Consider the following 72,089-nt stretch of genomic DNA (forward strand, 5'->3'; position numbering starts at 1 on the left):
CAATTTTTTTGGAGTAATAAGGAAACTTAATGGAGAGAAAAAAAAAAAAAAATTGTAATGGGGCGATAAAGTTTTTTTGTAATGGAGAAATAAGGTGAGTTGGGTAATTTCTCAAAGAAGTGATTTTTTATTTAAAATCTGTAAATTTGGGTTCATCGCATTGTAACTCAAAGTAATTTTACTTTGAGGGGGGGTGACATTTTTTTACCAGGATTTGCAAGAGCATTGTAAAAGTCAAATTTCGAAAGTTACTTTGTAAATATTTGAGAAATTGACTAGAGCCAAGTGCAAAGCTCAATCATTTTTCTCCTGTTTCAACAACTATACGAGGGTCAAGGCCAAGCCCCGATAGATCGCTTTTTTGCGTAGTGTGTTGCATGTTGTGTTGCCCATCTTGATATTTTTTTCTGAGCCTGATTCTTGGTGTGAAGCTTCAACACTACAATGTCAAAGTTGATTAATTTTTTTTTTGATTCCAACAAACTTGAAGGCACAAAATCTTACAAAACATGGCAACGCCTCATCGAAATCACTCTCATTTATAATGAACTTTGGCATAATATATGTGATGGTGATATTACGCCAAATAAACCCACAGATGTAGTTGCATTAGCAAAATGGGAAGTTAAGAATGACAAAGCATTAGCTCTCATTAAATATTATGTTAATAATGATATGTATGTCCATATAGCAAATGCTACAAATGCATGGTCTGCTTTGCAAATTTTTAAAGACTTCTTTGATACTCAGCCTGAATCAAAGAAAGTTGATCTACAATTAAAATTGTTGCAACAAAAATTGACTGAAGGAGGTGATGTCCTTGAATACATCTCCAGACTTAAGAATATTAAGCAGGAAATCATTAATGCTGGTTTTCAAGTAGTAGATAATAGTTTTATGGTCACAATTTTAATTATTGAACTTCCTTCTTCCTACACACATTTTTGGAAACTCTACAATTAACTGGAAAGTTAGAGAAGCTAAAGTTTGATGAGCTCTGTGAAATGTTGACCCAACATGATAAAACCTTTGGGAAGAAAAAGAAAGTTGGTGAAGATGTCTTTTTCACAGAGGCCAGCACTAGTAAATCATCAACTGACAGTTCTAGAAGCAGAGGCAGAGGGAATTTCAATCAGAATCAAGCAGCACATAATGTACAAAGTCGTGGTCGAAGCCAAAGCAGAGGAAACAACTTTAACAATGGCAACAGTTCAGGCAGGAGTAATTTTCAAGGTAGAGGAAACAGTCAAGGAAGAGGCTATTTTCAAGGAAGAGGAAATAATAAAGGTAGAGGACAACCTCAAAGCATAATTCAAAGTAGAGGCAGAGGACAGTCTCCAGGAAGAGGAAGAGACTTAAGTCAAATTGTGTGTCGAAGATGTCACAAAGTTGGACATTATGCTGAATATTGTAGAACTTCTATTGATAAAATACCCAAGTTTCATCAGCACTCAACACAATTTGCAAATGATCAAGATGATGATAGTTCAAAATATGTCTTTACTTCTTCGTTGGCATTACAACTTTCCTCCTATCTTAAAAGTGATTATGAAGATGCTTGGATCTTGGATTCAGGCGTAACTCCGCACATGACTTGTTGACGAGACTTCTTTTGGAATTTTCAAGATTGCCAACTTAATTCCATCTTTCTTGCAGATGATACAAAACATATTCCTTATGGAAAAGGTGCAATTAAAGTTTCTCTCCCTGGCATTGGAGAAAAAATGATTTCAAATGTATGGTATGTACCAACCTTTAAGAAGAATTTGTTATCTTTAGTCACGATTCGACAAGAAGGACACTAGGTCATTATGGAAGATGGCTTAGTTAAGATTAATTCAGTCAAACAAAGCTTGCAAACTATGATGACGGGTTATGAAGATGGAAAATTGTTAGGGATGAAACACACAGTTATTCCAAGTCATTCTGACTCTGCAGGGGCAGTGACTATAGGAATTTCACCTATAATAATGTGGCATGTAGGATATTGAAATTTAAATTTTGAAAGTCTTTCTCAGTTGCAAAAACAAGGGATGGTTAAGGGACTTCCAACTTTCAAAAAGGAAAATTCCAAACGTGAAGCTTGCATTTATGGAAAACAAAGTCGAGAAAGTTTTCCAACAAGTTCATGGCATGCAAACAGGCTTCTGCAACTAGTTCACAGTGATGTTTGTGGACCACTTCAAACTTCATGAGGTGGTTGCAAATATTTATTACTATTCATTGATGATTTCAGTATAATGACTTGGGTTTATTTCTTGAAGAAAAAGTCATAAGCATTTGAAAAGTTTAAAAATTTTCGCCAACTTGTTGAAAATGAAGTCAAAGAAAAGATAGGCACTCTCAGGACAGATAATGGGGGAGAATTCACTTCAAATGAATTCAAAACTTATTGCAGTGATAATGGCATAAGAAGACATCTTACAAATGTTTACACTCCACAGCAAAATGGAGTAGTAGAAAGAATGAATCGCACCTTGTTAGGAATGGCAAGATCCATGTTAACTTTCAAAAAGTTAAGTCCAACATATTGGACAGAAGCAATTCATACTGTTGTCTACTTAAGAAACAGATCTCCAACTACTTCTTTAGACGAAATCACACCTTATGAAGCTTGGTTTGGTTTCAAACCTTGATTTAAACATCTTAAAGTTTTTGGATCAATATGTTATGCCTTAGTTCTAAAAGAAAAAAGAACTAAGCTTTACTTAAGAAGTTTGAAATGCACAATGATTGGATATTCTGATGAGAAGAAAGGATACTGTCTTTTGACCAATGGAAAAATTATTGTGAGCAGGGATGTAATTTTTTATGAAACAGAGAGTAAGAGTGCTGAAGAAATAGAAATTATTCTTCAAAAGTTAGAAACTAAAGGCATTCAAAGAAAAGGAAATATGCAAAGTCAACCAAATTCACCAAATTGGTATGAACTTGATTTTCCTTCATCTGAAGATGATTCATCCAGTCCATCTACTTCAACAACACCATCTGAATCTTCTAGGAGTTCATCCGCATCTCCAAGCAACAGGAGTTCTTCTGACAGTGATTCTCCACCTCCAGAATCTTCAACTGATCGACGAAAATCAGTTTTCATTAATCCTCTTTACAATGATGGTGACTTTTTAGAATCTCAAACAAGTGAGCATCAACTACCAAAATGGGCAGTTCAACTTTTGAAAGATGGAAGGTCTGATGAGCAGAATAAAACAGGAACAAGGAAGTCACACAAAAGTGAAGGAAATTTTTCCTTGATAGCAAATGATTTTATTGAACCCTCCACATATAATGAAGTAGTAAGACATAAATAATGGAAACAGACTATGATTGAAGAATATCGAGCAATAATTAATAACAACACTTGGAAACTTGTTGATTGTCCTCAAAATGTTAAACTCTCAGGATACTTCTGCATTATAATATATGTGGCTTGGCATGATATGGAACTTTGAATTATTCTTTTTATGATTGACTTCATTTCATTTATCTTGATCTTAATCCGTCTTTATGCATAGAAGGGTTGTTGGAGTTATTGGTCGACAACTAAAATCAAGCTCCAAGGAATTTGAGCTTCTTTGATGAATTTAACATGAGATGATTTTTCTCTTTTTTTGAATTGAATGTTTATATTTCATACTTTCATGTATGAATTTTCAAAACTTTGACTTTGAAATTACTTATCTATAAATTTGACATCTTGGATCCTCCCAAGACCTGCAAAAACTTAGCACTTTCCTTCGATAAAATGTGAGATGATGGGGAAGGAAACATGATGGGTCTTTGTCCCTCCAAGATTTATATAAAAATAAATAAAAACAATGCATAGGAAACAAATATGAAGAATATAGACAAATAAAAATGCATTTATTTACCAGTTGAGAAGTGTCGACTAGCTTAGACCCCCTGGTAGTATTTTGTTCACAAAATTTTCATTTTATGGCCAATTTGACTGACTTCAAATCCCAATTAAAGAATATGCATATGGTTAATTCAAGTACTTTTTTTTCAAAATGATTTTAAATGATATGCTAAACATGATGAAAAGAACCTTGCTTGATATAGTTGCTTGTGTATTTTTTACTAGACCAACAATCATTATTTGGAACATAAAATTTTCATTAAAAATCAGATAAATGTGATTCCACTTGGATATTAAAGTAGATTTTATTTTGTATTTCTAATACAAATAGGTTTCTAATACCCCTTTATTTTATATCTCAAAAATTCTAATAATCAGACCTAGGATGCAGAGTTTTACTATCTTGATTTTAAGACATGCAGCCGTTAAATGTGGCATAACTTTTTCACTTAACCTCCAAATGAGATTATTCAACTTATGAATTAAACTAAACTTGAAGGAATTTCTCCCTTAGAAATATGTTTTAAGAATAATATTGTTTTATATGTAAACTATGTCGATGAATAGTCAAGATGTATAATTGTCATAATACAAAATTTATGATAAGCAGTTAGTAATTTAAGCATAACATTTTCATACAATGTCGGATTGAGGTGATTCAAATTGGTCTAGAAGATATATTCTAAGGGTTATCTCCCCATAGAAACACCTTGTAATAATATTCCAATTATATCCATTAAATATTTATTTTACTAACTCTATCCCTAAAATTTCCACTTGAGACCTAGTAACTATTTTAGCCATATATTTTTCGTTTGAGATCCAAGTTGAAATTTCAAAAATGGGTTAGGAACTAGATTTCAAGGGATACTTTGTATAGATTTTTTTTTTTTAATAATGAGCCCTTATGGTCCTCTAAAATTGGACCATTTCATATGCATTTTTCCATAAAATCCTCTCAAAATGAGCATTGAACAATGATTTGAATAATTATTCATGCAAGATTCAACCAACTTTATAATGCATTTCTTTTTTAATATTTTAATTAATTAATTAATTCCTTCATATTACCCTACAATATTTTGGAAAAAAAAAAATCATTTCCTCAAGTATACGAGAATTTTCAATGGATCCATTTGCATAAAAAAATCATAAGTAAACACATATCTGAGTTTGAAAAACATAGCTTAATGAGTGCTTCGACATGAGAAATCAATTGGAAATATAGATTTCATGTCAAGAAATCTTGGAAATTGGAGTGTAATTATATCCTAATGATTGTTTGGAACCAAGTTTCGATTTGCTATTTATCTCCTTGGCTCTTCTTGGCCGTCATATCATAAAGTTTGTGTGCAAGTTATTCAGTACATTCTTGAATGCACATGGGATCTTGTATATTCTCTTCATCATATGTGGCCCATGACTCCTTTTCCACCTTACAAGGATAACTAGAAGAAACTTCTAGGTTCTCCCCTTGTGGATTCTCTTCATAGATCCTTTTCTCATCTTCTATTTTTTGAAATTAAAACTCATCCCTAATGATAATTCTAGATTGTGGACAAATTTATGAGAAAATCCTTATGGTGGCTTGTCCTCCTTTTCTGAATAAATTCTTTAGCATATTCCTTTATAGTTTGATAACTACTATCTTGAAACTAGATTATGGTTTCATGGGGGGCTTATGTACATCTCTAATCTCTAGGTTTGGTGTGAGAATGCCTAAATAAACATAAATAAAAAGAAGTGTAATATAAGCATACAAATATAAACATGACTTGGGCTTGTGAAGAGTTCAGTAAAGTGAATGCCCAAGTTCTTACCTTTCTTGTTACCTCCTTCACTCCTCCAAATTCTGAATGTTTATATTGCGAAAATTAAATTCAAAACCTTCAAGAAAACTCTAAATCTAGCTCAAACATGAAATGTGCTTCCCCGACAACGGTGCCAAACATGTCTGACTAATTTAGGTGCGTGAATTAGGACATAATATTTGTATCAATTCGAGTGTTCATAAACCTAGAAGCACAATACAATCTATAAGGAGCTAGCCTAGGTTGGTGGTTACGTCTAAGATTAAGTACTAAAGTTAGTTATTAAAGGTAAAAATCTAAGATTTTAGCAAAAATTAAAGGCTAAACTACAAAACTTAATCTAATCACACTACTTGGAAAATAAAGCACACATACTTGAAATATGAACACTTAAAATTGGGCATGCACTAAAGGCCCTCACACTAGTCATAGTCTTATAACCAATCATGTTCAATGGATTTGTAAGTTTTCACACCAAAATCAAATGCTTGTAAATGACAGGAATTGGAAACAATGATTAAGAGGTATAGTTTGATGGATTGGTAATGCACTAGGGAATTTTTTTGTTGGTGAGAGCATACGAACACTTCAGTAATATTTTATCCAATCTAACAAAATTTGACCTAACACTAGTTAAAAATTAAAAAATGCACTATGGCCTTCTCCACGTATGAGAGAGAAAGTGGATGAACACTTAGGTAGTCTTTTTCTCGACTCATTAGTTGAAGTCGTTGATTTAATCTAGGAAAGCGAGAAATGAAAGCAAGAAAGAAAGGAACTATGATGTTTTTTGATAAAACACTACTTGAGAAGTTGTGAGAGATTTAGGGTTTTTCCCACCAAGAAAAGTAGTGGATGGAATTCCTTGTCCTTTAATTTAACTTATTAATTAGATGTTATTCACAAGAAACAACTATTCCGTGATAATTATGGCTCATAAACAATACTCTAAATAATAAAATATGGACAACAAGTTTATATGAAAACTATAAGCACAATAGCATAAAATGACAAGTATGAACAAGATACCTGAGAAGACATAAAAATTGAAAGTTATAAAGTATGAACATGAAAGAAACACATATAAACAAGATATCACAACATATACAAGATGAACAACAAATGAAATGGAGTGTACAGGCTTAGGTTGTGGGAGCCTTCCAAACCTTAGCAGGCACACCAATAGACTACCAATAGTTGGGAATCAAAAGAGTTGTATATACTATATGAAATAAAGTTGAAGCAAAGCTTCAAAGCTAAATTTTAAGCTCACCAAATATTTCTTAATGTCTTGAAATTACAAACTTACTTAGAAAACACCATTTTCTTGATTTTATAGGAAAAAATGAAACTAAAAACCTACAAGCCCTCCTTGTTGATCATTATGAGATATATTGGGACCATGAATAGATCAAATCAACCTTATGTTGGGCTTAGATCTCGGAGAGAATCAATAAAAATCATATCTTAGAGAAAATAAAATTGCCTTGCATTTTTAATACTAGAATGCGCGCATTGATTGAGAATCTTAGGTTTGATTCAGGTCAAGTGGATAGGTATTTATCCATCTCAAATTGTTGGCGATAAAACCCATGTTGCAGATATCATCCAGGTGGCATGCATATATGATAACAAATGATCAATTACAAGATTTACTACTATTGTAATTATGTTTTGTATTGTAATTATTTCATAAATTTCTAAAAGTAAAAAATGACCAACAAAATACCCTAGGGAATGTATTTATTAGGAAAAATATGACAAAAATGTATCAAAAGCAACTTGAAATGGATTTCCCAAGGGAAGACGAAGTGGTAAACTATAGAAAACTTAAGTCATAATAAAGCACTGGCACACAATATGATAGAAGAATTAACAATTACAAAGGTAAAGTAAACCCATTGTCCATCATATCTTAAGTTGCATTAATGGTTTGCACACAAGTGGTTTTGTCGTGTCATTGACTATTTTTGGAGTCAAAATGTGAAAAATCAAATTGAGATCCTGAGGAAAGTGATGGATTTCCTAGCATCTAAATCCAATTTGGAAAATTCAATGTTGTGTCTAGCTAATTTGTTGTTATTTATCTTTAATTGGTATTGTGAGACTCGAAAGAAATTATTGTAAAGAAAGTACCAGGTCTTGTGGTAGCATTGAGAATGTTCTTTTGCTTATGAATTGATGAGTAGTCTTTATATATTTTCTATTTACAAACATGCTCTATTCAAATGACAATTTTAATGAGTAGCCATATCTAAGAATTTGTTTGTGTCATGATGGATGGATTTCAAAAAAGTGGGGAAGTGATACCTCATGTTATGAATGAAATAAAAAATTTGGTGGTCCAAAAGTTTCTTAGTGGAGAGGATTGATCCATGATGATTCCCTCGACTAATCTAATTTTATGGTCTCAAATCCCATTGAAAATGTGTTCGTGTTGAAGAGCCCATCAAGAGCTTTCTAACATAATTTGAACATGCCAAAAATACACAATATGCAAAAATTATGGCCTGGGAAAATTGAAGACAAATAGGTAAAAACAAGGGACAATGATGACATGTAGACCAATCACATGTTGATATGTTGGCCAATGATAGCTAACACATGTATCAATATGAGGTTGACATGTGAATCAGTGAGAAGGAAGCACATGGAAATGTGCACTCCATTCATGAGGTTGATTAGTTGAGATTCATAGGGTTTTAAGAAAATATTTACTGCAATCAAATCATAGTGATCAACCATAAAATGCATGCAACAACCCATGATCTTTAGCCATAAAACATACCAACCAACCTACCATATGGTCCACATACCTTTCATTACATGTAATTTATATAACTATCCTTTCATGTTATATAGTTGGTAGATACACAATAAATGTGGCATCAATCCCCATGACATGGAAACATAATATGGAAGAGTGGGTTTAAGGGGATTTGAATCTCACCCATTTCTCCAAAAAAATAATGTCTTATTACTAGGCCATGAGCCATAAAACTATTATAAAATTAACTTAATTTCTTTTGAATTGCACACAATAGTATTTTTATGAAGAAAATGGGCACGATAAGTTATTTTTAGTTGTAAAAGACCAAAGAGGTTTGTCAAACCAATATTATGGTCTTCCTAGAAGAACTTTAATGACTCTCTTGTAGATTGGAGATAATTATTCAATGTAAAGAAAACATATTGAAGTATTTTAATTGATTGATTCTTATTTTTAAGTGGAACAGAGGCATAGCCCACGAGGCGTGAATTCCATTAATTATTTGTTGAGTATTGCCTATGTTTTCAATATTGTTCTCTTTTCAATTTCCAATATTTTAAATTGCTATTTAAGTTATCAAGTTCATTTATAATGAAATTGTGGGAAAATTTGAAAGTTGTGTACAATAAGTCCAATAAGTGTAATGAAGTATCTTTATCATTATTTTTGGATCAACTTGGCTTCTCAACTCTCTAAGATGATCCAATACAACCTCTTAAAGAATAAATGCAAAATGAATAAAGGAGGGTGGGGCACTTTTAAATCTATTTAAAGTTTTGAATTTTTTTCCCTTTAAAAATGTAATTAGGGGTTTCCATTATGAATTTGGACCCTCAAAGGACCTATCTTGATTGATTGGGCATTGAAGAAAAGGCTTCCAGTGTGTTGACAAGTAGAAAAATTCCTTCCTGCAATAAGTGAGTATTGGTCCAATCACGCTCTCAATTAGAACATTATTTGTTTGGTTTGGTTGTATATTCCCCGTAACAAAGGCATGCTTTCCATTTTACTCCAAAACTAAATATATACTAAAACTAAAACTAAATTAAGGAAAGTATAGGATGTAAATTAATATTTACAATTAAATAAGCGTGTGTGAAAATAGCTTGAGCAATATGACAACAAGATGGGTGGGGATATGGGGAATCATCCAAACACAATACTTGGAAAAATATTATGCATGTTTGAACTTGACTGAAATTTAGGTCTAGTTAGCCACACAAAATGTTTTTTTGGGATATGTTTCCAAGAGTTTATATATATTGCACGCAATTTACTGAATTCAAATAACAGAAAATAAATCTATCTCATAAGTGAGGGTAAATTACACAACTATAGTTCAAATATCAGGGATTAATGTTGCTGAATGAACAATAGATAATAAATCTGAAATAATAAGTAATTTCGACAATAAAATATGTTGAATTGTTTCAAAAGAAATAATAACAAACACATTCTAATATTCTACAAAAATTGATATGTAAATGAGAAAAGAAGACAAATACCAATAGTGTCTATTAAATAATTAAATAGATCACAATATATCAAGCTCATAACTCCAAAAACACATCAAATTCTGAAATGGTCTTCAAAAAATTGAATATCAAAATATTGATTACAAAATCAAAGTCTTAAGTTTCAACGATTTCCAACCCCTACACCAATGTAAAGGGTTGTATAAATAGGAAAAATAAACAAGATAAGATCAATTTTCAGCTAAAGATATAAAATCTTTAAATATTTTCTTCAATAAATATAATACTAAAAATATAAATCTTATCCAATCATAATATCTTCTTCCAGAACTAGGTGGGTCATTTTAATCTTCTTTCTGGATTTCAGAAGCTGAAGTTTCTTCGACTGACATATTTTTAGGAGAATTCACTTGGATGTATATATCACATTCCAAATAATTTCCATAAATTTGTTAAAGATGAAGTGGTACAAAATTACCAATATTAAATTAACACCTAGATAATATATTCTCAATATACCTCTTTTTACAGTTATATTTTGTTGAAAACTTAGATATAAATTTCATTTTGTTCAAGAGGAATTTGTAGAAAGTTTTGAAGAAACATGTTCATCCCATGTACCAATCTCTTTAATTATGTTTTCATCTGATGATCTTTTATCTTCAACTTCTTGTTGATTAAGTCTCAATGGCACTGCTTCCTTGAGGGCTTTTGGTTGAGGCATATCAAACTCTTCTATAATATCCAATCTTGAATTCCAAACATAATAACAAAGCCTAAGTTCATCTTCCACTCGTTAATCTCATTGCAATTTGAATATCTTTGGTTTAATGAGGAAATCATAAGATTTTTATCCTTTTTAGAGAATTTACAATATTCTCATGACTGAATTATTTTTCCCAATAAAATATATATTCAAATTTGTTATTAATAACTTTGTCCTCTTCCATTATTAATTCATTTATGTCAGTAAAGGACAATAGCTCTAGGAAAAACCTATAGATTTTATCCATTTGCTTGTAAAATTTAAGCTGAAACTTCTTTAACTTCTGATTTACCTATAAGGCTTGTTCTTTCAGGAAATTGATAATTGCAACAATTTCTTGGCTTTGATTTAATTGTTGCTGCAAGGATTCAAATTCTTTCTTGAAAACTAAAATTTTATTTTCTTGAGCTATCTTCAAATCTTGAATTTCCTTAGTATGTTGATTAGTCAAATCAACCAATTTTGTTTGCCATAGATCAGTTCCATATTTGAATTATCAAGATTATGTTTTTGCTCTATCTGTTGAATAGTTAAAGCAAAGCCTTCTCTAATAATTGTGGAATGTTTCTGCCATTCTTCTTCATTGAGAAATTTGTTTCTTTTCAGTTGTGCTTCAATTTCTTTGATTTTATTCAAACTTTTTTCATATACATAAGAGAGATTATCAACTATATGTTGAGTATAATTCATAAAAGATCTAAGGACTTGATCCGAACTTAAACAAGAAGCAGCAAATTATAGATATAACCATAAATACAAAGATGAAACATAAATAACACTTTATTTCATTAATATCGGAATATTGAAATATGATTACAAACAAAATGGAAATAAACTAGCTCAGGTGATGGTAGCTTATCTATGAGAAGAGATGTGGTGGCTACATGCCTCTGAATTGTGTTAAAACGAGGCAAAAGGGACTATTTATTATTGGAAAATGATGCAGGAGCATCAAGACCTTTTTCTCCATTTGTAAATATGGGGTGTGATAATATTAATTTGTAAATATGGGGTGTGATGATTTTTAATATTTTATTAATTAGATAGGAGAAGGTGAGGATTTATGTAAATATCTTTTTATTAATTAAAGGATATGAGGAAATTTAATTAGTTGAAGGATTTTAGGGATAAAGATCTATCCTTTAGGGATGTTGAGAGATTTAGGGGTTTGTTGAGGAATTGAAGGGATTGAGCATTTAATTAAATGTTTTTTTTTAAATTATATAATTATGAGAAGAGTGTGAGAGAGGTAGGGAGAGAACAGGCTTGATCAGCAAGGCTGTAAGCCTTCAACAGTTTGTAAGAGGGCCATAGATTTGCATATCTGGCCATATATGTGAATGTTTGTTTATGTGAATATAAATATGATTTGCATGGATATGTTCGCCTTAATGAATTCTGAGATAGTGTGAATGGCTTTTTATTTCTCCATGTATTTTGACTTGAGGCGCTCGATGTTATTGTTATGGTTCGGAATTTATGGACTGTAATTGATGGGTTTTAATTTCTATGTGCTATAACCATGTATATGAATCGTTGAAGGGTTTTTTTTTCTGTTTCAAAGCCTTCTATCCGGCGGAGACACATGTGACAGCGGCATGGTGAAAGACCTTTTTTGGGACAGGCGAGCCATTTCATATGTTCGTCATCGGTCAGAAAGAGCGTAACGGTGGTAGTTGTGTGGATGGAATGATGTCTTAGACTTTGAGCCATCAGAGGTTTGAGCGCATGTATTTACAGTGATATTTTAACTACCGGTTTCAGCAATTAATGAAGGCGAATGTGTATAGTTGTTATTCCATTAAAGAGCGTGCCTTTCTCTGTGGTAACGCCGGTCCATCGACGAGGGTAGCGTGCAGATGGGCGTAAGGGTATGCGCACCTGTAATAATCAATTGAAATTTCATTAGCTTGCAGATGAGCGCAAGTGGGTTGCGTAATTGTGATAACCATTCAAAGTTACAATAATTATATGCCTGCGGAGCCGAGGACCAGAGTTCGGGGAGCTATATAATATAAATTACCACCGTATAGATGGATCGTTGAACAGCGAAATTGGTAAAGTCTTTGAGGCGGATTCAATTTGTATCTAGTCAGTTATATGTGCAATTTACCTGCGTTATATATACATGAGCCATTACTAATTGAACCGACCAGCGCAGCGGAAACAGTGCGATGTGGTTATAAACGAGTCCAGCGTATGGATTCATGAGAGCGCGCAGAGCAAAGAATTGCTGTGGAAAAATCCAGTCTATGTAACAACGCCGATATCAGAGCTTGTTTGTGGTGGAATCGAACTCACCTTTAGCGCCGATACCCAGAATTGATGCGGATGTGGTAAGTGAATATATACAGATATATGGTATGCGCATGTCATGTTTCTTTTTTGAGTCACCTGAAGAAAACCATGTGTTAACAAAGTATGGTTTTATAGCACCGTATGTGGAATTAAAAGCATGACTGTTATAAGTCCTGAGATTACAGCGAATTGAGATAAGCGGGTACGCTCTGGCGTGCGTTGAAATGCATGTTTATATGCATGAGAGTGAGAGGATCCTGGCAGATGCGGCTTGGGAGCGGTCTGGTCTTCATCAATTTTTGGTATCAGAGCTTGGCTCTGTTGAAATGATTGGTTTGTTTAATTTCGAATTGGGTTTTACTGACAAGAACCAGATTGAGGATTGATGGTTGCAGCGTCCGAGGAGGTGAATAGAATGGCAGATCGTTGCAAATGGTACAGCGCTGGAATGAAGTTCATTCCTGGTCAAAAAACGCAGATATAAAGGTATGAAAACTGGATTCATTATGTGGTTCTGAACCTGGAGTAAGACGCTTATATAGATGGAAATTTTAAGTCCAAAGAATGTTGTTAAATCGCAATGAAATTTGTAAACATGGAAAAATTGTAATGCATTGGGTTAATGGAGTTCCATTATGATAATGATGAAGACTGTGGCAAATTGAAGGGCGCAATTTAGTTGGTTGACTTCCAAATTGGGATTTGAATAACTTTGTTAAGTTGTTAAGATAACTCAAGGGCGCATTTAACTGAATCTAACACCTGGGAAAGAATTTGTGATGGTATGTTGGTGATGAAATGAATGAGGGACTTAAGGCATAGTTCTGGTGTTGTGAAGCATCTAAAATCTGATTGATAAATAATTTGATGTTTGAGAAATGATTATTGTGAAAAGGTTTCTTCTGCATGTTGAAATGGGAGAAAGATGAATTTGCCAGTGATTGATATTTGAAGTTTGGAAATTTGCTGAGTATGATAATTTGAAGATCCTGGTATTGCAGGCTAGGCTCTAGGCTTGCGTCAATTTTTGGTAAGATGATATGTTTTTGAAGAATAGAATATTGTAGTCTTTGCATTGAAATATTATTGCAACTAACAGATAAAGGAAGCTGGTGAAAGTTTCTGGGTGAAACATAGTGGTGGCAGAACCTTGAGGAAATCCAATAGAGATTGGATAAGGAAGACGTTGTAAACAGGGAGATGAGTTGAAGCCAGGAAGAGAAAAGAGAAGTGCTCAAAGGAGGTTCCGGAGATAGAACCAATTGCTTGCCAAAAGACCGAGTGAGGAGGGCTTGGTGAGGTAAGTGGCGGCAGGACAGGACTTGCTGCAAAAGAGGCTTTAGTGCAACTCATAGTAAAGTGAGTAAGGAACTCATAGAGATGGAAATGATGATGACTAGTGACAGTCATAACAAAGGTTCTGGAATAAATCACAGCAGAGGACAAGAGGAGAAGGATGCCAAGGCAATTGGCATACAGAGAAAGTGAAGCAAAGAGGAATATGAGAGGGAGAAGGCTGAGATAGCAGTTCAGCTTGAGGTGTTAATGGAGATGTTGCAAAGAAATGAGGAAAACCAGAAGCATGGTTATGTCATGAGGAAGAAGCTGAAATGGCAGAGACTACAAGAGAAGTGGAATCATCAGGTAAATTTGCGGTTGATAAAGGAACTAAGGGAACTTGAACAGGTTATAGATGCCAGACGGAGGATAGAGAAACTCAAAACAGTTGAGCTACAGCAAAAGGAAGATGTTGAAGTTTCGTTATGTTACCCAGAAAGTGGACCATTACTTTTTGAAAGTGATGAAGAGCTAGAGGAGTTGAATCATATGAATGATTCAAAGCAGCCCAAAGATTTGATGACTGAAGCATCAAATAAGACCGTAAGGTCTTGTGATTTTAAAACTAACGATTTGTGTATGATTGCAGGTTTGGAAGAACATCTACTGAAGGATGTTAAGGAAAATTTAGCAGAAGAAAGACCATGTGAGGAAATGGAAGATCGTGTAAAGTTTCCGAAATCCACTCCAAGTAAAATCATTGAGTTATATAGAGAAATGGACTTTCAAAGGAGGAAATTGGAAGAATAGAGGATGAATGTCCAGTTGCTGATGAAGGATGACAAAGCAGTTGTCATAAATGATAATGAGGAAGAAATTGCCGGTGACGAGCAAAGGAATGTTGCAGAGGGAAAGGACGATTGGGAGGCCGCAACATTCATATTGACAGCTAGAGCAACATATGAGGCGACATTTATAGTAGCAGCAGCAGAAAAGGTGATCAAAACAAGTGAAGAGCAAGCAAGAATGAGAGCTCAGCAATCAAGGGATGGAAACAATCAGCAAACAGAGGACATACTGGACAAAGAAATTGAGTTGATAAGGAGGTTAATGATAAAGACATCCCAGAGAAAGACAGCCGAAAGAAAGAAAAGGAACGACAACAAGGGAATGACAGTGAAAGATTGCAAGAGCAGAGCAAGTGGAGCACTACAGCACAAAATATGGAAACCTGGAAGACAACAACAGATGACAACAGCAGTGAAGCAATCGACAAGCACGGAAGAATTACAAAATAAAATTTGGGATCCAGGAGGAAATATCCAGACTTATGACCTGGTGGTCATGAATTTTCTTACGTGGGGAGTCTGATGCAGGAGCATCAAGACCTTTTTCTCCATTTGTAAATATGGGGTGTGATAATATTAATTTGTAAATATGGGGTGTGATGATTTTTAATATTTTATTAATTAGATAGGAGAAGGTGAGGATTTATGTAAATATCTTTTTATTAATTAAAGGATATGAGGAAATTTAATTAGTTGAAGGATTTTAGGGATAAAGATCTATCCTTTAGGGATGTTGAGAGATTTAGGGGTTTGTTGAGGAATTGAAGGGATTGAGCATTTAAATAAATGATTTTTTTTAAATTATATAATTATGAGAAGAGTGTGAGAGAGGTAGGGAGAGAACAGGCTTGATCAGCAAGGTTGTAAGCCTTCAACAGTTTGTAAGAGGGCCATAGATTTGCATATCTGGGCATATATGTGAATGTTTGTTTATGTGAATATAAATATGATTTGCATGGATATGTTCGCCTTAATGAATTATGAGATAGTGTGAATGGCTTTTTATTTCTCCATGTATTTTGACTTGAGGCGCTCGGTGTTATTGTTATGGTTCGAAATTTATGGACTGTAATTGATGGGTTTTAATTTCTATGTGCTATAACCATGTATATGAATCGTTGAAGGGTTTTTTTTTCTGTTTCAAAGCCTTCTGTCCGGCGGAGACACATGTGACAGCGGCATGGTGAAAGGCCTTTTTGGGACAGGCGAGCCATTTCATATGTTCGTCATCGGTCAGAAAGAGCGTAACGGTGGTAGTTGTGTGGATGGAATGATGTCTTAGACTTTGAACCATCAGAGGTTTGAGCGCATGTATTTACAGTGATATTTTAACTACCGGTTTCAACAATTAATGAAGGCGAATGTGTATAGTTGTTATTCCATTAAAGAGCGTGCCTTTCTCTGTGGTAACGCCGGTCCATCGACGAGGGTAGCGTGCAGATGGGCGTAAGGGTATGCGCATCTGTAATAATCAATTGAAATTTCATTAGCTTGCAGATGAGCGCAAGTGGGTTGCGTAATTGTGATAACCATTCAAAGTTACAATAATTATATGCCTGCGGAGCCGAGGACCAGAGTTCGGGGAGCTATATAATATAAATTACCACCGTATAGATGGATCGTTGAACAGCGGAATTGGTAAAGTCTTTGAAGGCGGATTCGATTTGCATCTGGTCGGTTATATGTGCAATTTACCTGCGTTATATATACATGAGCCGTTGTTGGAGATGGAGAAATTACTAATTGAACCGACCAGCAGTAGCGGAAACAGTGCGATGTGGTTATAAACGAGTCCATCGTATGGATTCATGAGAGCGCGCAGAGCAAAGAATTGCTGTGGAAAAATCCAGTCTATGTAACAACGCCGATATCAGAGCTTGTTTGTGGTGGAATCGAACTCACCTTTAGCGCCGATACCCAGAATTGATGCGGATGTGGTAAGTGAATATATACAGATATATGGTATGCGCATGTCATGTTTCTTTTTTGAGTCACCTGAAGAAAACCATGTGTTAACAAAGTATGGTTTTATAGCACTGTATGTGGAATTAAAAGCATGATTGTTATAAGTCCTGAGATTACAGCGAATTGAGATAAGCGGGTACGCTCTGGCGTGCGTTGAAATGCATGTTTATATGCATGAGAGTGAGAGGATCCTGGCAGATGCGGCTTGGGAGCGGTCTGGTCTTCATCAAAAAACAAGGGAAACCCTTAGACAACGAAAACCCTAACCCTAGGAGATGGAACTCCAAGAGTTTGTGGGCCTCATTGGGGTTAGTTGGGCAGCCAACTTCCCGGGGTCGTAACTTGGTTATATTATCTCTGTTTGGCGCGTATGATACCTTGTTGGAAAGGTCTCTTTGAGTAATACAAGAATTATCGCAAGCCCCTACCAATGGCTACCTATGGTCCTCAAAAAAAATTTGTTTAGGGGGTCAAAACTGCTCTAGAAGTTTAGGACCCAAAAAACTGCTAAAAATAATAAATGTTGAAATTAACAAGGAAACAAATTAAACTGACTAGAGGTCTAGGTGGAATAGGCAGGTGGCCATCCATATCCACCTTGATCGGTCCTCCCTCCTTAGGAAGTAATGGTCCCCTTTGCTTGCAGAGTTTCCATGCGGTGAGGAAATATTTGTGGAACCTAGTCCCTAGTCAACCACTTTCCCTGGTGAAGGAGTTGACCTTCTTTGACAACTCGATATAGTTGGATCCTCTGTTGGTGAGTGTTCTTGATCTATGTATCCATGATCTGATCAGTTGTGGGATGTTACATGCATTCTGGGTTCAACTATGTTGGTGTTATTTGTTCTGTAATGTCGAATGTGTCCAACAATGATGGAAAGTATGGTCGAAGGTGGTCTACATTGAACACTAGGTGAAAACCAAGGAACGGTGGAATGTTGAGCTCAAATACATTGTCCCCCACATCCTTGGTGAGGGTGCATGGCCCCTATCGGAGAGGGCAAAGCTTGCGGTGGGGTCCAGCGAGGGGCACCTTCTACAAATGTAGCCAAACTTTGTCACCAACATAGAACTTATGCGCACCTGATGTTGATCATGGAATTGATTGTACTTAGCATTGGCTCTATCCAGTATATCATGGACCATCCGACGGATGTGTTGAATGTGCTTAATGAAGTTGTTAGCCCTATCAAATTCGAACTGGACGTGATCTGAATCTATCTAAGTAGCTACAAATGGTATGGTATGGCCACATCAATGGGACATAATGGTTGAAATCCCAGCCCTACCTAAAAGGGGTTGTGGCCTGTTGAGTTGGAGAGAGCTCTACTGTAGCTGTGCTAGACATAGGGGAGGCTTTCATCCCATGTGCGTGGATTCTTCGAGTTGTACATGCACGGAATGTGTACGATCATCTTGTTAACGACCTCTGTTTGGCCATCAGTTTGGGGATGGAAAGTCGCAGGCTTAGTAAGTCTGGTATCCAACATCAACTAGAGACTTGACCAAAATGAACTCAGGAATCTATTGTCCCGATTTGAGACAATGGACTGTGGGATCCTGAAGTGTACCCATACTCACTCAAAGAAGATTTTAGAGTGGCCTCTGTCATGATACTCTTCTTGTAGGGTGCCATAATGGTCATCTTAGAGAATCTATTGACAACCACAAAAATGCAGTTGTTGTCACGCTTAGAAGAAGGAAGGCCCGACATGTAATCCATGGAGATGGATTCCCAAGGTCAACTAGGAGTAGGAAGAGAAGTATATAGGCCTTTCTTCTTGATGGTTGGTTTGGTAATGGTGTAGGCAATGCAAGATTTAATGTACCTCCCAACATCCTAATGAAGGTTCGGCTAATAAAAATACTTTTGCAGGACTGCCATTGTTTTCTCTACCCCGAAATGTCCAGCGACCCGACTGTAGTGCGCCTCCCAAATCATCTTGGCACACTCGCTTGAAGGAACACATATGTGTCCCAGGTGGTAGAATAGTGCATCTTGGATGTGAAATTTTGGAACTTTCTTACCTTCCAAGAGTGTTTGGTATGTGCTTCTGAATTCTGGATCACTCTTGTAAAGATGCAACCACCCCAAAGTCTCGTGCCCACAGGAGTCGAGCACAGTGATCAACGCCATGACTGGTGGTCGGTTGAGGCAATCTGCAACATTATTGGTGCTACCCTTCTTGTAATTAATGTTCAAATGGAATTGTTGTAGGTATGTGGACCATTTTTTATTGCGATCATTCTGCAACATCCCTTGTGTCTATATGAACTACAAGGGTTGGTGGTATGTGTGGATGATCATTTCCTTCCCCATAATGTAATGCTTCCATTAACGGCAGATCTACACAATGGAATACATTTCTTTGTCGTAAGTGGGATACTTTTGGACTATGTCTGAAAGTGTCTCACTATGGTAAGCCATCAAATGCCCTTGCTGAGTAAGAACTACACTAATAGCATAGTTAGAGGCATCTGTCTCAATCTCAAATGGTTGTTGCAAGTTTGGTAATGTGAGCACTGGTGCAGAGAAGAGGTGATTCTTCAACTCGAGAAACACCTTATGTTTGGTTTTTGACCAAAAAAAATTGTTTTCGCTCCAGCCTTGGTGACTTGACTTAAAGGCCAAGTGATATGAGAGAACCCCAACACGGACCTACGGCAGAAATTCGCAAGACCCAGAAAGATGCGAAGCTCTGTTAGAGTGGTTGGGCCTGGCCAATCTCGAATGACTTGTATCTTGGCTAGGTCCACATGCACACCATGATCATTAATGACGTACCCCATATATTGAACTTGGTTCATACCAAAAGTGAATTTCTCCAAATTGGCACACAACTTGTGTTGTCGTAGGGTTTGAAGGACCTGTCGAATATGGTGGAGGTTCTCTTCCCAACTTTGGTTGAAGATCAAGATGTCATATAAATACACCACCATGAATTCATTGGTGAATTGTCATAATATGTCATCCATCAATCTCATGAAGGTTGCAGGGGCATTCGTCAACTCAAAAGGCATGACCAACCATTCGAAAAGTCCCTCCTTGGATTTGAAGGCAGTCTTCTATGCATCGGAGGGTTCGATAAGCACCTAGTTATAACCACACTTCAAGTCAATCTTGCCAAATATTTGGTCCCCTTTAGCTGTTCTAGAAGTTCGTCAATCTGTGGGATTGGGTACCTATTCCGAAGAATGATCTTGTTCAGTGCTCAATAGTCAATACAGAGTCTCCAGGTCCCGTCCTTCTTCTGTACCAAAAAATTTGAGCTCCCACAAGGTGATGAGCTTGGCCTGATGTGCCCTTTCTGCAATAGCTCCTAAATCTGCCTCTTGATCTCATCATTCTCTAGAACAAAGCGTCAATAGATTGGTACATTAGGTAATGGCATGCCCGGGGTCATATCGATAGAGTGCTTAACCTAACAATGTAGAGGTATCCCTATAGGTGAGGTGAAAATGTCCCTCTACTCCTCCACGACCTTGTCCATCTACTATTGTTGTACGGAGGAGCCCTTTCTAGAAGTCATGGCCACCACCTTCTATTTGTCCTGAGGGTGAATGATAAGGAAAAAAAAAATTGTGGTCTCAGAAATGATCTTACTGCGTTGCTTTGTAGTGATCAAAGAGATGGTGGTAGGCAGGGCTACCTCTAGTATCCTATACAACTTACTTGCCAAAGTAATAACAACAAAGCGAGTTCTAGACTCATATACAACATGTTGCTTCCACTAGTACAGTTTTCCTAATAATACATCATAAATTTCAAGAGGATCAAAATCACACAATACCTCATTAGTGAAGGGCTTGATGTTGTAGGGAAGACGACACTGCTGGCTGACGCGAAGATCTTGTATTTGATGAAGCCACCCGATGTTGTACAACTACGGATGTGATGTTAACGGTAGGCGCAACCACTTCATGACCTCTACTAAAATGAGGTTCTTTTGGCTCCCGTTGTCGATAATGAACTGTAACGAAGAACCCTTCACCCACATCTGTGAGTGGAAGAGGCGTTCCCCCTCCTCTAGATCTCCAGGCTCATTCTTCTAGATCTTGGTGGTGGCCACGATGGCATTGGGTTCTGTGTCAATGATCTACTTCCCTTTGTCATTCCCCTTATCAGGTTCTGACTCAGAGTTAGAACATGTGTCTAATTCGAAAGCCTTCAACTCAGCCTCCAGCGACTGCTTGGCCTGACACTCACCTGTGTTGTGAGTGGAGCTCTTATGGAACTCACACCATTTTCTTGTGTCCTTATTTGTCTTCGAGGTGTTGTTCTTTTCTTGCAGCTTTGGTGGGTTGTCTTGGGTTGCCTCGCCTTGGCTTTGGAATTTTCTTTGTGGTTTGGGGGCGCCTTTTCCTTACTTCGGATTTGGTTTGAGAGTTGAAACAATTATAACTTAAAGAAACAATTATTTCAACAATTTGTTCAACTTCAGATAATGGTCCCAAAATAGAAGAGACAACTAGAATGTTTGTTGAAATAGGAGTTAATGAAATTCCTCGAGACCAATCTTCTAAAATTTGCATTGATGACTTAGGAGTCTATGAAACATCTTGAAACCAGCTCACAAAAAGATAGAAAAGATAGATCAATGCCTTAGAATTCAGCCTCTTCGAGGGGGCAACCTCCTTTACATTACACAAATGAATGATTCTTTGATGATTCAAATGAAAAAACCTCCTTTCAATATATAGGAGTCTAAGGAGTCACAATATAACCCAGCTGATCTAACAATAATAATATAAAGCCACAAAAATAACAATAGAGGGATTCTATGGGGCACAGTAATAACAATATGGGGACAAATAGGGGCACAACAATATTAATAAGGGATACAACTACAATAGTAATGGGGTAATCACTAGTATTATAGGGACCTAACATGCCCCTCTCCTTTAAAAATGTGTTGTCCTCAACGCTTGAGTGGTTCTGGATGCTTCTGTATAAAATTCTCATCCTCCCATCTGGAATCTTCAGCAGATAAGTTCTTCCACTTGATGAGATACTCTGAAATTGATCGATTTCGTAGCTGTCGAGTTCTTGTTTTTGTGACTGCTTCTGGTTCTAATATAATTTTTCCTTCCTCGTCAAGTTCTGGCAATATTGTTTGAACTGGGAGCTTGTCGCCTATAACCTTCTTTAAACATGAAACATGGAAAACTGGGTGCACTCAAGAAGCTGCAGGAAGCTCCAATTTGTATGCCATAGTACCAATCTTTTGCAACACCTTGTACGGACCATAATACTTTGGTGATAATTTATTATCCTTCTTAGCTTGCTTGAGGGACATTTGTTTATATGGTTGTAGTCGTAGGAATACCCAATCACGTACATCAAAACTTCTTTCGTTGCGATGTTGATCTGCCTGCTGTTTCATTATATTCTGTGCCAACACGAGGTTATCCTTTAAGAGTTGGAGGACTTGTTGTTGATATTTGATGTGATGTTCCACTGCTTGAACCTTAGAATTTTCTCATAAATATGATGTGATGGATGGTGGCTGATATCCATAAAGTGCCATAAATGGGGTCATTTTTGTTGCTGTTTGGAAGGAAGTGTTATACCACCATTCGGCCAGAGGCAACCATTTGACCCATTATGTCTGTTTATCAAATACAAAGCAACGAATATATACTTCCAAACATTTTTTTACTATCTTAGTTTGCCCATCAGATTGAGGATGATAAGATGGGCTATGAGCTAATTGAGTAGCAAGACAAGAAAATAATTCTGTCCAAAAAATTCCAGTGAAAATGGGATATTTGTCACTTACAATAATCCTTGGGTTTCCATGTAGCTTTTGAATTGTTTCCATAAATGCAGTAGAAACTGTACTAGCTTTAAATGGATGTGATAATGCACAAAAGTGTGCTTACTTGGTAAGTTTGTCAACTACCACCATGATGACACTCTTTCCCTCAGACATGGGTAAACCTGTGATAAAATCCATTGAAACCTCCTCCCAACGTTGGCTTGGAATGGATAAAGGTTGTAATAAACCAGGGGTCTTAATTGTTTCAACTTTATTTTGTTGGCAAACCAAACATTCCGCCACAAACTTTTGAATATCTGATTTAAGGCCATCCCAAAAAAATTCCTTCTTAACCCTGTGGTAAGTTTTTAAAAATCCTGAGTGCCCTCCTAAGGGAGAAGTGTGCAATTCCATAAGAATCTTTTGTTTGAGTTGGGAATTCTTACAGAGGTATAAGCGATCTTTGTACCATAACGAATCATTTTGTCAGCTGAATGTATCAGATGTACTAGAATCTTGTTGTAACTTTCGAATAAGTGCCCACACTTCTTCATCATTCTTCCATTCCTCCCTTGCTTCGTTTATCCAATCTGGTTGGATAATAGAAATGGCACACAACAATGAAAAATTGTTTAGAATGTAATTCAGGAGTCTGCAAAATGACCAACTTCCTCAGATCATATCTCCCCAAATATAGCGCGAAAAGCTCTAAAATTCGAACCCGAGGTTCAGTGCGATTTCGTCTCAAATGGGTTTTTTTTTTGCTTCTGAAACGTCACAGAAAAAAAAAAATTATAGCGAAAATGCCATGATGACCTATTTGGAGCAGCGAAACCATAGAATCCAAAGCTCTAATAACAAATGTTATGAAACTAGCTCACAAAAAGATAGAAAAGATAGATCAACGCCTTAGAATTCAGCGTCTTCGAGGGGGAAACCTCCTTTACATTACACAAATGAATGATTCTTTGATGATTCAAATGAAAAAACCTCATTTCTATATATAGGAGTCTAAGGAGTCACAATATAACCCAGCCAACCTAACAATAATAATATAAAGCCACAAAAATAACAATAGAGGGATTCTATGGGGCACAACAATAACAATATGGGGACAAATAGGGGCACAACAATATTAATAAGGGATACAAGTACAATAGTAATGGGGTAATCACTAGTATTATAGGGACCTAACAAATTCCTTATGAATTTTTTGAGTTTTTGGAGTTACCTTCATTGCACTTTATTGAACTTCTTTGTTGATATCTTGGACAATTGTTTGAATGGTTTATTGGGCTTCAACTGATTTTTGAACAATTTCTCCCTATGAAAAATCCATGCTTGTGGAAATTTCTAGTTGATCTGGTTGGTTAGGTGACTCAACATCAATTATCATCTTTTTTGCCATAGAAATATATTTCTCCTGAATTGTTTCCTTTTTTGTGCTTGGGACTTTTAAACTTGTTTTTGTATATTGCTTTCTTTTTCTTTTTTAATCAAATCAGATGAAACATAAGATTGCAATAAAGAGGTAAATTCAAGTTGAATTAGATATTTTGATACTCCAACATTTTGCTCTAACATATACAGAGAAGTAGGTTCTGCAGGAATATCAGAAAATAAAAAATTCAAATTTTCAAATAATTTTAACTTTTTAAGAGGGGCTGAAGTATAGAGACTCATCTGTTTAAGATAAAATTCATAAGTATCCTCCCTGAATTGTTTTACTTTAGCCTTCTCCTCATCATCCATGAAATTAGCTCTTTGAGCTACTTGATCAAAATTATCAGCATGAATAAAAGCATAATCATACAAGGGTTGTTGATGTTGAAAAGCTTTTGATAAGATTATCGATTTGTAATGATTTATGATAACTTTTTTGGGGTCATATCTAAAGTAGGGTGAGGACTGCAACAAAATTTTATGTAACTGCTTTGCTTTAACTACATCATGTCCTTTAACTTTAAGCACCATTTGACCAACTTTAATAGGAAAATTGGGCCATAGTTTCTTTTGCATTTTATGCAACATTCTAGCTTGGCCATGAAGTGCAGTTTGATTGGCTATTTCTTTGACAACTAGTCTATCAGGTATATACCTTGGCAAAATGTGAGGTCCTACCTCACTTCCATAAATCCTGATAAAATAAAACTTGTATTCTACAAGCCATTCACCAATTTCAAACAAGGCTTCTTGTAATCTTTACTAATTCTTGGGGGAGATTCTCCAAACAAATTTCATGAAGAGGAATCATGATATTGTTGCATATATCATAAAAGTATTGTTTAAATCAACTCTCCCATAAGATAATAGTATAATCCTGAATAACTTGTTGATGATTGAAAGAATAACTCAATTCCATCAATGGAAATGGAATTGAGGCCATAACCATATCCATGAGATAAGAAAACATTTTAAAACCCAGTTTAAACCCGAGAGGAGAAGCTATAGATACCTTAATGGCTTCTGATATATTTTGAGATAGAATATTTTCCCAATTGAATCTCTTTGACTATTTGTGAATTCCATAAATAAGAGGAACCCATTCAAATTTACAATGCTCAGGATTCACTTCTCCATAAATCCTAGAAAACATCTTGAATATATATCTAAAACGAGATTCACGGATTTCTATTGAGTGATCTTTCCTTGTTTTCAATTTTCACCTTTTATGATCATGGAGCCATTCTTTAATAACTAAGTTATAATCCTCGTTCTTCTTAAGGATATTATCATGGAAATTATTTAAGAATTCTTTGTTCAAAAGGATTTTAGGAGGATTTAACTTGTAGATTGAATTAAGGACTCCAGGCTTCCAAGAGGCAATCACATTTTGATTATGATCATAAATACAACAAGTTGATATATGAGCATGTGCAAAATCCAACTTATCATATCATAATAAGGAAAAATGTTGGGTCTGGCTGCAATTTTACGTAGCTCAGTTTTCCTAATTGCTTCATAATTTGAAGAAGATTCATCAACTAAATTTTTTTATTCTCCCCATTTTATTTCTTCAAAGAAACTAAATATCTCTTCCCACAAACACCTACATGCATCTTGAGTCTTCTAAGTCATATATGAAATGAGGGAAGGATTTAAATTGGTATCTTTAGGTCATGGAGCTTCTGCTACTCTCGTTTTCATCTTGATTTCTTTTACTGCGTGTCTAGAAGCTTGTGTTTTTCGTTAACTATTTTCAAATAACCTGTAAAAAAAAAACTAAAAAAGCAATAAGAAAAGGATTTTAACCAAAAAAAAAAAGGAACAATTTTAATTAAAATAAGCTCAATACTAACCAATAAAAGACAAAGGATATAATTTCACTTGTGTTTTTTTGCAGAAAATTAAGAGCTTTGTGCACATATAGGTTTAGGAATTTTAACGTGGAAAACTCAAATTTAGCATTAAACTACTTCTAAAAAGAAATAATGGTGAATTTATAAAAAATCATGTGAAATAATTAAAACGTGTAAAGTGTATACTAGTTTATTAGTGTCCATTAAGCCTTACATGAAAACCAACTGTTAAACCACTCGTAAACCAAGGAAGTAATCAAGTAGTCGTAAGGTTGGGAGTTTTATTTATATTTAATATATAAAATGTTGATGTATTTATTACCCAACATAAGGTCTTATTTAATTAAAATGAAACAAACAAGAAATATTGGAAAATTGCGTAACAAAACCCAAAAAGTGACTAGACTAGTCGGAAGGTCAGAAAGGTCAGGAGTCAGGACAGTCGGGGTTCGGGACGGTCATGTGTTAGGCATAACATGAATATATTACTTGTGATATCTGAAGATCTGGCTAGTCGGGAGGTCGGGAATCAGGTGTGAGGCCAATTTTTTCAATGGTATCTAGACTTCTGACCTCCCACCTTCGACCTTAACTATTTATTATTGTATATGTTTTATTTATTAATTTTTTTAAATTATACAATGATAAATATGTTTTCTTGAGGCATTTTGACATGAAACAAAAATTAAAGAAAAATTGAAGGGTCACTATTTTAAAAAAAAATTAAAATAAGGGGGTTGTTGTAGGCTTAACAACACAATGCCAAGAATCAAGATAATGCATGCTTTTGGAAGCACTCAATAGTCATGAGTGTCATGGGAGTGACTCTTGAAACAATGATTTGGGACGGTGTATCCTAGAATTCTGTTGATTTCATTGTATGATAATCAAGAGTGTTTCATGCTAGCCCCTCCCCAACTCTAAAAGGTAAGGAAACATTGGAAACAAATTCGTTCATCCCTACGAATAGCTCCTTGCTTCATTGGATAAATTTGTGTGTAATATATTTATTTGTTATAGTTGTCCTTTAATTTACTTAATCTTAATTGGATATTGTAACACACCCCAGACTAAATTATTGTCATGTTTCATGGAACTCAACCTCTGTAAAAATTAAATTGTTAAAAATTCTCTTAACCCTTTAGAGTAATACTCTAATACCATAATTTTGTATTCCTAATGGGGCTTTGATACCAACCATAAATTTTTTGGCTACTTTGATACCAATTCTCTAAAAACCTAGACACCCAATCTAAGCTTTGATACCACTTAGTAACATTATGCTCTGCATATGATACACTTATATAGTCTTAGAAATAGGAAATTCCATGCATAAAAACATATATATACAAATAATAATATGAAAACATATAGAATTACACTTACAAATAACAAATTTTACATAACATAAAGATCATATAATACAAACACTTATCTTTAATAAAATCATTAATAGGTTGGTATTATGTGGGACAGGTCGAGTGTAAGGGGAGTAGGATTGAACAGGAGAACTATGCAAATCTAAACTAGGGTTTTGCTCTAGGGTTTGGTCACTGGTCACCATGGTGGGGCGCGAAGGGGGGAGTTCGGCTCCCTCCTACAGTCAAGTGGTTGTGGACAGAAGCAAGGGAGGTGGATTGCATCGCTTCAAGAAACCAACGGAGATAGTAGCAGAGGCTACGAATAAATAAAAATCGGAAACCATTGGACCTCAAGGACAGGAAGAGAATCCTGAGGAAGCTAGTAAGGAGAAGAGAACAGAGGTTAGAAATCAGAAATTTGCTCCTCTGAGTACATCTTGGGCCTATAAACCCAAGTTGACCACCATTCCTTGAGTTGTTTTAAGTGACCCAGCACTGCAGGTGCACAGAGAACACATGGCGGAGTATGTTGTTATCTGTAAATTTATGGGGATCTGGCCGACGGAGAAGGCTTTTCAAGCATGGATCAGGAACCACTGGAAAACAAAGGGGAAAATTGACCTTCAGCTTGGGTCCAAGGGATTCTTCACAGTGGTGTTCACAAGCTTAGAGGATAAAGATAGAGTGTTCGAGGGAGGACCCTATATTTACACTTTTGCAGGCCTTTACATGAGACCATGGGTAATGAACTTTGTTCCAGAATGAGAGACTTTCACCTCGGTGCCAGTATAGATAAGACTCTACTCCCTCCCTTTAGATTATTGGCTGCCGGAGTCTCTTAAGGCTATTTGCAACAAACTAGGGCATTTTATAAAGATCTCAGATGCTACTCTAAGAGGCAAATACACTTCCTTCATCCAGATACGTGTGGAAATGGACTTATCGGGGGCACTTCAGGATGCAATGATTTTAGAAGTGTATGACAAGGAATGGGTGCAGGCGGTGGACTATGAACACGTCCCATTTAGGTGTCGTAAGCGCCATGAACATGGGCACTTATACAGGGACTGCCCAATGAACAAGCTGGAGAACAATATGAAAGCCACTACAGGCAAGGATCCCAAATGTTTTACTAAGGTTGGGGATAAAGGGAAAGGAGGCAAGCAGAACCAAAAGAAAATTACTGAAGATGGACAATCGAAACCACAATAGTTTCAAGATCTTAGAAGAAGAAGTCGAGAACAATGGGATGAACCAGGAAGCGGAGAATATTCCCACTGAGAAGGAAAGGGATGCTGATATGGAGGATATACCAGAAAACAACAAAAAAATGGAGGATTTTCTGAGCATGATGGAGCTTAGTAGAGACAACGCGATGACCTCAAGTGAGGCAGGAACTGAATACCATGAACTGCGGGAGATTCTAGAGAGGGAAAATTTAGATCCAGAAAAGTTTCTGGAGCAGGGAATCACCAAAGGGGTAGACTCTCTGCCAAAAGAGGAGTTTGACAGGGTTCAACAACTCTTCCTCTGGAGATCAAAAACAAAGTGTTCTGGAGTCAAAAGAAACCATGACAGCTAGGAGAATAGGGGAGTGAAAATGATGGAGGATACACTGATGCTTTCTTCCAAGAACCCAAGTAGGAAAAGAGGAAGGAAAAAACAGAATGAACTGTTGTCTGAATGTGGGAAACTTATGATTAACTCAGGTAAGATGAGGGATCTTACCAGTTACTCCTTTACAAACCTTTCTTAATGAATCTTACAACCTGGAACATTAGGGGTCTAGGAAGTAAAAGGAAACAAAGAAATCTTAGCAGTAGAATAAAAGAAGAAAATCAGATATGGTTTTTATTTAGGAAACAAAATGTTCAATGGACAAGATTAGAGAGCTACACAGCAAATGGTTAATCAAGTATGAGTATTTAGAGGTTAAAGCAGATAACTCGGCGAGTGGGATTCTCACTCTATGGGATCCTCAAAAACTTGGAATCCTGGATGTTGAAGCTTCTAGGAACTATCTATCGATGGTGATTCAACCTTTGGGAGATAAGGAGATCTACATGATCACTAACGTCTATGGTCCTCAAAAAATAGAAGACAAACTAAGGCTTCTCACCTCCCTTGATAAACTGAGGGAGAGATATCCTAATATGCCCTGGATTGGGGATTTCAATATAATCAGATCTCTTACAGAGAAAAAAGGCGGTACCAGAAAACTAGGAAGGGACTCCATTGCCTTCCAGAACTTCATGAATAACATGGGGCTAGTGTACACAGAAATAGTAAATGGCATTTTTACTTGGAATAATAAAAGGGGAGGGGCTTCTCAAGTCGCCTCTAAATTAGACAGATTCATAATCTCAGATGACCTCTTTATCACAGGCCTAGATATGCCAGCTTTAATCGTTCCCTTCGGTAGCTCAAGCCACTGGCATGTCCAGATGGAAGCTACTTTTATGGGTACACTGAGGAACAGACCTTTTAGGTTTGAAAATATTTGGCTCTCTCACCCTGATTTCACCAGAAATATTGACAAATAGTGGACGGAAGATAGGTCCGTTCAAGGCACTAAAATGTTCGTGCTATAGCAGAGACTCAAACACATCAAATCTACTCTTAAAGATTGGAATAAACAAGAGTTTGGTAATATTTTTAAAGCCAAAAAAGAAGTTGAGAAGAAACTCTAGGAGATTAATCAGATCAACATCTCAGAGGGTTTTACCGAGGAATGGAAAACTCAGGCCGACTCTCTTCAGAACGAATGGGAGGATCGGTGCATGCAAGAGGAGATTTTCTGGAGACAGAAATCGAGGGTGCAGTGGATTAGAGAAGGAGAAAGAAACACGAAGTTTTTTCATAGATCAAACTTGGATCACAGATCTCACAACAGAATTTCCAAACTTAAAGACTCTCAAGGGAAAGAGCACGTCTCTCACAAAGATATAGAATATGTCCTAGTTCAACACTTCCTTAGCATAGCAGAGGAGCCTCTCGTCGACAGAGCTCGGTTCATTAACAAATTCACAAAGTTCATTCCTAATCTTGTAACCAGGGAAGATAACTACAATCTTAACAAGTCAGTGTCTGAAGAGGAGGTTAGTGAAGTTATCAATGAGATGCAAAATGGGAAAGCTCCTAGCCCTAATGGGTTCAATGTGGATTTCTTCAAAGCTTGCTAGAAAACAGTGAAACAAGATATCCTTGATGTTGTGGAATAATCTAGAAGATCCAAAACTATTTTGAAAGCTCTTAATGCCTCATTCATATCTTTGATTCCAAAGCAGGAAAAATCTATGACACTGGACAGATTCAGACCCATAGCCTTATGTAATGTGGTGTACAAAATTATTTCCAAAGTGACCACTAACATACTCAAGCCTCTTCTTCCTGCTCTAGTTTCAAAGGAGCAAACCGGTTTTGTGGAAGGAAGACAAATTCTCAACAACATCATACAAGCTCACGAGGTAGTACACTCTCTTAAGAGAAATAAGCAAGCTGGTATGATCATGCAACTGGACCTAGCGAAAGCTTATGATAAGCTAAGTTGGGCATACATAAGGGAAGTGATAAGAGATTATGGATTCGACCACAACTAGATAGGATGGGTTATGGCCCTTGTATCCATGGCTAGTTTCTCCATTCTGCTTAATGGCTCACCCTATAGAACATTTATACCCTCTATAGGTCTCAGACAAGGGGATTTGCTCTCCCCCTTCCTCTTTGTTCTCATGATGGAAGGACTAGGCCGAGTGATCAAAATGGAAAATGTTGAAGGAAGAATCCAGGGTCTAAAAATTACCCAGGCTGGGGCTGCCTCTACTCATCAACAATTTGTGGATGATACAATGTTGTAGGGCATTCCTATGGTCAAGGAAGCCAGAGCTTTAAAACAAATCTTGAACGACTTTGCATTCGTTGTTGGTACAAAGGTAAGCCTTGATAAATCAAAGGTTTTTTTTTCAATACTGACATTGCTATTCAGAGGAACCTCACCAGAATCCTTGGGTTTCAAAGGGCTCAGTTACCTTCCAAGTACCTTGGAATGCCTCTTACTGACAAACCTCTGTGTAAGGGAGTGTGGGAGCCATAATTAATAAACTTCGGGATAAATTCAGGAAATGGACCTGCAGGTATTTGAATTTGGCGGGGCATCTTATGCTTACAAAGGTTGTCCTGTAGGCTATACCCATTTTCATGTTTTCAGCTCTTCCTACCCCCAAAGGAGTTATACAACAAATCAAGAGCATTCAACGAGATTTCCTTTAGGGCAAAGGGGAAGAGAAAAAAAGGTGGGCTTTGGTAGCTTGGGACAAGCTCTGCAAACCTAAGGGCCATGGTAGTTTTGGGCTTCATGACCCTGAAATCCTCAGCAGAGTTTCGAGAGCCAAACTTTGGTGGAGGTGGCTCAAGGAATCGGTAATCCCTTGGGCCAAGCTTTGGAAGTACAAATATGCAAATAATTGGAAGGAGAGGGATCATATCAGAATGTCAGGGCTCATTAAAGGCTCCCATATTTGGAACCTTTCTTGGGAGAATAGAGCCATTGTCCAGCAACATGTTTCTGGGAGATCAGAGTTGGGAACCTTGCACGGTTTTGGGAGGATAACTAGCAGTAAAAACCAAATTTTTTTAGAGAATAACTAACCGCTCTAAAAAATGACACTGACAACAAAGGTTTACTCATGGTAAGTGACTTCTAGGATCAGGCAAGGGACAATGGTAAATGGAGAATATGGAAGAATCTTGGTTATAGTGAAGAGAGTTCTTTGAAAGCCCAAGCGGATTCCCTTACTCTTGACTTGGAGAAGAGGAAGATTTTAGTGTCTTCCTCGTCTGACCAACTGAGATGGGTTCAAAACAATAAAGGAACATTTAAACTCAAAGAAGCTAAATGCATGGCCCTAGGTTTTGATTATCCAAACCCTGACCAGGTTTGGAAGGACCTTTGGAGGAACTCACAATGGATGAAAGTCAAGTTGTTTATGTGGTTGGTTCACCAAAAGAAAATTCTCACACGGGAGAATCTTCTGAAAATGGGATTTGTTGGCCCATCCAAATTCCATCTATGTGGCTTACAGGAAGAAACGATGCAACATTTACCAAACCTATGCCCCTTCACCTCTACCTTGTGGGATTGGGCAGCCTCAGTTTTCAGGCAAACTGACAGGGATAGACTCAGCATCACCAACACGTTGAAAAATTAGAGGAAAGACTTCTTAGGTAATGAAATCATTAACAAGGCTTGGACTCTAGTTCCAAGCTTTATTATCTGGGATGTTTGGAAAGAACACAATAGCAGGATTTCAAGAACAAAACAGGCTCAACCCAAAATACCATTGTCCAAATTCTATGACAGATCAAAGATACAGTAGGATCCCTTATGTGGAGAATTCATGAGGACCCCCCTTCGGCCCAGGAGGCCCGCATACTGATGCAGTTGGGTCTCCATTCTCTGGTTCCCCTAGGCATTGTTAAGAGTGTGAGCAAAACAACTGCTGGTAAAGATATCTGGCAGCCTCCTCCTCATGGTTTTTTGAAAATCAATATAGACAGGGCCTCTAAGGGCAACCCAGGAATGGCTGGATTTGGAGGAGTCATAAGAGATGAGCAGGGGAGCATAAAGGATATTTTCCACAGTCATTTGGGGACTACCACTAATAACATGGTGGAGCTCATGGCCTTAGAACAGTGCATGGAAATCCTGATTGAGTTAAATTTACACAATGCCATCATTGAAGCTGACTCAGAATTGGTCATTAATGCAGCCAAGAAAATGTGTAATGGAACGGCACCTGGAAAAGTGTCGAAACATTGGAGGCTCTCGCAAGTCTTTTAGCGTATTCATTCCCACTTGCGAACCCTGAGAACTGTCAGTTTTGTTCATGTGTGAAGAAAATCCAATATGTTAGCTGATCGTCTGGTGAATGAAGGTGTGATATGCAAGGAAAGCTATATCTGGTACGACTAGGATTCCATACCCTCTGGTAAACTGAGGGAAGATTGTCATCAACAGGCAGCCAAAGACATATAGTACTTCTAGATCATGAATACTAAGCAGGAGGAAGACCAGAGGGAGTAGCAGAGAGCGGAAGTCCTGGAGCCTGGTTGAAGTGCCGCAGTAAATCCTAACCGTCGATCCCACAGTCAATGCTTACATCATAGCCAACGACGGGTGTTGAGGATGTGATAAACAACGTGCTAGTTGAAGGGTCGCAGGCCATAGGATCTGAAGGCCTTCGATATCGAATGGATATCGGGTTTCAAAATGATCGGAGGTTAAGTCGAAGAGTGGACCCGAAATTTTTATAGACCAAGGATTTAATCTATATTGGCTCCGTAAAGCGGGTAAGTACTGCGCAAGTTTCCGAAGCGATAACTTGAGGACTGTCAGATCAAATGGGTTTTGATCTACGGTGTAGGATCACCATGCAATGCGGTTGATTGGAGCGATTATCAACCATCTGATTAAAGGTAAGATAGACAGTGGATCTCGGTTGATTGGAGGTTCTATCAACCGTCCAATTGAAAGAAAGATCGATGGTGGAGATGGAGGGTTAAGAATTGGCGAGATTGAGCGTTAAGAACTGAACGAGAAGAATTTCAGAGAGATCAGCAGTTTGAACACTTAGGAATATGGCCTAAGGGGCTTTTGTGGTTATGTGTGTAAGGTTTTGGGTTCTGTAAACCCTATTGTTTGTTGATCATCAACGGGTCTATCTTTTTTTGGGCTTTACACTTGTAAAGATGTGTACAATATGTAATCTTTGTTCGGTTAATTGAAGGTTCCACTCTTACTTGACCAAAAAAAAATTCATTAATAGGTTGCAAATGTCAGATGTTCCACCCAAATATAGACACTGCTACTCTAGCTCTCTCAACATAAGGTCTCCCCTAAGCTATGGTTATGACTTCATTAGGGAAAATGGTATATAATCCAACTAAGTTTCATTATTAGCACAACAATATCTAGGCCAAGGTACCAAACTCTAACAACAATTTCATCATATAGCCTCTCATTCCTTATCAACTTGTACATTCTAGGGAAGTGTACCCTTTTTTTGCTCTGTAGTCCCTCAAGCTATACAACTCTCCTTATAGGTCTCAAACACAATATGACTAAGAAGTATCGAAGTTCTATGGCTCCATGAATTCAAAATGTTGTAATGGAGTTTGTAGTTACGCTATAGTATTCACACAAGGGAAACATGTTCCCAACAAATATCCCTATAGGGATCCAACCTTATCCAAGGATATCAAATGCAAATTGTCCACTCAATTCCACCTACGATTCATGGGATTTCATAATGTAACATGGTTACAATGGATCCTTATCTCACACCCAACATACCATACCAAAATATCTAGTCATAATGGTATGAATGAAATGAAAATAGATTATTTTTTCACTACGCTCTTAGCTTAAATATGCATGTCTTCCTCTTGACAAGTGCCACATAAAGAACCACTTCCCTTACCACTTGGAAACTCATCCCATCACATGGGAAAATAGGATAAAATCATATGATGATATTGACATAGTACTAAGGAATATAATATTAAATTCCTTGTCTTAAGCCCCTTCCTTAATCTCTCAGCCTCATTTCCCTCTTGTGGAGTCTTAGCCCCCAAAACTATCTTGTTTAATTGATTTATGCTAGTGATGTATTTTATTAATATATGAGAGTGATTACCAATGCTAAGCTCACTTGCCTTTCAACATATAGACCTTTGGCCTAATATCATATAGGAAATTTGGTCCAAAAACCATACTAGCTCACCAACCTATAAAGCATAAGAACATTTACGACCTAGGGGTATTATATTCCCTTGCCCCTTATTTATGCATTGTCCTCAATGTATTATATACATATGTATAACCAAAATCCTCAAAAAACTTCAAAATGTTTCAGGTACTCATTCTGCATGGCATCCTCATGCTCCCATGTATTATCTTTAGGACTAAATGGACCTTTAACATGTTTGTTTCTCATTTCTTGAACACTTTGTCCTTCTCATCCAATTTTCACACCATCTAGACTTGGAATTTTCCCTCATTCTCCACCTGAATTTTAGTCCAATCAATTACATGGTGGATCAAGCACATACTTTTTAAGCAAATACACACGAAAGAAATTATGTATTCACATGGGTGCAAGTAGTGAGAGCATGTATGCAACATGACCAATCTTCTCTAGGATTTCAAATGGTTCATGATATCTTGCTACTATTTTATGTAAACTTCCCAATCTTAGTGAACTTTTTGTATCTTTCACGTTCAAAAATACATGCTTCCCCCCTCTAAATCCTATCCATGTGCTACCTTTGTCTACACAACGTTTTTTCTTATCTTTGGTGTCTTTTAAGTTCTACTTTATCTTCACCATTTTCTCTTCCATTTACGTAGGAAAATCAAGCCCAATAATGGCTTCATCACTTCGGTCATCCCGACTCACAGGTTTTTTGTGTTTCCTTTCATATAAGTATTCAATTGGTCTCATCCTTAAAGATATATAATATGCATTCTTGTATGCAAATTCAACTGAATGTAAACACTCTTCCTATTTTGAGAACTTATTCAACAAATACATCCTTAACATCTTTAGTCACCTAATTGAACATCTCTATTTTCCCATTTGACTTTGGGTGATATATTTTGCTAAAATTTAAATTTGCTCCAAATCCCTTTGAACTGTAGGTTGAAAATTTCCTTCATATAAATATCAACGATGTGTTAGCTTCACACAACAATGTGTAAGCTTCACTAGAATAAATTAGGGAGTCTTTGTTAATTTATCCACTACTACCATGAGGGAATCATGTTGCGTCATAGACATGAGATGTTTAGTAATAAAACCAATGGTAATAGCTTCTCATTTTCACTAAGGAATGGTCAATGTATGAATAAATATAGTTGAATGTTTATGCTTAGTCTTTACCTTTTGACATTCTAGACATATATCTAATGCTTGGACAAAAATATTACCCTCATATAGTTGCAAGTGTCTTTTGATATCTTGGATGCCCATCATAGGGTACATTGTGCATTTCACTCAACACTAATTTTTTAATCTCATGAGATTTTGGCATGTATATTTTTCCCATGTATAATAGGAATCCATCCTCTTTTAGCTCATAGTATTTATGTCTTTGTTGTAGCTTACCTTGTTGTATGTTCTCTTTTAGTTGCACATTATGCTTATTTGAATTTGCAACCCTCAATTGTAAATCAAACTTGTATGTGCTTATGATTGTGGCATGCATCTCGTGCACTCTCATATTGAGTGCATTTGAACCACTTTATTTTCCTTTGCCTTTATATGACTTTTATCAAAATCATAATAATTAAGGAATTTCAACCCTATAGTTTGTTTGCATTCAACATTGCTTGTCCAAACAAATATTTCATACCATTATGGTTTGTCCTCAAGTCATACGTCTTTCCCATGAGATAATGCCTCCACATCTTTAAGGCATGAAGTATGACTACCAATTTTAAGTCATGTGTGGCATAATTTCTCTCATGTTCTCTCAACTTTATTGACTCATAACATACTACATGCCCATTTTATGTAAGCACTCTCCCAATCCTTTCCTTGCATGCAACAATGCACACTATTAAATCTTCCTTCAGATTAACAATCTTATAAAGGTTTGTGCACTTCTCAATAAATCCTTCAAATTCTAGAATCTTTCCTCACACTCCTAATCTGTTAAAAATTCACACCTTTCTTTTGCAAAGATGTGAATGAGTGTGAAATATTTGAAAAGTATTTAATGAATCTTCTATATTAACTAGCAAGTCACAAAACAATTTGACCTTTGTAACATTCCATGGTGTTATCCATTCTCTGATTGTGTTAATATTTATGGCTACACTTGGTATGCCTTTCTTCGAAATGATGTGACCCAAATAATGAAAGCTCTTTTGGTAGGAAAAAAATTTGCTCATCATGGCATATAAATTATAATAAACGCTCTCATAATATCTATAGCACCATTATTAAGTGTTGTTCATGTTCTTCTTATAACTTAGAATAGACAAGTGTGTCACCTAAGAAGGCATTGAAAAAATTATCTAAGTTCGTTATGAAAGTACCATTCATCTTACACACGAAGAGAGTAGGTGTGTTTGAAAACACAAATGGAATCACTACAAACTTATAATGGCCATATCTTGTTCTAAATGTTGTCTTGTTGATATATTCTTCCTTAGTTCTCACCTGCTGGAAGCCTAAGATCATGTCAATTTTAGAGAATATATAGTTGATAAAAAATATCATGTATCCCTAGAAAATGATACTTGTTCTTAATTGTCACCTTATTTATTTTCCTAAAATCAAAGGATAGTCTTAACGTTCCATCCCTTTTCTTGAAAAAGAACACTAGGGAACCCAAAGGTGATACACTTGAGAGTATGTGCCCCTTTTTGAACAATTATTCAAGTTGTATATGTAGTTCCTTTAGCTATAGTGTGCTCATTCTATATGAAGTTTCATAAATTGGGATAGCCCCAAATACCAAATCAATAGAGAATTCAATGTCTATCTTTGGTGGAAATATTGATATATCCCCAAACACATCTTCATACTCTTTTAAAATCATATGGTCTTCAATACTTGGCACTCTATCATTGGCTACCTTTTCTATATGAAATGCATTAATTTGACCTATTTTCCTAAAAATCTTTTCCAAATGTATAATTGAGATTTCTCTGACAGACATTGGCCTTCAAGTCCATTGAACTTTAATTTTTTTCCCTTCCTTATTAAGGCAAGTGAATGCCTTGTTATAACAATCTAGGAGATCATGATGCTTTTCCAACCAACCCATACTAATTAGGTAGTCATATGAACCCAAGGGTATGATGCTGAAATCTACCTTTGTACTAATTTTGTTCATTTTCATTAGACATTCCTTGACCAATTCATTGACACTTCTTTTGGCTCTAGTAGCTAGTTAAACCAACTAATATTTCCCATGCTTATTTCTTTTCAAGTGAAACCTCTCTATGAGATTATGATTTATTTAGTTGTGACTTAGAGAAAATTTTAAGGATGGAAGTTTATCTTAAAGTTTAGCAACCTTGGCGAATCTTACTTTGTGAGGGAACTCCTTGTATATGTGATCTTCCTCACATCCCAACATTTGATGGATTTTTGTATTGGCCTATTTGCCAAAGACTTTGTTATATTACGATCATTTTTTTCTAGCTATCGCCTTGGGAACTATTTCTAAATATCGATGGTTCATACCCTTTCTATCTCTTCTCCATCTTTCCTTTCTTCATATTATCCAAATCCTTTTGGAAAGATGGTTTTCTTTTGTTTTATCATAAACATGATTTCCTTCCCTTATAGCTTCTTCCATATTCTTTGTCTCATCAAAAATAATTTTATCACTGTAGAAAGAAGGTATCTCACTTACAAATCCAAGGATTTTAAACTTCTTATCTTTAATGAAGACATCATATGTAGAAAAAGCAATAAAATTCCTATCATACTTGTCCATTGTCATGTTTCCAAGCTTGAGCTCAAAGAACTCTTGCATCTTCTTATCATAATAATGTTTTGATAAGTATTTCTTTTCAAAATATTATTACTACTAACTCCATGCATTCTTTTCTCATCAATGTGTTTATCTTACTTGAACTAGTCCCACCACGTTGAAGCTTTTCCTTGAAGATGATATATTGTAATTTTGGCATATAAGTTCGATGAATAGTTGGCAATTTGGATATATTTCCTCATACTAGGCAACAAAGCCTCAACATATTCACCTTTATTATGATCACCATCAAATGTAAGAGGGATAATCTTCCTAAGCTCTCCTTGTAGATCATCCATCTTACACCTTCTTCTCTAAAGTTTGAGAGGGGACAAACTAGGGTTGCTTTTAGATTCTAAAAAATCATCGATCCTTCTATGTGAATGCCTTGGTGAATGTTATTGATGTTTACTATCACTTCTAGAGTGTCTTAAACCTCTAATATATTCCCTCCTAACATGATATATATGTTTTTCTACCTGCCTTGAGTTTGATTCCTTATTTATTTACTTTTGCAACTTGATCGAACTTTCGAACATATAAGTATTGATGTGATTTGGTTCCTCTTGGGCTCTAATTAACCTTTCATTATCAACACTATAACTCAATGTTTCCATCCTTAAGTTTCTCATTGAATCCACTAGATCTGCATTTTTCTTTGCCTCCTCCATGCCCATTTGACTCTGGCTCTACATTACCCAAGCTAATGTTCAACTCTTTGAATTCCTCCTCATGGCTATAGGACCTCTATGCATCTTCCATGTATTTTATATTCATTCTAAACCAATTTTCTTAATCTTGTATCCTTAATTATGCAAATGTGCATGCATGAAATTTTCTTATTAAAAAAATTATTAAATTTATCATAACTTCACATTTTTATGAAAATTATGCACAAATTTTGCTCTTTTAGGCCACTAGTTTCCCTCTTTTGATTTGCTTGGATATTTTGTTGTTAAAATCCAAAATTTGTGTAGATAGATTAATTATAATCTTCCCTAGATTTGTAATGAATACTCCCTTACTCAGTTTTGAACTATAAGTAGAAAGTTATGGTCTCTTGAGTTTTGTCAAATCTACTCTACAATTGTTTCATTGACACAATTAGCTTAGAGGTCAAACTTTGCTAGTTGTAGAGGAAAATATAACAAGAATTGGGAAAAATTTTGTAAGAAACATTGATAAAGAATTGATAAAAATAATTCATAAAATATTTCAAGTTTTCATTCTAATGCTCTAGGAAAAATATGTAGCACTATGGAAATACACTTTGAACTTTATGCACTTTACCTAGACATAATTTTTAGCCAAACTGGTTATCTTCCAAATTGAGTAGTTTTATAAAACTTCACTAAAACAAAGTCATTTGGCTTGATGAGTAGATAAATGTTGAGTAAACAAATTTCTCTAGTTTTTCCGTTTGGGGTCACATTTATACCTCTAAAAATCCCAAAGATTCTGAGAAAATGGCCGAGAATAGTGGATATGCCTTGTTTTGGAACATCCACTCCAAACTCCTTGGAATATAGCCAATTCCTCTAATGGATATTTTCATGTCCACTTTTTTTTAAACCTTATAAAAATATCATTGGTAACAAGGCTCTTTCCATTAAGCATGACCTCATTCTTTCGAAACCATTAATTTGGGTTTCCTGGAAAATGGGTGCATAATTGGGTGGTGACCCTCACTAATGTCTATGAAATTCTCCTTACTATGAACTTAACCCCAAATTTTCATCTATTTTAGATTTATTTTTCTCCTATTATGGCCAAAATAAGATGTTTCCTCTAGATTTATTTTTTCCTTTTTAAACATATGATAAATTTTGTTGATGTGGTAGCTATATTAGAACCTTGGGAAGCTGCCATGACATCTCCCTAGCCCCATGATACACATGGAACCATCTCATTAGCCCCACACTAATGACAAGTCTCATATCACACTTTACCCTCGACACACATGTTTCCATGACATATCTAAGATCTATGGTGGAGATCATTTTCAGGCCACTGAGATGTACTAAAGTTAAACCAAGAAAATTTAATCTTTGGCATGATTAGATTATGGAGACAGGGATAACTTCAATGGCCAACATGCATAGTGAAGGTTTGGGTTGTGAGGATTTTATCTCGACCCTATGGTCTTGATACCACTTACTACCATGGTTCTATGCATCACCATCGAATTGGTCGAGGGGATTTGTTTTTTTCTTCAAAACTATCACTTTAAAGTCCAAATACATCTTATGCAATGTGGACCCTATTTCATCTCTTGGACCTGACACTATACATTTAATCCTCAACCTTTTTCTTCAATGATCCTTGACATATGTACATTCAACCCTCTATCACTACAACTACAGAATTGACACAATGGAATTCCACATATCCTGTGCCAAATCATCTAATATGTCACCTCTACTTAATCATGTAAGGAAAATTCCCGATTTTATAAAAAATTATGAAAAACAAATTTGCCTATTTTTCAAAATTTTCTTTATAGTCACCATGTGATGTTATATCTTGACTTTTGTAGTCAATTTCGGCTTTGTGGAAGTCAGTTTCACTTATGCACTGTTGGCTTGTTGGGGCCTGACCCAGGTTTGGAGGTGATTTAGCCAAACAAATCCTGGTACTACTGGCCCTTTCGACAATAGTCTGCGGAGAGAAGACTAAGGCCTCACCCGAAGTAGTATGGGAGGGTGCTAGAACCAGGTTTTCGCACCCTGGAGATGTCTGATGGTTTTAAGTGGTATGCGGTTTGACCCTACGTGCACGTCGCTACGTGCACTTACCCATACCTCGCAGCCTGGGATGCTGCCTTCGTTCAGCCCTACTCGGGGCCGAACAATGTTATTACCCAAGACTTTACTAGTAACCAGATATTAGTTGATTAACTTAGCTTACTTTCTTGTGTAAAGTATACTTAGCAACATAAATCATTCATACAAGTGCGTGCAGTAAATAAACAGTACATTGGTAATTGAAATCAAACATGTAACAACCCAAGAATAGATACACGAAATTCAGATAAAACTTCTCTTTATTATTCTCTTCCTTCGGTTACAGACTCTATTCCGCCCTGCGCACTCAACTACAGGGGTCCGTGCACTCAGCTGCAGACTCTACTAGGCCTCTGCGCACTCAGCTGCAGAGCCTCTTCCTACTACTACGACCCAAGACACACTTAGACTCTTCTTTTATGCTTCGCTATCTCATTCTATCCATTAGATTCTATCATGTCTTTACAACTCAAAGAATCGCTCTATTTATACAATCCCATGGTCCGCTAACCATGGGTAGGCCGACACTACCTTCAAAGCTTAGGGCAGACAACCCTATGACTCTAACATACATTTCGCACTCCGCGCCCGTAATTCACGAAGTCTTTACAACAATTTCAACTCAAAACTTGGGATTTGAGCCCCAAAACATGTCATGGGGGGATTCCATGCCCAATAGGCCCCCAACACAAACATCGTGACTCACCCTCAAGTCACTCTGTTGGCGTTACGATCTTGGCACAGAGTCCCTCCAACTGATCTCAAACGGTCCTGATCTCCGCAACGCACTGAGCTACTGCTTGTTGAACTTGTTGCATCTGTTCTTCTGAGACCTCTATATCTGGCATGTTTCCTTGCATCTGCACATGCATCCCCTGAATGTTCGTGAGCTTCCCTTCAATAATTCTTTGTGATCGTGAAGGCCTAGTCAATCCATGGTTGAACGCATGTTTTGAGAACTGCTTCATTATGGCGTGCCGCATCCACCTGCTCCTTGAATGCCTTGGCTTTTTGCATCCTCGCAAGCCACTGAGTGAGGACTACTGTTTGTGCAGTTCCTCTGATACTATAGTATTGTTGCTGGAGTTTGTGTGCCTCTGTCTCCAGCTGTTGGATGTTGGGGTCCTCCTACAAAGTCATGAGGACCTCAAGTTCCTATTCCAACGTGTTGGTACAGTCGCGCATTGCACCTCCAATTTCTTCCAACCCTGTTGTGATAGCACTAGCACGCTGCTCTCGGACTTCTGGGGGAGTGGAATGCTGCACCTTCAACTGTAGCTCGGCAATTTGAAGATTCAGCTCCAGCTGAACCTTTGTCGTCTCTTCTTTGGCCTCGCGGACTCCAGTTTCCAAACTGTGGATTTGCACTTCTACCGATAGATCTGCTGCAATGGCCAGCTCTGGGACGCGTCAACAAGCATCATCTACCGTCTGCACCAACTGTTGATTCTGCGACACCAATTCATCGCGCTACATGCTGAATTGTTCTATGTTTATTTTCTGCTCACTAAGAACTTGGATCGTACGGCTCTGCCTGGCCTGTAGCTTTGTCGTTATCCCATGCTGTAACTGATACAACATTTCCCAGGGAAGGGTAGCCAGATTAAGGCCAAGGCCTTTCATCATGCTAATCGACAACTGATCCATCGCATTGGATGACACTAGAGCTCCCTCTGGCAACACTATTGTGTTTTCCATCCTTGCACGTAACATTTGCTCTACTACTGAAGTTCCTACTGTGACGTGGGTTAACAGGGTACCTTCCTGAGGGGGCCACACCTGTAACTCCTGCAGCTGTGCCCTGAGGGCCCCCAACATAGTCTGATGCTCCTGCATGAACTCCTAAAGCGCTTCACTTGTGACATCGTGGACTATCTCGTCGATGTCATGGAGATCACCTTCGGTTAAGGTGATCGGGTCAATGGCCAACTTCAAGGCCTTAACCTTCTTCCTTGGGCCCGATCTCTCTGCGATGTGCAGGCGCTTTAACTGTGTGGACACGGCCCCTGGGTCTGCACTCCCTTCTGTTGTTTATGTTTCCTCTGCCTCCTGCCCTAAGGACGTTGCTTGGCCCTCATCTGCCTATGTCGTTGCTGCCTGCGTTGTTGCTACTACTTCTCAAGCCTTCTTCTGCTCTGCGGCTTTCTGTGCCGCTTCTCGCGCTGCCCCTACCTCAGCTATTGCTTTTTCCTTTCACCTTTTCTTTGCCAATTGGGTGATGCGCAGCTTGGCATCATCCTTTTTCTTCTGTGTTGTCGCCTTCTCTAGTTCTGCCAGATCCGGGGCACACCATTCAGGAGACCATGTCTCAAAGACAATAAAAAACGTGTCGTCAGTGGCTACAAATGGTAGCTTCGTCCACTACTTTGTCGGATCCTTTCGCACCCTGATATAGATGTTGTGCATATTAGCTTTAAAGTCTACAAAATTCTATAGACTATTGTGCGTCGTAGGTGACAGGCACGGTCTCCGATTGATCCACATCCGGATGCTCACCTCCATGAGCACCCAGAAAATTTTGGTGTCGCGAATCTGTTTCATGTCCTTTTTGGCCCAGAGTGAAGCATACTTCACGACCTCTGGTAACTCTCTGCCAATGTTGGAGAACTAACTATCCTCTGGTAGTTCTCCCACTACTAGCAATATGGATAATAGCAACCACGCATAGTGGAAGGCTTTACCTTGCTCCCGGGCTTCGCGACAGTTTGTCAAAATATCCTCGCAAAGGAATTCGGACTAGTTGAACTGGACCCCCTCCACGCACTGCTCGGTCAGCGTGACCACCAATGTTGGTACCTCATCGGCGTGACACTTTCTCATAATTTTTCCAGCCATGAGTTGGGTTGCTACGTGCACCCCTTTGTCCTTGATGCTGGAGATGGTGTAGCCCCTCTTCTTATTCTCCAGCTTATATTTTGCCTTCATGGCTTTTGCAAGAGCCAAATCGCTACCTTTTCTGGCTATGGCTACAGGGTCCTTTCCTTTACAGGGAAATCAAGAGATATGATGAATGAGGTCTGTCGTGATGGGAATAGGCTCGTCCAGCCATAGATACCCATAAAGCAGCTGCCTGATGATGAAAATGGTGATGGGCGCACGGTGGAAATGTGGTATCCATAATAAGTGCATCAACCTGACCTTTTCCACACCGCACAACCACTTCTGTGGCTCTAATGTTATCACCGCCCCCTCATTGTTTTGTTTCATTAGGTTCCCGGTCTCTAGGTGCCCGAACTTCTCGCAATCAGTGAGGTCCTAGTCTTAAAATTTCATGGTTGGCACGTGGCCTAGGTGCGTGCCCTTAAATACAATACCATCTAGGAGGAGCAGGGTCTGGAGTGAACTCTTCGTTTCGTCCAGGTCCTTCAGCACTTTGGTTTCTCCTTTCTGCAAGGTACATATGCGGGCAGTTTTGTTGTCGAGCGCAACGGTTGGATATCCTAATCCATGTCCTCTTCTTCTTCTGCTGTGGCGATCAGGGCCTGCAAGTCTTCTTCTTCCTCATCTATTTCTATTGTGACTGCTTTCCCCTTCTCTTCCATGGATAGTTTGTTGTGTTGCGGATTCCTCGAGTACATGCGTACTAGACCCATTACCTGTTTATCCTTTTGGGATTTGGTGTTCGTGGTGAGTTGGGGATTTCTATCACCACCTCGATGCCTTCTGGAACATCGTCCACCATTTGGATCTGCAGGGCTTCACCGGTGGTTACCTTTTCAATTCCCAACCCATCCTTAGTGGCTGTCATCATATCTAGGTTGTATTCTGTCACTCGTGAACTTAGGGGCTCAATTATCGCTTAGCTCTCAATGCTCAATGCTCTGCTCAAGTGCTCAATTCTCAAATGACCAAGTGTTGTTCGTTGGCTAGCCCTTTGAGTTTTATTACGCCTTTCGAATTCAAATTTGACCGTTCCCCCCAATTTCGGGCCATTAATGCTTTCTTGGTGGCAGATTTTTCCAAATCTTGCCCATAGCTCGTGTCTTAAATGCCCATCGCCCACTCCATTTGGCCTCAAATTGAACATCCCATCGTGAATAGTGACACCAACGGTCACTTCCTAGACAACCCACATGGCAATGCAGCCCTCCATTCGCATTCGGGAACCTTGTGACGTTTTTATTTTGTTCACATCTCCAATATCGCGCAGCTCCCAGGTAGAATATTTTATAGTCTTGCACTCCTTTTCAACTACCTGGAGCGCTAAGATTGTTCTTCCTATGGCTAGTCAAGTGGTCGTGCCACCTATTCGGCGATCGATCCCGTCCTCCACCATGGTTCGTAGATAACCCTCATCTTCCATTGTGGTGATCGTTACCACACACTTTACTACTTGCAACGTGCTACCCTGGTCACTTCGTATGGCGATATGCGGTCCAAACCATGGAAGAAGATTAACCATTTCACAACGATCGCCCTCCAACTTTTCAGTACGATCGTACGAACCTTGCCTTTCCATCCTCTATTTTCCGATGAGAAATGCTTCCTTTATTTCGTTTTCCAGCTTCTTGACCTTTGCATCCATTAAAGCGCTTTTTTCCCTTAGCCTTACCCAATCTTTTTCAAGTTCCCAAAGTCTAAATTTTCCCCGTTGGATTTCTTCCTCAAGTATTATATGTTCTATTTCTCGTAGCTGTGTGATTTATTTGTTCCGGTCTGCGCGGACCGTCGTATCTATGGGTGTTGTTATGCGTGGACTCGGCTTCACACGCTCCATAGGGATTACAGCCCCTGCTTCATACCTCAGCTTCAAAAGCGCTTGTGCAGTCAGAGTTTTGCACATGGTCCTTATTGGGCCATTAATATGTCATTATTATTATCACTTTTTAACACCTATTTCATCCATTTCTACTCTTCTTTATCATGTCATTTATCATGGTTTATCATATAATTCCATCTTATAATTATTTATGCTCTTATGGATAAATATTATTTCTTCTCCTTTATTTTTAATAAATTGATTATTATGCATGTTTTTACCAATGATGGTTTATTAATAAATTTTTTCACCATTTTAACCTCCAAGATATTTTCCAGATTGAAGATTTGATCATTAAATGTGCCAACTCAGAAATTCGCTGGAATAAGAAGTGACAATTTTGTATTGAACAGTTCAGGCAAATGGAGAAGAATCTGGAAAATCCGAAACATGGGTTTTGTTTAGAACGGACCAAATTAGTTTTTTATTGAGTAGTTTTCCCAAATTCAGCCCGTACTAAGAGAAACAGAAGGTTCTCTGAAGACGTTTTTCTCAGATTCGTTGTTGTGGCTGTTTTCCAAATTATCCCAGTTGCAATGCCAAATTCGACCTATTCCTATTGAATGATTGATGGAAAGATATTTTAGATATGATCTTGCTTATCAATTTGTTGAGAACAATCCAATTTTGTAATAGAAATCATATTGTAATCATATCTGTTGTAACTTCTCTCTGCTCTCTGTGTATTTAAATGAGAACAGAGATCAGAGAAGGGGATGAAGAGGATTCATGATGGATGATTAGAGAGAGAATTAGATGGATCATTATATTAGAGATAGATAGGATATGATAGGAGGAATGGGAGAATTACTATTGAAATTGTAACTTTGATCATCGACTCTCGTTGTTGAAGCAGAGCACGAACTTGTTGTAATGATTATGCAATGATGAATATATAAAAACAGTTGCAGTTCCTTCACATCTCCTGAAGTAATCTAGCGGTATTCACCGGTGGCTAAGGGCTCGGCCCTGGTGGATCCACTTGCTATTTGTACCATTACTTTACAATTCCAGTCGTGTGATGGTTTGATTTACTTTTCATTTCCTTGAATTGCATTGCTTTACAATTTCTTGTTCCTTTACATTTCCTTGAAATTGTTTTATGGCATAAAATTGTAATTGAATCGTGTTGCCATTTTCTTCCATCATAACAAGATTATTATCCTTTGCAACTTAAATTGTTATGTTGTTCATTCTAGTTATAAAGCTTCATTGTTCACTTCAGACTCTATCGTTCATTACAGATTGCTGTTCATTTAGTTTTGTTGTTCATTTCCATTAATTTAGCTTTGTTGTTCATTTCCATTAATTTAGTGTTGTTGTTCATTTCCGGTAAATTAGCTTTGTTGTTCAAATAGGCTTTGTTGTTATCTCTTTCATGCAAGGATTTGGTTTCACCTTTTAAATGTTATTGCAGCAAGTGTGTTTGTTTCATTTCTACTAGCAGCATTATTGATTGAATTGTCATTTCCAGTTAATTGTTTTGGTGTGGAAGTGTAAGATCAGCAACTGTAAAGGACATTGACTATCATTGTCTAAGTTCTCAGATTGAGGATCTTGTTCATGATTGATTTCATTTACATCAGTTGACAGAGGAAAGAGTTATTGCTACTGCATCCTTGACTGATAATTGTTGTAATTTCCTGAGTGAATGATTTAGTTTCAGAGCATTGAGTTTCTTTTAACTGCAATTTGAGTTCACCAGCTGCATCCATTTATTCTTGTATTTGAGAGCACTGTACTGCAATTTATAAACATTACTCTTGAGTAAATAGTTGCCTTAGACTGAGTACACCCTTGAAATAAAAAATCGTCCCTGGGTTGACAATTAATGTGAAGATAATTAGGAGTTAAAAAGATACCTTTTATCACTCAACATTTTGGCGCCATTGCCGGGGAGAGTGTATCCATTTCTAAGGAGTAGTGTGCATCTGATCAGTGCATGTTAGGAGAGAATTGGCTATTAAAAACGAAAGGTAAGAACCTGCGTACAGAGCATGTAAAAGCCCTACTGACCCGCTCACTTTCCAACAAAATTGTTAAAGAAATTAGGGTAGAAATAAATGTTTGAATTTCTGTGTGAGTGACTAAGAAAAAAAAATAGAAATTTTGAAAAAACAAAACTCATGAATTCACTCAAGTGGTGATGTAAGCACCACCCATTTCACTAACCAATTGACAGGAACATTTGAAGAAGGAGCCTCGAAGAAACACATGAGGAACATCTTCTATTGTGGTAAGAAATGGCTCACATTTCTACTTTTGAATTCCCTATCAAAGATTGAGGAGGAGTGACACAAATGCACATAATTCCCCCATCTTCTCTACCAAATTTTGATGGTTTGACAAATGAAGACCCAGACACATTTTTATTTGAGTTTGAAATACTTTGTAGAGGATATGATTATTGTACTAATGATCAAATGTTGAAATTGTTTCCTCTTACTCTAAAAGGATCAGCTCTCCGATGGTTCATGAGCCTAAGTGGCAACTGCATCCAAACATGGGAGGACATGAAGAACATATTCTTGAAGAAGTACCAAGACTACTACGAATCCAATGAAGATATTTTATGTATGATACAAGGGGAATATGAAAGCTTGGAGGACTATGCAGAGCGATTTCAATATAACCTTCAAAAATCAAAACATAAGCATTTGGAAAAAGAGATCTTAAAAACACTCCTTCTTAAAGGAATCAAAGATGAATTTTTAGAACTCTTAAATCTGATAGGAAAAGGTGATGTTTTTCAGTTGTCATATGATGATGTTTCTGAATTTTGCATAAGGTATTCAAGAGGAATCTCCAAGGCTGGTAAGAATTCTAGAGATGTTTGTTCTTTCTTTTCCAAATCTGTTACAAGAACAGGAGACATAAGAGTTGAAATAAATGTTTTATTTCAAAATTTTAAAGTTGATTTTATTATCTCTCTAAGTTCAAAATTGGATGCTTTGCAGGTTCAGAAAAATCAAGAATTTGATGAAGTGTTTTTCCCTCATGACCAAAAGGAGCATCCCATAGATAGTTGTTCTTCCTTATCTAGGATGGAAGTAGCATATCAAAGAGATGATGAAGCTGCAACAAGGTCAAAACCATGGAAATCATGGCCTACAGGTATGGTTCAAAACACTTCCTCTCCACTTTCTTACTTGCATAATCCATTATGGAATACTAATGTGTTAGGGCAGCCATGTCAATATAACCACCACCAAACTTGTCTACAAGTTTGGCATGGTTCATCTTACGATTGCATGACTACTCTCCCTCATCTTGTAGCACAAACACATCCTCCATATTCTCCACCAGCTCTTCCACAACATCCTGCTTGCATATCAAAATCATCCACTCAACCCAATCATCTACATCATCAAAATGCTTCATTCCGTACACAATTTCCTGCTCAATTCGTTCCACGCCCTCACCATAATAAACTAGTACAACATTCTTACAGTGTTGAACTGCAAAATTTACCCACCCTTCCCACCCATTCTATCTCACATGCGCCATTTGAAAAAACTTACAATGAGATTCAGAATGTTTCAAATTCAAAAATTGTAGAAGTTATGGAAGAAAATGAGGTTTCTTTTAGTATGCATCAACAAGTCATTTTAAAAGCTCAAGAACTTCATGATATGATGGCTATGGCAAATCAAGAAAGTAAAGGATATATTGCAGATTGGTTTCTCTCCATCATTTGTTTTCAGCATCACTCCATAGCTCAACAATTTTTGACACCATATTTTCAAGGGAAGTTGGCTTCTCATACCCTAATATTCATTAATATGCATTTTTCAAATTTGGGTATGTGCATACATGAAGCCTTATTTTAAAAATGGTTCCATTGGAAGTACTCCTATACGTAATCATATTCATTTTTTTAAATCAGAGTAGGGTAGTGTAAAAAATAAAATAAATAAGGACATAAATAAATACATTTTGTTTGATGTAAAAATAGTTGTTTTTGTTGCAACATGTTGTGGAAATCAACATCGGTGATAAAAATTTTTAATTCATTTGTGTATGTAGATGAATTATAATGGAAATAATAGTTCTACAAACACTCATTTTCATTTTTATCACCAATTTGGAAAAAATGCTTGAATATCATATTTTTTTCGCTTGTGGGCTTGATGAAATTTCTGAAAACACAGTCGGGACAGTCATGTTTTGAGGGACCAAATGAAAATATTTCAAAAACTTGTTTCTATACTAAGTATCCCTTGATTTCTACTTTCCAACCCAATTTGAATCACTCAATTTGGATTTGAAACGAAAAAGTTAGAACCAAAACATTGACAAGGTGTCTGGTAGGTAGCTCAGGAACAGAGTTGGGACAATCCGTTTATGAAGGTCTAAATGACTATATTTTGAAAAAAACATTATATGGTATATTCCCCTATGAATCTAGTTTACAAGGAAATTTTAATCACTCATTTTCGATATCGTATGAGAAAGTTATGACAAAACAACTGACTATCTATCGTAAATCACCACTCTTAAAACTCTGTCTTTCTGGCTGTTCCTTAGAGTATTTGACCTATCAATTCTTCTTGTATTCAAAACCTATTTCTATTGGAGATAAATAAATGAATCTAATTTCATTTCCAATTTGAATCATTCGAATCTGACATCAAACGAAAAATTTATGCTTAAAATATCCACTGTAGTTCTAAGTGGGGTAATCGAAAATGACTCTGTTATGCAGGTTGTTCTAAGTAAAATTGATATATCATATCATTGAATTTTTAAAACCTATTTTTATTGGATATGTTACACTAAAATTTGTCACCATGACTATTTTCAGTTAGTATGGCTCCATCAACTGTCATACTATCCTCCTTGGCAAGCCTCATACCTCTGCTCTCCATGTCAAACTCCAAGAAAGAGAGAAAGTCATTAAAAATCTATATATCTCTGGGTACGCAGTTTCTCTTAGCCTTACCTGCGTGTACGCACCCCAAGTTCACAATACCTACGTACTTGTACGCTCTGTCTGTAAAGGGGAGGGTGCGTACTCCTGTAAAGGTCAAAAGGCACAAGTTTCACATCAAAAAAGTTACTTGTGGTCATTTCTAGAGCATTCTAGAAGCTTGTTTGACGTGTATTGAGCGCCTCCAGATGGTTCATGTATCCCTACCAAAGAGGAACTTATCCCATCAAGAGGGGAGCTATCCCATCCAAAGAGGGGCTTATCCCATTGATGGTGGACCTGATTAACTTCCTCTAGAGCACTATAAATACAGGCATTGGGCCAGAGGGAGGGGAGGTTGAAAGCTGAACATTCCTAAGGGTAGATGCTGCTGGAATTAGGACTCCCTTGTAAAGCTTGAGAGGAGAGATTCCCATCCTTTCCTAGCCTTATTTGAGAGTGGGTGAGCTTATCAAAGTAAAGGAAAACTCTTGCTGGACCCTAGGAGGGACTTGCACAACACCAAGGCTTAGGTTGTAATGGTTCCTTTCGTTTCCTCTTAATACAAATGAACTCATTTTTCTCAACAGATTGTTATTCATGATTTGTTTCATATACTCCTTGGTCTATATGATAGATATGTATTGTTTTATGAGTTTATCAGGTGCTATTTAATTTTTTGGCTTGTTAGTGAATGCAGGTTTCGAAGAGAAGGAGGAGCTCATCCGGATCGGCGAGGCTGGACTACTACAAAGCATTGGACTAAAGGTATGTTACAATCACCTGATTACTTGTAATCTAAATGCATGTTTAGAGAAAGGTAGTGTTTATTTGTCTTGTTTGTCACTAGAAAGCCTTTGCTTCTAGGGAGGTCGGTTTTGTCCGCATTATCGACTCTTTCCGCATGACAAAATGGCGACCATACTGGGGAATCCATTGACGTGAATGATTTTTCCTTTGTGTGAAACTTTGATTTGAGAAAAGTCGTTTCTTTTCTGGTTTTTGGCTGTTTGACTGTGCATTTGGGTGGGATAGCTTAGGGTTAAATTAGATTTTAGTTTTTCTTGGTTTTGCTAGCAGTACGCACCCTCTGCGTAAAGCACAGTGCGTACCTATACGCACTTTTGCTGTGTACACAGAACGTGGCCGCACCTGTGCAAACAGGCTGCCTGCGTACCCCTGTCAAAAGCCTAGAAATTTTCAATTTCTTCTTTTTTATCTTTTAGATTTTGTTTATAGCTTGTTTTTGCTGCCCAGATCCACTGTTCACCTGTCAGAAGCTTTCATCTTGGCTAATTTCATTGGCATTCCTGCTTTAAGCTTTTATCAATTGGGTGTTTTGAGTCTCTTTTTTGAGAAATTCTTAGTTTGATTTCCTTTGGTCATTACTTGGAGGTTTGTCTCAGTCTTTTCACAATTTTGCATCTTTTTGCTTTTGTTTTTGCAAAAAAAATTCCCCCTCATTCGCCAGGGGGGGGCTAAATTGTGTATGAGTGTTAATCGCCTTTGAGTGTTTTTATTTTTTGATCTTTGGAACTCTCACCCAATTTTCTCGACTTGCACTTGATTGGTTCTTAGATTACATTAGAATCGTCTTGTGTTTGAGAATTCTTTTGCATAGATCACATTTGCATAATTAGAATTCTCATTTTCAGAATATTAATGAAAAATGTGCATAGATTACATTTGCATACTTTTCAAGTGAATTGTGCTTAGATTACAATTGCATAGTTTACATTCTAAAAAATCAATCGTAGATTTAGATCAACTTTCTTTGATTTGAATTTACACAAAAATAAAAATAAAAATAAAAAAACTATTTTGGAATTGATTTGCATTAGTTTTTCTTGATGAAATTAGTGCATTAGAGAACTTGTTATATTTTCTCTTGGTGATCAATTTTTTGCATTGTTGGAAGTGAATGGAAACTCTCTCCTTACTTTAGTTAGGATTCATCGAATTGAAAGGATTACATTATCATATTCGATTGCATTCAGTTGAGTCGGGTCATAACACCATTGGTTTCGTATCCATTTACCCATTTGAGTAATAACAGCCTTAATAACACAGCGCTTAATTAAAATTCATCTAGTAATTTTTGCATTTCTAGGGCTCTGATACACCAACATAGCTTAGGCTAGTGTCTTGGAGTAGGAGAGTAATTAACTCTCCAAGACAGCAAAACCAAACAAGTAGCTCATCTTGTGGTAGGATAAATCCAACTGTTACATTTATGCTCTAGGAAAGCTCCTCTTAAAGGAGAAGCACGAGACTGTGTCCGAACCAGTGAGGGGATCAATCCTCCTTCATTGGGAAAGACGCTAGATACGCACGTACTACAAACGGTAAACCTCGGATTATTGTCGAGGAGCCTGGGGTCACTTGTCGGTAAACCTTGGATTATTGTCAAGGAGCCGGCAAGGGGATTGAGCTTGTTACTCTGCCCTTGCGTGCTATCGGGTCGTAGACTGTTCCCCCAGGTGTATTTGTTGCTGTTGGTGACCTTAGTGACCATTATCTTTACGGTTCTACCCAAGGTGACGGTGGAGGGAAGATCCCACTGTACCTGGAGCAGACGTCGGCTAGACTCACTTGGATTTTCTGGGGGGTTCACTTCACTCGAGACAGTTAAAGTGGAGGAACTTGGTCCAGTCTATTCATTAAGCAGGTTGTCGGGGTAATTGTTCCACCCGCCACTTCTATACTGAATCCTACGATGTTGGATTTCATCACCAACTAGTGTTTTCGGTCCGGAAGGCTACTGTTTGTGTGTGGTTTGACTCCTAGATTTGATAGCGCGTGTTAATTTGTTTGTTTTTACTTTTAGAGACCATAGGTGTGAATTGTGAATTTTAATTGTTAGGTGTGAATTGTGAATTGTTAATTTTAGTTTTAAAAATTGTTAATAAAATTCACTGAAGTTGAATATAATGGCAAATGTTCCGGAATTTACCAACCTAGGAACCCCTCCTAACGAGAATCCTAGTACTTTTCCTTACTTTGGAAATGTTGGTCCTCCTTATATGGCTACTTTGTCATTACCTGGATTTACAATAGGTTTACCGATATGGTTATTTTCAACTTCGTTGGCCCAAAATACTCCAATTGTTCCACCTCAACCGAATGCTTCACCTCAACAGAGTTCACCATCTCAACATCACCAACCTTCTGTTGACCCTTTACCTTCTTCGCCTAATTTTTCTTCCATTTCTTCCTCTTCGCTTGGTAAAAGCCTTGATGCTAGTAACCAGGTAGCTAAGAAGAAGAAGAAAGGGAAGAAGAAGAAGAAGAAGAAGCAAGATAAGAAAGAAGTCAACCAACCAACTGTGGCTGTAAGTGTTAGTTGTGTTGAGGAAAATTCCGACATGCATCGTAAACCCAAATACCCTTGCAGGCTTTGTAAGGGTGACCACTTCCTTGTCAATTGTCCTAGTATTCCAAAGGTCTTGGAAGTATGGTCAGAAAAATCTCATCAACTTTCCATTGATCCATCAACCAGTGATAGTCAGGTTCCTGGGAAAAAGGGTAAAGTTAGGTTTCCTTGTAATTTATGCAAAGGGAGTCATCAAACTCACATTTTCCCTCACATGGATGAAGCCTCAACATTGTTGGAAAACCTTACTGTTCCACAGCAAGAATTTCCAACTGGTTACCGTAAACTTTCTCCCAACCTATTGTCAACTGACGGAGTGATTGATCTAATTTCAAGTACAGTCAATCACACTCTTCCATTGGAGAGTGAAACTCATGTCACTCAGGTTGATGATCCATTAATTGATCAAGTGGTCGATTCAATTTCACATTCAGTCGATCCCACTTTCCCTTTAGAGAGTGAACTTCATACCGCTCAGGTTCTTCTTGTTACATCAGATTCTTCTATGCCAGGGGGCATTTCACCTGTTTCTACAGAACCCCCTCCAAGCACTGAGGTCTTTTCCTTTGATTGGAATAGCCTGACAGAACCTCGTCTTCCTTCCTCCATCCCTTTCCAAATCATTGTCAAGGCTGGTGGTAGGGACATACATCGTACTCAGGTAGATGAAGGTGCTTCTGTTAGTATTTTATCCTCAACTGTTTGGAAAGCTTTGGGTTCCCCTCAGCTTGCGCCTATTACGCAGAATCTGAAAGCTTTTAACAGAACCATTAGTGAACCTTTAGGGATCCTTCCTAAGTTTTCTCTTACCTTGGAAGGTAAAACTGTTTGTATTGATCTTATGGTAGTTCGAGGTCCCTTGGATTTCAATTTACTCCTTGGGCAAGACTATGTTTATCCAATGAAAGCTGTCGTATCGACACTCTTTCGCGTGATGTCTTTCCCTCACAATGGCATTATTGTGACGGTAGACCAGCTTTCGTTCCCTAGTCTTGTTTCAACTACCAATAATATGACACCCCTAAATGTTCCTGATTCTAAAGTGGTATCTACCCTGCCACGGGTTAATTATGTGGCAACTGGTCCCATGTTTTCAGTTACTGATGTAAGTGAGCCTCTCACTGTTTGCTCATCTTCCTTTGATTTAGATCCGGTAATTGACATGGAAAACTCTATGGGATTACTTGAACATGATGTTCTTATCCCTTTTGAGTCCCTTGACATGTGTTCCTTCCAGACAAGTATTCTTCCTTCTGATGAAGACCTCTTGGAATCCATGATCAAGGTGTGTCCATTGACATGTCTTTCTTCCAGTTGGAAGCCATGATCAGTTTTGCGAGGATAGTTTGTTCCTGTCTCAACCTCGTTAAAAAATGAAACAGGGTGCTTCGAGCAAAGTTCTTTGTCTTGTGTCAAGCTCGTTTAAAAATGAAATAAGGGTAAGAGGATAGTTCTTTTTACTAAGTCAACCTCGTTAAAAAATGAATCCGGTGCGAGGATAGTTTTTTCCTGTATCAACCTCGTTAAAAAATGAAATAGGCTGCCACGAGGATAGTTTTGTTCCTGTCTCAACCTCGTTAAAAAATGAAACAGGGTGTTAGAGGATAGTTCCTGTTACTGAGTCCACCTCATTAAAAAATGAATCAGGTAGATTTTAGGATATGTCGGTAGATTGTAGAAAGTAGGGTTTTGAGGATAGTTCCTGTTACTGAGTCAACCTCGTTAAAAAATGAATCAGGTATGAGGATAGTTCTTTTCTTGTGTCAACCTCCTTAAAAATGAAACAACTCCCTTTTCAAGTTCAATATTGAAAGTAAACCTTCATTCCATCCATCTAGTTGAATGCAATGAAGCCTGGGGGGCATGTACCTCACTTTGCATCATTATACTGGGGGCATGCGAACTTTTGGAGCATAGTTCTTTGTCTTGTGTCAAGCTCGTTAAAAAATGAAACAAGGAGTCATGAGCATAGTTCCTTATCTTGTGTCAAGCTCATTAAAAAATGAATCAAGGTTTTTAGAGCATAGTTCCTTGTCTTGTGTCAAGCTCGTTAAAAAATGAATCAAGGTTTTTAGAGTAGAGTTTTTTGTTAGGTAGATTGTAGAGAGTAGTTACGAGCATAGTTCCTTATCTTGTGTCAAGCTCGTTTAAAAAATGAAACAAGGGTTTTGAGGATAGTTCTTTTCCTGTGTCAACCTCACTAAAAAATGAAACAACTCCCACAAGTCTTTCCAAGATCTTGAAAGTAAAGCTTCATTCCATCCACCTCATTGGATGCAATGAAGCTTGGGGGGCATGTACCTCGTTTTGCGTCATTATGCTGGGGGCATGTGAACTTATAACAAGCATAGTTTTTCTTTTCAAGCTTGCGTAAACATGAAACTGAATCCGAGCATAGTTCTTTTCCTGTGTCAAGCTCGTTAAAAAATGAAACAAATCCTCCTCTACTTGAGTCGAGAGATTGAATAGATCTCATAAATGTTAAGTATTTAGGTTAGTTATTTCAGTTTTTGCATAATTGTCTTACAGTTTTAGGTCGAGTCTTTCAAATGATCTCGTAACTCAACCTTCATTTCATCCAACTGGTTGAATGAAATGAAGCTGGGGGGGCATGTGCTCTAGCAGTTATGCTTAGGGGGCATCAAGAACTGTTTTCTCTCTGTTTTAAGCTTGTGAAAAAAATGAAACTACTTTGAAGCATACTTTTTCTCTGTTTCAAGCTTTTGTAAAAATGAGACCTATTTCGAGTCAATTTCAGTGATTTTCAAGACTCGTTAAACTCATGAAAATCCCGAGATTATTTTGCTATTTTTCATTCTCGTAAAACAAATGAAAATGTCGAGTTCTTTCCGTCTTTTCCTGCTTGTAAATTAAATTGAAATTCGGCCATATGAGTACATTTTTTATCCTTTTTTCTAACTCATTAAAACTTACGAAAAAATGAAAACCATGAGTACATTTTTATCATTTTTTCGAACTCATTAAAACTTACGAAAAAGTGAAACATCAGAGTTCTCTTTTAAGCCCTTTTCAGACTCCTAAAACATGAAAAGATTGCCGAGCGTTTCTTTTACACTCGTTAAAACGGAATTAAAAGACGGTCCCCTTATAACCCTTTTCTGACTGTAAAAATAGGAAACGATTGCCGGGTTTTTGTCGTTTCAAACTCGAGACTGGAAATAAAACGACGTGTCCTTGATCGCTTGTTACTTTTCAGGTCAAAGACACTAATCATGAAAGTACTCCTTGGTCGCAAGATCAAGCGGTTCTCTCAAGTATTATTTTATCTTTTTCGGGCTTGGGAGACACAACTTTACGAAAAAGTTCAACCCTAGAGTCTTCTTAAGTTTTTCAGACTCTCTAAAATTGAAAAACGCCGAGTTTCTCCTATACTGGACTCGTTAAAATTTCACAGTAAAGGACCTGTTCGATTACAAACAGGAACGGACCACTCCTTCTTAGGTTTCGAATCAAAACTAAGTTGGACTCATCCGAAGGATGAGCTTATAATCAAGCATATGTTATCCTCCTCAAGCTTGTAAAAAATAAAGAGGTACTTGCCAGAAATGGTGGGGGAAAAGAGAGAAAAATGAGCCTATTTGTTATCCTTTGTCTTAGAAGAAGCCTTATTACCACTCTTGAACACGACACTTTTCATTCACCTGGGTTGGGAAATCCTTTGCCTCACAGTTGATCAAACCACATTGAAAGTCTTCAGCCGGGTATTAACTTTGGGTCAAATGTCACCAAGCCATCTGTTGTGTCGTTATGTGTTCAAGAGGTCTCTGCAAATAAACCATTCATCTGCAAAATACCCGTCACCCATCTTGACCATCCCTAAGTCAATCCTTACAGCTATTTCTTCAACTTGATCTATGATTTCGTGTTGTGGGCTTGCCTGCAACGGGTCACTTTCTATCGACATCAGCACATTATCTAGAAAGATGACCTAGAAATTGTCAGTACCTTGAAGTCTGCATGCATCAATGGCAGGTTTCTCGCCTTTGACGACGATTTACATCATTGACTTTTGATCGAAGGATTCCGTGAAATGTTCGACATCAACTCATTCATTCACATCTCATGGATTGTACTGGGTACTTTGAGAACCATTGACATCACTGGTGGTCTCTCTCACGCTTGTTAACAGTTTACATCATTGACTAGTAATCAAGTGGTTTCTACCATGTTCGACATCAACTCATTTATTCGCATGGATAGAATCGTACCTGTTCGGGAAGTAGAAATGAAGACCCTGGATCTAGTTTCCACCATCCAGGCTGCGAGGAGTTTTGTATTCATTATACAGTAGACTAACTATAAACAGATGGCTGCGTCCATACTGTGTCTACAAAAGTCTATGATTATGATGTACTGCAGAATCATTCCTGTATCAGAGCAATAGATAGTCAATTAGTTAAAGTTTTCAATCTGAGTATGGGAATGCCTACCTCAGCGATGATATGATCTTATATATGTATTTTGTGTTGAATACTTGCAGGTTCCGACTGGGCTCTCCACAAGATAATCCTTGAAATGATAAAGTACTTCACCCTTCCTAGATGATATGAAACCCTTATCTACTACAGGCTTCGCACTTTAGGGGGCAATCTGTTACACTAAAATTTGTCACCATGACTATTTGCAGTTAGTATGGCTCCATCAACTGTCATACTATCCTCCTTGGCAAGCCTCATACCTCTACTCTCCATGTCAAACTCCAAGAAAGAGAGAAAGTCATTAAAAATCTATATATCTCTGGGTATGCAGTTTCTCTTAGCCTTACCTGCATGTACGCACCCCAAGTTCACAATACCTGCGTACTTGTACGCTCTGTCTGTAAAGGGGAGGGTGCGTACTCCTGTAAAGGTCAAAAGGCGCAAGTTTCACTTCAAAAAAGTTACTTGTGGTCATTTCTAGAGCATTCTAGAAGCTTGTTTGATGTGTATTGAGTGCCTCCAGATGGTTCATGTATCCCTACCAAAGAGGAACTTATCCCATCAAGAGGGGAGCTATCCCATCCAAAGAGGGGCTTATCCCATTGATGGTGGACCTGATTAACTTCCTCTAGAGCACTATAAATACAGGCATTGGGCCAGAGGGAGGGGAGGTTGAAAGCTGAACATTCCTAAGGGTAGATTCTGCTGGAATTAGGACTCCCTTGTAAAGCTTGAGAGGAGAGATTCCCATCCTTTCCTAGCCTTATTTGAGAGTGGGTGAGCTGATCAAAGTAAAGGAAAACTCTTGCTGGACCCTAGGAGGGACTTGCACAACACCAAGGCTCAGGTTGTAATGGTTCCTTTTGTTTCCTCTTAATACAAATGAACTCATTTTTCTCAATAGATTGTTATTCATGATTTGTTTCATATACTCCTTGGTCTGTATGATAGATATGTATTGTTTTATGAGTTTATCAGGTGCTATTTAATTTTTTGGCTTGTTAGTGAATGCAGGTTTCGAAGAGAAGGAGGAGCTCATCCGGATCGGCGAGGCTGGACTACTACAAAGTGTTGGACTAAAGGTATGTTACAATCACCTGATTACTTGTAATCTAAATGCATGTTTAGAGAAAGGTAGTGTTTATTTGTCTTGTTTGTCACTAGAAAGCCTTTGCTTCTAGGGAGGTCGGTTTTGTCCGCATTATCGACTCTTTCCGCGTGACAGGATATATACCTTTGAATTAGCTCTCATATGGCTTTGGAATCACTCAATTTGGACGAAAAACAAAGGAGTTGTGATTAAAACACTGCTGGTTAGTATGGTCGACCACTGCTCTCCCGCAAGTGACAAATAAATTTTACTTTGTTATTTTCTCAGTGGATTTGTTATACAGAGTAACTACTTGTTGTTTTTTGCATAATTCATGGATTAGGGGAGCCTGATTGCCTCTCTTTCTCAATGATTTAATGTTTTATTGTAGGTAGACACTCGTTTTTTGCAGGGCCTAGGACAATAAAGAAGGTCAATTTATGGATGAGCGATTCTTGAAAGAAATTTTAATGTAACAAGGGAATTTCATCCAACTCATTACCCAACGGATTTATAACAAAAGAAATGAAGAATTGATTTCAATTTGAAGATTCATGTCATGTCTCTACTGCCAAAACATTCTTCAAAGAAATCATTTTTTTTCCTTGCCTTAAGAAATAACATCATAGCTGTTGTAACTTAATTTATTTATTTACATACTGTCTTTAAATAAAATGTTGTTTATTTTCTGATTTATCTTATATTCTTGTGTTTCAGCTGTTGCTTCCTTCAAATTTTAACCCATCCTCAGCATCAATGCAGTGAACAACTAATTCGTTTTTTGTGTGCCTGCATTTGTTGTGTTGTTCCTCCTAAGGAACAGTTGTTGTTCCTCTTAAGGAATAACAATCGTTCCTCTTAAGGAACAACAGTTGTTCCTCTTAAGGAACAACAATCTTGATTACTCATATTTTTTTTGTTGTTCCTTTTAAAGGAACAACTGTTGTTCCTCTAAAGGAACAACAGCCGTCCCTCTTTTAGGAACAACAGTTCTGCGCACTTTATATTTTTGTTGTTCCTTTCAAAGGAACAACACTTTCACATTTCTGTTGTTCCTTTCAAAGGAACAACATTTTCGCATTTCTGTTGTTCTTTTCAAAGGAATAGCACTTTCACATTTCTGCTATTCCTTTCAAAGGAACGACACTTTCGTATTTTTGTTGTTCCTTTTCAAAGGAACAACACTTTTGTATTTTTGTTGTTCATTTTCAAAGGAACAACACTTCCACATTTTTGCTGTTCCTTTTCAAAGGAAACATCACTTCCACATTTTTGCTGTTCCTTTTCAAAGGAACGACACTTTTGCATTTTTGTTGTTCCTTTTCAACGAAACAGCACTTCCGCTTTTTTGTTTGAAAAGGAACAACACTTCCGCATTTTGATGTTCCTTTTCAAAGGAACAACACTTCCGCATTTTGATGTTCCTTTTCAAAGGAACAACACTTCCGCATTTTTGTTTTTCCTTTTCAAAGGAACAACACTTTCGCTTTTTTTTATGTTCCTTTTTAAGGAACAACACTTTTTCGCATGCATTTTTTTGTTGTTCCTCTTAAGAAACAACACTTTTTTGGGTGTATTTTTTCGCTGTTCCCTACAGGGAACAACACTTTTTGGCATGAATTTTCTTTGTTGTTCCCTATAGGAAAAAACACTTTTGCATGTATTTTTCTTTGTTATTCCCTACAGGGAACAACACCTTGGGAGTATTTTCAAGAACAACCCTTCCTTCCTCTTGTGGAATTATTCCTAGTTCATCTCAACCACATTTAACTGATTCTCTTTCATGGCATGAAGTACAATACTTTTATGACGACAAGAATTATGGATTCTATTGAAGCAAGTTAATATTATTCACGTTATGATCTTTAATAAGACAGCTCCTGTTGGATAGGTAAATCCCCTCTGCGGACAGAGGCGATCCCACTAGCCTAAAACAGAACTAGCCACAATCAAACCACGCTGCCACGCAAGTTCCTAGTTATTCATCAAAGGTAAATTAAGAAGACCAACCTGGAATCCAACGCTATGGTTGAAGCAGAGTTGATATTCCCGCTCCCTCGCTCCAGCAGATCATAAACGGACACCTGCACATGCAAAGGAAGAGACAGATACCAACATAAAATCTACCAAGGCACAACTATATTTCAGTCAGAAAGGAAATAAATCAACACATCACCATAATATACAATGAGATTGGAACTATAATAGCAGTCGCTCATTAATTAATAATAAACAGGAAAAGTTACAACCAAGGTTCTGACGTTGAACCTCTCCTGGCTGGGCAAGCAACTATATGTGTCTTGCAATGTATCTCCTCTCCGGCAGCATAACCTCTCTATGCTTCATTATCCCTCATGATAACCACAACTAGAATTCCTCCATGAACTCAAGAACTCAACATCTAGCACTCCATGACTCACCCCTATCACTAGCTTGTCAAATGCATAAGGACAATCTTATATAGATGAAGAAGGGAGGAGGATACGATGAACCGGGACACCTATTGTGGATTAACATTATCCCCAAAAGCCATTAAAGATGGAGATAGGATAGAACTCGACAAAAGACTGAATTTTTATCCTCAAAAAGCTCCATGTAATGAAGGAAACAACAGTCGGGCGTGCGTTAAGGCAAAAAGCATGACCAAACTTGGTTGGCGCAACTGTTGCTCTAAGACAGAGCGCCAATGGTCGCGCCCTCTTTTGAGGATCTCCATGATTGGCACGGGTAAGATACTGTGGACCTGCGCCAATGGAAAAAGATCATTTTTCAGGGATAATCTGTAGAAGGTGTCTTCAGGGAACATGAAGTACATACTCAGGGGAACATAATGCAAGTGTTTTTAGACTTTGTCACTTCTTATAACTCCCGGGATGAGTCCTCCAAAGTACGACAAGAGGAGTAACAGGGATGGTGACAAATTACTGTGTAACAGATGCCCCCTAAAGCATGAGGTCCGAGAGGTGGAGAGGGGTGAAATGCTTTACAAGAACACATATAGTTGCTGCCGCCGAGGATCTGTGTTAAGAGACATGACTGATAGTTCAATTACACGATGTACTTGGTATGGTCGCAACCATCCATAAGAGAGTACATAAATAATCTAGATCCATAGTATGGACGCAACCATCTGGTTAGGATCAATGAATTGACTCAGGTATGGTCGCAGCCATCCAGTGAATGAGTCAAGTATCAAGAATCACGCCTGGATTACAACAGACACAATCCAGGGTCTTGCGCTCCATCTCGACCCGAACAAGAGTACAAGTTCAAGCATGTGAATATATGAGCTGAAGTCGAACATGCATGAACATCGTCTGATTACCAGTCAATAGTGGAAACTGTTAACAGACGCGAGAAGTACCACCAATAATGACAATGGCCCTCAAGGTACTATAGGTACAATCTACGGCGTGTGAATTAATGATCTGAAGTCGAACACCCGTAGAATCGTTCGATCGGAGGCCAATGATGAAAACCTCACGTCGAACACGAAGAACCTGCCATTGAGGCATGCAGGCTCCAAGGCACCGGAAAGGAGTCTCTAGATCAACTTCCTGGATAATGAGTTGAAGTCGACAGGAAGTGACCTTGATCGAAGGTGGGCCATAATGTTTCCCACATCATCGACACGAGATAGAGAGATAATGTTGTGAATCAAGATTGTGCGAACTATCAGAGGGAGGTTGTTTCTTTGCAGAGGTCAACTTCTCTTGAACATATCGGCGGCACATTAATGGAATCAGCAGTATTTGACATCAATGTATCAAAGGTCATAATGACGAGGCAATGAGTGGATGAGAGGTCAAATAAGGTACCCAAGTCCATGGAAGCAAGCGAAAGATATGAGATGAGATATCCCCACCCTGGACACGAAAACAAAAAAGTGCCATGTTCAAGAGCGACATATTGCCGTTACGGTAATAATTATGGTTCAAAAAAATTTCCCCCCCGCCATTTCTGGCGAGTACCCCAGTTATTTTTAACAAGCTTGATGGGGATAGCATATGCTTGCGTTGTGACAAAATCCGATGTCATTAAGTTTTAACGAGTCTGACAAAGGAAGAACTCGGCGTCTTTTCATGTTTAGAGAGTTTGAAAAGACAGCAGAAAAGGAAACTCCAGGGATGTCCTTTTTCGTAAAGTTGTGTCTCTCGGGCCCGAAAAAGTATAAAATAATACCCGAAAGAACCGCCCGATCATTACGATCGAGGAGTACTTTTCATAATTAGTGATTTCGACCTGAAAAAGTAAAAAAGTGGTCAAAACCACGTCGTTTCGTAACCATTAACGAGTTTGAAACGACAAAAACCCGGTAATCTTTTTATGTTTTAATGGTCGAAAAAAAGAACTTAAAACGACCGCCCCTTATTAACATTTAACGAGTCAAGAGGAGCGACTCGGCCATCTTTTCCTCTTTAAATGGTCAGAAAAGAGCTGAAAGCGGACCTCCATTTTTATTTTCTTTAACGAGTCAAAAAGGAAAAATACTCGGCAATCTTTTCATATTTTACGAGTCAGAAAAGAGCGTAAAGGTGACTCGTCCTGAAGGAACGAGTGGTATAAAGGGTAGCGACTGGTTCCGGTAATGGTGGAACTTGCTCGAAACATGTAAAGGTTAAGAGGCTGGCTAATAAAACCACTCATCGCTGCAGTTCCTCAGGAAAGGATAAACAACCAGGTGAAAGCATATGATCGGCCAAAGAGATGGTGGCGATGGAATGAAACAACCAAGGCTCATCTAGCAGGATTTAGCAGATGAAAGGCAATCACGGGATGTAAATCAGGTATGGGTTCATTTTTTACACAAGCTTGAACCATGGAGAACTTTAGCTTGAAACGAAAAACTATGCTTATTAAATTTTTGCATGCCCCCAGCATGATAATGCAAAATCGAGGTACATGCCCCCCAAGCTTCATGGCATTCACGGAGTGGATGGAATGAAGGTTTACTTGGAAAGACTCGATTTTGAAGGAGGATGCATGCCCCCCCGGGCCTCAGTCACGCGCCCGGGTCAGCTGCCGTCATCAGAATGACGGAGTGGATGTTGGGGCATTTCCTGTGGAAATAAGACCATTTAGGAATGGTAGATGACTATATGTGAAGTGTGAACCGGGGAATGAAAGTTGGTCTACGACCTTGATCGTCCTTCCTTCATGCGGAAAACACATCACTCTGAAGAGTGAGGACACAATTGCACGTATGCGATAAATATAGTCTCGTCCAAGGAGTAAATTGTAATCTAACGGACCTTGGACTACCATGACACCCATTTAAACAGTCTTCCCTTCTAATGTGATAGGTACATTGGGAAGAATTCCTGAAGGTCGAGTTGTTTCTCGATGGAAACCTGTAAGGTTTCTTATCTCAGGCAGAAGCAGTGGGGAACCAAGTGCTTCCCAAGCTGTTGAAGAAAGGATACTCACAGGAGATCCCTCATCAATAATTGTACCGGCCATAACCATGCGATAGACTTGGACTATAATTCGAAATGGTATGGAGGCTGGTAACCGAGGATTTCCTAGTTGATCCCAATTGAAGGAAACAACTAGGTTGCTTGGAGGTGGGACTGGATAGACAGCCGGATATGATTCTGATGGACTTTCTTCCTGGTGCGAAGGAATGAGAGGGATGCTCACTTGATCATTAGAGTCTATGTTGATGAATAGAATTTGGACGGTGGGGTCTTCATTCTTTGCAGTGATAACATCATCTGAGGAGGGAACTTCTGAAGGCAAAACCGGGTCACTTGTAAGCTGGACCTTTTGACTTTTGTCTGGTTTGGTTTCAGATGTAAGATCATCTAAGGATGGAACTTCTGTAGGCAAAACCGGGTCACTTGTAAGCTGGACCTTTTGACTTTTGTCTGGTTTGGTTTCAGATGTAAGATCATCTAAGGATGGAACTTCTGTAGGTAAAATCGGGTCACTTGTAAGCTGGACCTTTTGAAAGACCGGGTCAACTGTAATCTAGAACTTTGGACTTTCGTGTGGTTTGGACTCGGGTGGTTCATCCTTGATGATAAAGTGGTGCGTAGATGATGAATGTAAATCAACACTCGTTCCGACCAGGGACTGGTCTGGAACAGGCGGAGCACAGGTAGGTTCAGGAAGAGAAGGCTGGACCAAAGAGGAATCATGCTTGATCACTTGGTTAGCGGAGAGATGATCTGCAGTTGCAAAAAGACGCTGATATCCAGCGGGTAGCCGGGGTAAGGGAGCTGACAGACTTTCCAAAAGACGGGAGGCTTCATCCATAAGTGGACAAAGGCGAAGGAGATGATTACCTTCACAAAGTCGACAAGGGAAACGAACCTTCCCTTTTCTCTTACCAACTGATAAGGTATCGTCGGTCGGCGACGACAAGGGGCGAGTCGGGTCACGGGACCATATATCTAGGATCCTGGGGATACCAGGACAATCAGAAAGAAAATGGTCCTCCTTGCATAATCGACAAGGAGACTTAGCCTTCCGCGGAGGAGCAGAAGGTGGTTCCACTTCAGATATTTTCGTGGTAGATGCGACCTTTCCCTTAGAAGACTTCTTCTTTTTGGTCTTCTTCTTCTTCTTCTTAGCCACCTGGTTACTGAAATCCAAGGTGTCACCAGGCGAAGTCGAAGATGAGGACGCAGCAATGGGCGAAGAAGGAAAGGGGTCCACCTTAGAATCAACATGGTGTTGTTCGGGTGGAGGTGGTGGTGGAACAGGAGTTATCACACTCGAGACCACCGAGTTTGAAAACAACCATACGGGCAAACCGATGGTCAACCCAGGCAAAGACAATGTTGCGATATACTGAACACCGACATTTCCAACAGAAGGAAATGGACGAGGGTTCCCATCAGGAGGAACACCTTGGTCGGTGGGCGCCGGGAAGGCTGCCATCGAACGAAAAACAATCCTACTCAAGCTAACGCAAACAAAATCTAATTGGGTAGATGTTATCGTGGCCAATAAATTTTAAGACACTGAACTTAACCTTTTCATTTTTTAAGAGTCGAGAAAAGGATAAAAGATGACTCTAGTCTCCTTCGAATATTTAATGAGCACGAAGTGACAAGACGCTCATAGGCACCTTTTCTTTTAGGGAGTCCGAAAAGGATCAAAATTGACTGCTCTGGAATTCTAGGTAGAGGGTGTGCCAAACTTTTCGCAAAACCACAGAATACTTTTTAGGGTACGGGTGGTCGATCTTCGTGAATGCTGTGTTCACTGCATTGCGAATCGTAGGGCGGCAGACTCGGCTTCCTATGGATAAAGGATAATAGCCTAGTGGGGTCTCCCGTATATACTCGACGGTACGTGGGAGCTCAGTCCGTATTGGCACCTATCGTTTCACCGTGGAGGAATCACCCAACCACTCGACGATAAACTACCAGGTTTAAAGACACCGGAACACGTCTCTAACCTAGACCTCTAGAGTATTTGCGTTATGTTCCAATGCGTTGTTATGTTCATTGAGTTTATTTTAAAATTTATCTTCGATTATGTTTCAGTTTTTTGGTCCTACCGTATGTGATATCTCAAAAACTTCTTAAATGCAAACTATATGCCAAAATTATATCATTTGATTCGATGAATTCTATCTACAGGAGGGTTGAGATCTTTACACAAACGAAATGATCACTCAACAAACAATAAAGATCCTAATGCAGCTAATAACAAGAAATGAAATTTTTTCTTTTTCTTTTTAATAGCAACAAATAACAACAAATGTTAACTAATAGAATGCAAAAGATATTTTGTTTTTCTTTCCTTTAAGATGGCATGATGCATTTAAACAAATCTTAAGAGATATGCACAATCCAAGTTCACTCAATGAAATAGAACCAATTCTGAAACACCAAAATAAACTATGCAAGCAAGGAAAAACACAAAGACTTTCAATGAACCATGTAATCTAAGTTCGAATGAAGTCAAGTAAAATCCAAAGAGGCTAGAAGTGAATCACTCAGAGCATAGAAGATCAAGCTTTAACAAATCACTGGATAGGTGCAGGACACAACCAACAAGTTGACTGGATAATCAAGAGACCGAAACTTCCCACAGAAGGCTAGACATGCAAAGTCACTAGATGTCCTAGGGCTGAGACGAAAATCAATAGAAATAAGCAAACAACTGAAGGATGAAGGCTAAAACCAGTCAAACAGAGGTTCAACACACTTCCAGAGGCTGTAAGAGATATAAAAAGAGGCTGAAAGAGCTTTCCACCCACACACAGGCAAAATTTACAGGGCTGGCGCGACTGTCAGCCTGCAACTTGCGCTACCACAGAATTGGCGCGAGTTGCTTTTGAGCAACATGCGCCAACTGGCGCGACTGTCAGAGTAATAACCGTGCCAATTAAGCTTGCCGGCTAGAAAAATAAATAATACGACCTCAGGTCGGGTTGACAGTGCTCAGATGGGTCAAACAGTAAAGAATAAACTCAGAACTGACCCAGGAAGCTCATTCACTCAAGCAAGCAGAAGAAAATTAACATGCAAGACAAATTCCAAATAGCTTCTCCCCAGCGGAGTCGCCAAATTGTTGGATAGGTAAATCCCCTCTGTGAACAGAGGCGATCCCACTAGCCTAAAACAGAACTAGCCACAATCAAACCACGCTGCCACGCAAGTTCCTAGTTATGCATCAAAGGTAAATTAAGAAGATCAACCTGGAATCCAACGCTATGGTTGAAGCAGAGTTGATATTCCCGCTCCCTCGCTCCAGCAGATCATAAACGGACACCTGCACATGCAAAGGAAGAGACAGATACCAACATAAAATCTACCAAGGCACAACTATATTTCAGTCAGAAAGGAAATAAATCAACACATCACCATAATAGACAATGAGATTGGAACTATAATAGCAGTCGCTCATTAATTAATAATAAACAGGAAAAGTTACAACCAAGGTTCTGACGTTGAACCTCTCCTGGCTGGGCGAGCAACTATATGTGTCTTGCAATGTATCTCCTCTCCGGCAGCATAACCTCTCTATGCTTTATTATCCCTCATGATAACCACAACTAGCATTCCTCCATGAACTCAAGAACTCAACATCTAGCACTCCATGACTCACCCCTATCACTAGCTTGTCAAATGCATAAGGACAAGCTTATATAGATGAAGAAGGGAGGAGGATACGATGAACCGGGACACCTATTGTGGATTAACATTATCCCCAAAAGCCATTAAAGATGGAGATAGGATAGAACTCGACAAAAGACTGATTTTTTATCCTCAAAAAGCTCCATGTAATGAAGGAAACAACAGTCGGGCGTGCGTTAAGGCAAAAAGCATGACCAAACTTGGTTGGCGCGACTGTTGCTCTAAGACAGAGCGCCAATGGTCGCGCCCTCTTTTGAGGATCTCCATGATTGGCGCGGGTAAGATACTGTGGACCTGCGCCAATGGAAAAAGAGCATTTTTCAGGGATAATCTGTAGAAGGTGTCTTCAGGGAACATGAAGTACATACTCAGGGGAACATAATGCAAGTGTTTTTAGACTTTGTCACTTCTTATAACTCTCGGGATGAGTCCTCCAAAGTACGACAAGAGGAGTAACAGGGATGGTGACAAATTACTGTGTAACAGCTCCTTGAGGATAGATTATTTTCAAAAGGGACGCAATTATTTATATATTACTTTACTGCATTGTTTTCTGTTGTACATGATATTGATTGATCATCTTAATACCATTCTGGTTCCTCCCTTCCTGGTTATAATCTTCTCTCTCTGTATTAAATTGGATTATGGGTATTTTTTTTCTATTGACATGTTCAACTTCTTCCACCATCCCTGCTCTTAAGGAGTACTGAGCCTCCCTCTTTTTATCATAAAATTGTGTAATAAAAACAAAATTTTGTTCACAGATAGAGGATAGGGGGTCTCATTACGAGCCAGCCTACCATGTTCATAAGGTTGTAACAAAGTGACATTCCCATTATGGCCACCACACCAGGGTTATGATCCATTGGATAGCTAAATTATCCTTGGAACGGGAGGTCTCATCACGAGTCGGCCTGATCACTTTTGCTACATCCCAGTGAATGATAGTGTGATTCTCTGGTTACCACGCCAGCACACTGATCTCTTCTATAGAACAACACTGGAACTCTCCATTTCTAAATTGAGGATCCTGGCTCATACGGATTAAAAAGCAACCCTACCGAGGCTATGGACGCCTGCTGGCAGTAGAGGCTCTACTTATGGTATTGAAGTTATATATTATCGTCAATTATTACTATAATACCCTTTTCTTATTTTCTCTTTTTATCGGAGAATTTATTTCCTTAATTTGTTTCCCTGTTTTAAACCTTTACGCATGAGAAATTGTTTTCAGATCAATCGCATAATTTTCAGCTAGAATACCGTCAGCAAAGCATATTTTTGGCATTTTTCTTTTTTTGCATAACTTATCATCAATCCAAAGCATCTTATCTCTTGTTCATAACTATGTTTACACACTCTTCTCTCATTATAACCATACCTCTTGCCGTCTTATTATTGATATGTGTACTCTGCTTCATTTACTGTTGTATTGTTCATTCCATTGCCTTGTCGTCAGAATAACACCTTTCATAGACTTTATGGCCATAGAATCCATTTTCCAATTGGAGGGGGGAATGTATGCATTATGGGATAGTATGCGATATGGTTACTACACTCTGCCATAACTTGTTGATTTGACAAAATATTAGTATTGCATGTATACAAAAAAAAAATTGATTGAAATTTTTGCATGCATCTTATCTGTTGTTATTCAAAACTAACACGATGGATTCAAAAACATTGTATGCAAAATAGTGATTTGTTTATAGGAGAACAACAAGTATGGGAGGGAACTCTATTCACAGCATGACCACACTATTGCAACTAACAGAAGAGGCTCGAGCAACTTTCAAATGAGAACAATTGTTCAGACATGATGTGTTTGCATGGCTTCCACCTTTTGCATCACTTTCAGCATCAACTCTGCCTACATCAACTTCAACAAATGCCAGTCCATACATGTCATTCTACATTTTTTATTTTTTTCGGAGGTAAAACTTGAGATGAAATAACATAGTTTTCTAATTTATTACGAATTTAAGAGAATTTCATGAAAATCCATTCAGCATTATTTATCATCATTCATTCCACATCTTTACCATCTTTCAGTGGCATATCATCTTTCAATTTGGGGAAATGTTGCTTTCATTCATTTCTTTCTTATGACCATGTCATTAATATTCTTTATCATCTATTGTTATTCTTATTCATTCTCAACACCTCCCTTATTCCACGTTGTTTTACACCAAGCATAGAATTCAACAGATGGTAGCGATCACCTCTATTTGTTTTCTAGCATTACATGAGGGCATGATAATTCTTCAGTTTGGGGGAGGAACTGCTACGCATGATGGATTTTTTCTACTTTCTTTCTCATTTAAGGAATACAATTTCATTTTTATACAATGCAGAAATTGATTTCCATATATTTTTAAAAGCTATGAACTAAATTCTTGTGATTTCTGGAAAACACAGATGTATCATTAAAATACACAAACCCAAATAATTTGAAGTTAAATTAGTTCATAAAATTTCGGAAATCATGCACTATCACCTACAGCCATTTGTTTATATCTCATGATCCGTGCATCGCAACGATCTAATTTTTGGATCATAGAAGCATTAATATATTATAAATCTACTTGCAAAATTTCAATTTTTGAGA

This window comes from Pinus tabuliformis, chromosome 8 (genome assembly GCF_031772625.1).
Source record: "Pinus tabuliformis cultivar Carrire ecotype Pingquan chromosome 8, CPIR1, whole genome shotgun sequence".
Taxonomy (NCBI): domain Eukaryota; kingdom Viridiplantae; phylum Streptophyta; class Pinopsida; order Pinales; family Pinaceae; genus Pinus; species Pinus tabuliformis.